Below are 72,089 nucleotides of genomic sequence, written 5' to 3'. Positions count from 1 at the left end.
GCACGTCATCAGGCCCGCCATCTTGGCGCGGTAATTCAAACAGTACAGCAGGCTGCAGTATATGACGTTTTTTCGCCACTATTCGCTAAATATTGCACGGATTTTCTTGTCTGATGGCTCGTTACAAAGCTTACATAATTCCCTACAAGGATCTAATAAAATAAAGTTGTTCCTTATTGTTTGAAAGTTAACTGCTGGGAATATTTATAAATAAATGCACAGATGTACCAATAAATGTTATATATACATTCAATGTAAGAACAAATATCATGAAAATAAATAATTGTGCAATACATTTTGAGAGTTGTTACTTCAAAGTATAGGCTTAGCTTTAAATTTACATGTGTGACCAAACCAATGAACAGTTAGCTGAAAAAAAATTAGACTGGCCTTATGATTGTGTCCTAGGCTGAAAGGCTTGGGGGGGGTTGGGGGGGGGGGGGGGGGTGGGGGGGGGGGGGGGGTTGCGGTTACGATGACCGGGTATACATGGGTTGCTCGTCAGGATTGGCTCATTTTGGCAATTTTGGGTCTACAGATGGTCCCCTTCTGGAAGGTAGAAGTATAGAGATGGCCAGGCCCTTATCCAAATAGGTATAATATTTTGGGTCCTTGACAACACAGGTCTAGAGATGAGCTATATTGAACTGTTAATGCTTGCCATAATGATATATCCTATAGTCTGAGCAAATTAAAGGTAGTTTTGTGAAAAATTTAAGTTTTATATAATTATTTCACCATATAAAATTAGGTCTAGAGATAGGTCACTTTTGCCAAACCTTTAGAAAAACGAGGTCTCTTGATCCCCCCTAAATTTTCCAAAGCCAGGTCTAGAGGTCAGAATTTCACTGAGGAGCATCCCGTTCAAAAAAATTGGAAGAACCCCACCCCCAGCTCAAAGGAGCAGGCCAGAGATGCAAAGGCTAGATATCACAGAAATCCTAGTTATTCTAGGGCCTACTGTAGTTTATTTTAGGCTCAACCCTACAGTTTTATGACTTAAACTTGTAGGCCTGTGCCAAAAATTATATTGGGGGATTTTTTAACAGAGCACTTCGAGAGACAAAGATTTTACTTAAGTTGCACAGATCCATAGCTGTAGGCCTACTTTAGTAATCTGTCTTATCACAGCATTTCAAATTATTGTTTACAGCAATAGTGTATGGGTAAATATTAACATTTGAGGTACAACTAGCCCCCTTTGCCCTTTTCCCCCCTACCTGCTAAAACAAAGTCATTGCAAGTTAACTTTCAAACAATAAGGAACAACTTTATTTTATTAGATCCTTGTAGGGAATTATGTAAGCTTTGTAACGAACCATCAGACAAGAAAATCCGTGCAATATTAAGCGAATAGTGGCAAAAAACGTCATATACTGCAGCCTGCTGCATTGTTTGAATTACCGCGCTAAGATGGCGGACCTCATGACGTATGTCCGGCCGGCCGATGCGGCATCTAGGCTTTTATATCTATGCATACACAACAATACACAGATATAGAGGCGCGCGGACAATCGCACTCACACTGTAGGCAGCGTTTCGTATCAATTTCTCTTTCTCTAGCTCGCTGTATCACCACAATTCTAAATTTCTGTTAACTTACTTTCACAACCTCTGTCTGTTACTTTTCTTTGTCAGTTTTTTGTCTTCTTCCTCTTTCCTTACATTACTTATGCGACAGTTTTTCTTGTCGTTGAAAACTCATTCATCTTTGATAAGGTTGTTTATACTCTTCGTTTCTCTTTTACCTAATGAGTTTTCTTCTCTGTTCTACTATTTGCATTGCAAGCGCTTGGTCTTTTCAGATGGTGCAAATAATACTAATAATAATAATATTAATAATAATACATTGTATGAGTAAAGGATTCCGTCCTTAGACTTGTGGTTATCCAGCCCGTGGCCAGCTCCTCTTTGTACCGAACTTTATATAATAGATAAAGTAGCATCTCAACTTCGGAATGGTGGGTACCGTCGTACGTCGACCGTCATTTATCATCGTCATTTTGAAATAACTAGACTTCTCAGTATTTTATTATTATTATTATTATTATTATTATTATTATTATTATTATTATTATTATTATTATTATATTATTATTATTATTATTATTATTGAGGTTTAAATATCATTATTTGTATATTGATATATTGGTATAGTAAACAGTTTCATTACTGAGATAGCGGGTGTCCATTTACATCTTAATGAGCGTGATGGTTCTTCAAAACCTTCATTGTTATTACCATAGAAATTCCAAATACACACTCATTCATACAAGAGAAAGCAAAATGCCGCCTCACATCATAGAATAACCCTATGTAGGACAAGAGAAAGTGAGAAGAGCAATCACTAATCTGTAATGTATATATAACCATTACCTAACAATTATTTGATACGAGAAGATGCAACTGAATTGGAAGTTGTTCTGTCGGTCCTTCACCTACTATTCCTTAAACTCATTCTCTGCTCCGACTGTTTCTCATATTCCTATCCTTATTATTTCCGTCTCCTTCAGAGACCCATGAGTTAGTGCAAATTGTGATATTCTTGTGAAATCATTGCAGAAGTGATAGTATTTGCTACTTTGCTAACAGTAATTTTGTTGTGTTAACATAATGCTGAACCATTGATTATTTTTGTGTTTTGCATAACACTCTCATTGCATTTTTCATTTTATGTAAGTTTACCACTGTTAGTATTTGTGTTAAAACATTGCCTGCTTGACAGATTCGTGTACACCTAACCTGTTGTATGCTTCCTTCAGTAATTCAACAGTGCCATTCAACATTTTCTGCCAAGTGCCAAGTCTTGGAATAGCATTGCTTGTAACTCGGTAAAATATTTGTTTTAACATTGTACATAGTAGTGATGAGAGTTCTAGCCCCTTGGATACTTTCAGTGCTCCTGTAATTTTAGTGTTCTGATGACCTTGCAGAATTACATTTTGTAAGTGGACACATTACATTTACCTTCAGTCCTTTGTGAGTAATTTTAGTAGCTTCTATTAAGGTTTATTCTATTTTCTGATCATAGTTGCCAGCCACACCTAGTAGGTATTGCAGTTTCCAAAAGGCATTTTGTAGTAGAGTCAGTCTTTTAGATTTCCCTAAAAATATATATCAGTAACTGACCTTTACTAAGACAATATATATATACATAATGTATATACATATATGTATATCTATATGGTATATATATTATATATATATATATATATATTATATATAATATTATTATATATATATATATATATCTATATATATATATATATATATATATATATAATATTTACGTGTATGGCTGTGTGAAGTTTATCATTTACTCTAAAATTAAGTGACATCTGACAAGAATGAGGGCCACGGAAGAAATAAAGAGAGAAGGAAAAAAGGCATCAAAAATGATGGATTCAAGGGAAAAATGCAAAGTTACACTTAACTAAGATTATTATTATGTAGATCAGAGGTAATTATACAGGAGCTAAAGACACTAGCTCCGTGGCACCGAGGACAAAGCAATTAGTGCCACTGTGAAGCCTCAGTAAAATATAAGTTCCTTTTGTTATGGCAAATCATACAAAAAATGTTATCAGCAGCTCTTCATTCTTGACACTTTGGGATTCGGGATAGATGATTGACACTCTGGCACCTGGAACACGTGAGAGGTGATACACAACTTCTTGCGTCTCCTAAATTCTGCAAATTAAGGATGCACTGTAATTCTCGATCGAAAAACGCGATTAATATATTTGGGATTTTGCGTAAGGCAGAGAATGTAAGTCACTTAACACTGTTATGAGTTAGCAATGTAAATGAACACTTCTAGTTACAAGTCATAAATATTTCCTCACTTCACTTCTTCTCTGAAGGAGATGAAAGGGGGGATTTGAGTTATATATATGAGAACAGACAGTAATTAAGGAAATAAAAGAATGGTGAGTCGAGCAAATTTCAAATCCAAACGTACCTGGTTTGTGACAAGTCGTGTCTTAAGTAGAGCGCCCGGCAGCATATTTCCCAAGTCTGGAAGAGTTTAGGGATGGGGAAAATTAGGACCAATCAACGCGCTTGGAGCTAATCCATGACGTCACAAACCACGCCTTTTAGCTCCCTCCTCAGTCCTATATCCATTACTGCCGCCAGCCACGATGCCCAAGAAATACTTTCTTCTCAATTTCACAGTTTACGGCTAAACATAATGCAGCACTTTATGGCTAAACATAATGCAACACTAATTTAACAACATTACATTCTTCAAATGAGATATACCGTGAAATATATTATGCGTTATTGGCTTCTCCCTCTTGTAAATAATATTTTCACATCGTGAATTTCTGAATTATATACATGAAAATGCATGTTTAAAGTCATTCGTAAAGAGTTGCAGTAACTTATTGGATGAATCAAACAATATACAAGATGGTAAAAATGATGGTATCTGACCTGTTTGTAGGGGAAGATAGAGAGAGGGAGTAGGCTTACACTACGGATGTCTATGGACATATGCTATTCCGTAGTAATGCACATTACTGGACATTGCATAAAAGCAATATGCTGATCATTACAAGGCCATGAACAGGAAGTAGACTGATATAGGCCCTACTATTTACAAGGACACAGTATCAGCTTCATTCATTAAATTATTTCAAGAGCTAATGTGCCCTTAAGGAAACCTAAGAAAACCTACGGTTTTGTTGTTTTGGCGATCTAAGTTAGCCTACTTTAACCAAATATAGTTATGTGGCAAACTCATCCTGTTGGTAGCTAATCTGAATATGGCTGTTTTCAATGTTTGCTTGATAAGCTGTAGTAAAAAATTGCCTTTTTGAGGTGGATTCCGTTTTCATAAAACCTTCCAGATGTCCTCACATGATTAGCCCTTGTCATTCATTGTGTACAAATATATAAAAAGTTTTTATTGAAAATTTTTTGCTTTTGATTTTTACTTTTCATACATTGTGTACAAACAAATAAAAAGTGATAATATAATTCAGTATTGAATATTTCTAGCAGGCCCTTACGTGATTTTTGCTTAAAATTCATTGTGTACAAAGAAAACACTGATTATTTAATTTATTTATTATTCTTAGCAAACCTTTCGTACTTGTCTTTCATTGTGTGCAAAGAATCAAAATGATTATTTCATTAGTATGTAATACTTTTAGCAATTATAGGAGTACAGAATACTACTACCTATTTACCGAGTTACAGTAGACTTTTTACTAAGCTGAACTAGAGCAGAATTGATGCATAAATTTATTAGAACTGCGATATGCTTTAAAGTAAATATGGATGACACTTTTTATCCAACTCTCTCTCAACACAAAATTTTATGCAAATACTCAGCATGTATTAATTAAAGCAAGGGATAACGGTAGTATATGAGTATACTATTATTTTCATCCAAGCTCACACTCAATGGCCAAGTATATGCCTTAAATTAAGTGCATAATTTTTTTTTACATTTAGATTTTTGGTATTATGCAAAGCACTGGGGCAACTAAGGCCATTCAGCGTTGAAACGGAAATTGACAGTAAAAATTTGAAATGTGTTACAGGAGGAAAACCTCAAAGCAGTTGCACTAAGAGGCAATTGTTAGGGGAGGATGGACAATAAGGTGGAAGAAAGAGAATATGAACAGAGGTAACAGCAAAATGAATGAAAGTAGTCGCAGCTAGGCGCCGAAAGGATGCTGCAAGAACCTTAAGCAATGCTTACATTGCACCTAATGAGGCGTACTGACGGCGCTAATCCCCTCCCTCTCTACGGGGTGCATAAATTTGTCATCAAAACTGTATCCTCCACATTTCTTTTAAGCATAAGGCAATTATTATTTTAGTTCTGTACATAATACCTTTTTATAGCCTGAAACAACAGGCAGTGACGCCTCGAAAAATTCCATGCTCCATGCTTTTAGAATCGTCACCTTCAAAGTCCAATATTCTTGATGGGAGTCGAAGTGCCGTGAAGCTCTTGGCCTCCTTTCTGTAGTCTGTAGTGCTAATTACAGGTCATACACCATCATTTTTACCATACCATAAATTTGATCATCTTGTATATTTTTTATTCATACCATGTGTTATCGCAACTCTTTCTATATGGCATTAAACACGCATTTTCAAGTATATAATTTAGTAACTCGCAATGAAAATAATATTTATGCAGTAAATATCGACTTTGCGAGCAGGAATTAAGAGGCACTGAGCACTATTACCAAGAGGGAGAAGCCAATAACGCTTAATATATTTCACGGTGTATCTCATTGAAGAATATATTGTTTATTGAATTAGTGTTGCATTATGTTTATATATCTCTGACTAAAATGCATAGGTCATACCAGCCGTAAATTGTGAAATGGGGAAGTTTTTCTTCGGCATTGTGACTGGCAGTAATGGGTATGAGACCAAGTGTAGCTTAAAGGCCTGGCTTGTGACGTCATGGTCAGCTCCACGCCCTTTGATTGGTCCTAATTTTCCCCATCCCTAAACTCTTCCAGACTTGGGAAATATGCCGCCTGGTACGGGGACCTTACCTTACAGACCTTACAGTTCGTTCGGGTTGCCCCAGGTCCCTCAGTGTGAGGCGCCTCTAATGTCTACCAGAGAGTTGCTAGTACATCTTCCGGTATATTTTGCATCTTCCAATCTTGGATGGTCTGGGATGCAGTTTAGATATTTGTCGAGCTTATTCTTAAACACATCTACGCTCACTCCTGATATATTCCTCAGATGAGCTGGCAACGCATTGAATAGACGCTGCATTATCGATGCTGGTGCGTAGTGGATTAATGTTCTGTGTGCTTTCCTTATTTTTCCTGGTATAGTTTTGGGCACTATTAATCTACCTCTGCTTGCTCTTTCTGATATTTTTAGTTCCATGATATTTTCTGTTATTCCTTCTATCTGTTTCCATGCCTGAATTATCATGTAGCGTTCTCTTCTCCTTTCTAGACTATATAATTTTAAGGATTGTAGTCTTTCCCAGTAGTCTAGGTCCTTAACTTCTTCTATTCTAGCTGTAAAGGACCTTTGTACACTCTCTATTTGTGCAATATCCTTTTGATAGTGTGGGTACCATATCATATTGCAATATTCAAGTGGACTACGAACATATGTTTTATAAAGCATAATCATGTGTTCAGCTTTTCTTGTTTTGAAGTGCCGTAACAACATTCCCATTTTGCTTTACATTTTGCCAACAGAATGGCTATTTGATCATTGCATAACATGTTCCTATTCATCATCACACCAAGGTCTTTAACTGCTTCCTTATTTGTGATTGTCTCATTATTAGGTCCCCTATATGCATATAGCTTTCCTTCTCTGTCTCCATAATTTATTGATTCAAATTTATCAGAGTTAAATACCAACCTATTTACCTCTGCCCAATCATATACTTTGTTAAGGTCTCTTTGTAGAGCGTTCCTATCTTCATCACAAGTAATTTCTCTACTTATTCTTGTGTCATCAGCGAAACTACTCACTACCGAATCCTTAACATTACTGTCTATGTCTTCAATCATAATAACAAACAATATTGCAGCTAGCACCGTACCTTGTGGCACACCGGATATTACCTTGGTTTCATCCGATTTCTCATCGTTTGCAATAACTATCTGTTTTCTGTTGTGTAAAAATTCTTTTAACCATCTTCCTACTTTATCTACGATATGTGTTTTCTAATTTTCTTTGCTAATATATTATGGTCTACTTTGTCAAAAGCTTTTGCAAAGTCTAGATAAAACCACATCTGTTTCATTTCCGCTTTTCATATTTTTGAATATGTTCTCACGGTGGACTAACAGTTGGGTTTGTGTACTTTTTCCGGGTACGAACCGTGTTGTCATATATTAAACAATTATTTTTTTATTAATGTTTCATAATATTTTTCTTCATTACCCTTTCATACACTTTCATAATATGTGATGTTAGACTCACAGGCCTATAATTACTTGCCTCTAGTCTTGATCCACTTTTGAAAGTAGGGGTGATATATGCTAATTTGTGCTCATCATAAATCTTGCCTGTATCTACACTTTGTCTTAATAATATTGCAAGTGGCTTTGCGATAGAATGAACTACTTTCTTTAACAAAATAGCAGGGACTCCATCCGGCCCTGCAGCAGGCTCCATTTTTAATTTCATTAATTGCCTGCACAATATCAGCTTCATTAATTTCTATGTCAGCTAAATATTCACTATTTTCGTCCTTACTTCTATATCATTATCTTCATTATCTATTCTAGGGGTGAATTCTCTCTTATATCGTTCTGCCAGTATGTTGCAAATTTTTCCTTTTTTTTTTTTTTTTTTTTTTTCATTCGTTAATCTCCCTTCAATTCTCAGAGGGCCTATTTCTATTCTTCTTTTATTCATCTTCTTCGCATATGAGTATAATAGTTTGGGGTTTTGCTTGATATTTAATAGGGTTTTATCTTCCAAGTCCCGTTTTTCATTTTCTTTTGATTGTATAATCTTTTGTTCTGCATTTTCTATCTTACTTTTTAGTTCTATAACTTTCCATGCATTTTTTTCCTTTGCAAGACCTTTTTTCCACTTTCTGATTTTCTGGAACAAGATCCTTCTGTCTCTTGGTATGCATGAATGATGTTTACTTTTCTTCTTCGGTATATATTTATCACTATTTTCTCCAATATTTTATATAATATCTCCGTATTTACCCTTTATGTCAGCACTTACGAAAATGTTATCCCAATCTTTGTTTAATTCTTCATTAATTTCTGACCATTTTATATTTTTACTGTAGAAGTTGTATTTTCCATATCCTTCCCACTTTTTCATTTCTTGCTTATCTATTTTCATTTGCTTTGGAATGAACTGTTAATTCTATGACATTATGATCTGAAATACTCGCATTATAAACTATTATTTCTTTAACATAATTCATCTCGTTCACAAATACTAGGTCTAAAGTATTTTCCTTTCTGTTGGCAAGTGATTTATTTGTTGAATGTTGTATTCTAGTAGCATATCTAATAGCTTTTCAAATTGCCTCTTATCTTCTGCACTACTATTACTCTCTTTTTTATATGTATAAGTACAACCACAGTCTCCTATTCGTTCTTTCCATTCTACGAAGGAAAGTTGAAGTCACCAGATAGGAGAATAGTCCAGTCCTTGTGATTTCTACATATATCATCCAATTTTTCAATTATTAAGTCAAACTCTTTAGTATTAGGAGGTCTATATATTACTATGTTCATCAATTTTTCAGATTCAAATTCTACCGCTATTAGTTCACATTCTGAGTTACTATATTTCTCATATATTTTTCCTTGTTTTTTGTCTTTCCCATATATTGCGGTTCCCCCTTGATTCCTATTTTTTCTATCTGATCTATAAGTTTGGAACCCTTTTATTTGATCATCATTCCCAGTCTCTTGGGAATACCAGGTTTCACTTATATTCATTATATCTATTTTCTTTTCATTTTGGGTTAGGGTAGCTTCTAAGTACTCTATTTTTCTTTTGAGTTACTCGTAACTAAACCCTGTGCATTCATCACTATGATGGTTTGCGTGTTTTCTCCTTCATTTAATATTGGTAGTAATAAGGATTTTCCGATGTCTCTTTCCTGTTCTGGTATGTTGTTCTTTTTTTCATTTCCAGAAATTCTGACGTTAAAAAAATCCAACTTTTCCATAATATTTGATCTTCCTTCATCATAATTATTCATTTTGTGTCTGAATCTGCAATTTTCACCGTTTCTGCAATATCCTCTTGCATAATAAATACAGTTATTATCTCTTGAGTAGAATTTCGGAGCTGATGCTTTGAAATTTTTTGCTGACACCTCTGCATATCTCATTGGTGGTTTGCTTTTCTCTTTTACCTGATATTCTTGATTTCTCTCTTTATTTGTTTCTTTCTTATTTTGGATTTTATTACTTGGTTGGTTATTTATTTGATTATGATTCATGGCTATTCAGGGTGTTTCATATTTGCATTTTTTGTCGAACTTACATCCTTTTCCTTCTTTTAGGGGTTTTTACATATTTTTGGATGCAGATCTCTGCAATCATCCCCATAGCCATCTAAGTATGCACATTTGCCATATATTTCATAGTTTTGACATACCTTAGGATGTTTGTAGTAACATCTTTCTCCAAATCTGCAATTCCCTCTTTTCAAAAGGTTGCAGATTTTGTCTTTCTTGTCTATTTTTTCCTCTTTCCCGTCATTGTGTAGATCTGGGTAGAGCCTCTTCGGGATTTGCTTTTCTGTTGTCATATCGTAATTTATTTCTTCGTAGGTATGCTGCTTTATTGCCTCATATGTAGTATCAATGAGTATCTCTGCATCCATACTTTTATCTTGTTCTTTGTTTTCCTTATTTTTTTCTGTCATTTCAATTTTGTTTACTTCTCTTCCTTTTCCTCTCTTCTTTTTCTTCTTCTTCTTCCTCTTCTTCTTCATCCTCAACTATTTGTACATTCAATCTTGATTTAATAACATTGTCTATCCATGATAGACATGTTGAACAAAAATTCTTGTATCTTTTCTCAAATCTTGCATTACCTCAGCACACTGTGGATGGGTCGGAATGTTGCATGCAGCACATTTTCTGATTAGGTTTTTGTGGATTGACTATGCTATACCAAACCTTACACAGTTTGCATGCTTTTGGCATTCTTTTTCCTAATGCATCATTAGGATATTCACAAGATTCACCTTATTCATTTTCTTTGTCGGAATATGTTGGTTTATGTATATTTTCTTTATGAGTCTCTTGACCACTTGGATTTTATTTGGAACTTCTTCAATTATTTTCAAGATGTTTTCATTAGATTTGTTCCAGTTTGAAGGATTATATCCTTCTAATATATCTATGAATGCTTTTGTATCTTTTTGGTTAGGACTGTTGCTGATTTCATAGATGAGAAATGCCAGTTCCCTTCCTGGTACCTCATCGTATTGCGAATCCGCCAAGCAAGCTAAATTACGCCACCTCTTCCCGCAGTTGGAACTTACTGCCATCTTGTTCTGATTTCAGTATTACACTTGTTAAACTAACTTAGAAGACGCTTTATCCTACTATTTTCACACTAATCTTATCACCGATAGTTCACGAACACTTCTAGATATTTCTCAAATTCTAGTCGTATGTTAAACTTGTGATATCTGTTGATTAATCTGACTTCACGCGGGTACGTCTCACCAAGCAAGATGGCTACTACGAGAATCTCTCGACCCCCAGCTATTGATAAGGATCTTCGTGACCCGTCTGTACAGAACTAGGTCTGCTAGGTGAAATGACGATCGGATAGAGACTTCTCTGCTCTCTCCCTCTTTCTCTCTCTTGTCTCTTGTTTTAGCATCTTGGCGCTGGCTTCTTTTTGGGTTGGTCTGGAAAGAAATTCGCAGGACAACGCCAGGTGTGGAAAAATGGGACAATGGGAGTCATTTAGCTATACGAGAGGCGGAGTTTTTTGGTGGGCAGAGCGAAGTAGGATAAGCGCTGTGTCCAATTGTCAATTATCAAGGAAAGGGGAAGGCACAGCTTCTGCAAGTTGATGAGGGTGGTCTAGATTCTTATGGGGAGGGAGGAAAAATATTGTACTTATTTTAATTAGATTTGTTAAGACTGAGGGCTCGACGTGCATCTCTTGTATGCACGTTACAATATATACATATATATATATATATATATATATATATATATATGTATATTATATATATATTATATATATTATATATATATATATTATATATATATATATATATATATATATTATATATATATATATATATATTGTCATAAGCATGGCCAAGGAGGAGGTAAAATGGATGACTCTACAAGTGCCTTGCCAATAACACTCTGACTTTCCCAGAGTGCAAGCTGGTTCTGCTGCACACCAGGCAAACAGACAAAGGAGGCACTCACTATCACTCAATCAAAGGCACGATCGTGTTGAAGTCAGACAACAGCCTATTTCAGATTTAGGTTGCTCAAGTGAGTGTGGTGGCACCCTCAAGGTGCGTAGGTTCGGTCTTGTAAGATGTAGGGGTGTGTTTAACTATCACGGTGTCACTCAATAGTGCGTAAACAGGTCTCTATATTATTCTATGGCTTCTTCAAAACGTTCAATGAAGCTTCAGGGGCACTCGACAGTCTGTAAGGATGTCCCAAAGAATGCAAGTGGCACAAAAATATGTGTGGGGAGTTCCATAGAAACAAGGAATTGGAATCGGTCAAAAGGAACAGGGATAGTCCCATGCAGGCACCACTCTCAAACTGACGTTCGAGTGGTTTCACCCACCAAACTCGATGTAGGTGGAAGGAAAGGAGACATGAAGACAACAAGGATACTTGGATATGCCTCTCTCTCTCTGCATATATATATATATATATATATATATATATATATATATATATATATATATATATATATATATATATATTGCTAATAATAATGAAAATCTGTATCACAATGATAATACAAGATTTAAAATAACACATTTTATCCGGTTTGTATGCAGTTTTCGATAACTGGAAAGCTTCTAGACATAGGAGCGGAATAAAGGCTAGTATAATTGGATATAGTCCAACTCAGTGTGTTCAGTATACTAGGTCAAATCAAAGATGATTATTTATATTTTACTGAAATTTATTCCAGGTGGAATAAAGAAAGCATAGACTCAGCTGAATGATTGTATATCCACTATTTGTTCAGGGTATGTAACGTTTATGTGGCTTCATCCTAAATCATTCCCATTATGACGCCAGTTTCTAACAGACATAATCAATCAATCATGGTTCTCATTTATATTTTTAAAATCGGAGAATGTATATAATGTCCACAGGGTTAATCACTTCTTCATATCGGTAATATTACTTCTTGAGCTAACCTCTCTCTCTCTCTCTCTCTCTCTCTCTCTCTCTCTCTCTCTCTCTCTCTCCCTCTCTCTCTCTCTCTCATACATACATACACAACAATACTATATATATATATATATATATATATATATATATATATATATATATATATATATATATATATATATTTATATATATGTATCTTATTATAATTTTTTTTATTTCAACTTTTTATTCATTTCTCCGTCTTTTGTCTCCCACAATCTTCCATATTTCACTTATGCTGTTCGTTATGCGCGGTAGAATATTCCACTGATATCCGTTTCCGTTCGACGACAGCAACGACATAGGACACAGGGGCATTCCTAAATGGTCCTTGAAGGATTTAGTAGGAATCTTTGAGGGTTAAAGGCTTCTGTTTCCGGTAATATCACAGGTTGCTATATCTTTAGCGTATATAGCAAAGTAGGTTTGCCATATTTTTGGCCTTTGCCTTTCTCGGTCTCGCTCTCTCTCTCAACGCACACAAATATATATATAAATATATATACCTATATGTATATATGTATATATATATATATATAATATATATATATATATATATATATATATATATATACATATATATATATATATATATATATATATTATATATATATATATATATATATATATATATATATATATATATATATATATATATATATATATATATATATATATATATTTATATCTTCTTTTTCTTCTTCTTCTTCTTCTTCTTCTTCTTCTTCTTCTTCTTCTTCTTCTTCTTCTCGTAACTTGCGTAATCATCTCATCTCTGAGATTGGTCTGAAAATGTTTGCAAGGACTGAGCTGTTTACGAGTTCCAGAAGAGTTACTGCCACGTGTATATGAGTACAGAAGGGACATATCAGCCTCCCATAATCTCACTTCGTACAAACCGCTTTCCTTTCTCCTAATTTACACACACCCTTTTCCCAAAACATGCGATTCATACACATTATCGTTATTTCATATCATATCCTCTATAAACACTATGTAACAAAACTGCCTCCAACAGCTTTGCCCCATCTTTTCTTATCCCAGGGAGCTGTGCTACTTTACCATAATATTCTCACGCAACTTTCTCCTCGTGTAATCACTTTCAAACCTCTTTTACCAGTCACTGCAGCATCGTCTTCTTATCGCTAAACAATAGTTTCGATCATCTGGAAATATTTTTTAATCATCATTCCATTCCATATTGGATTAGTTATGCTATAAAATTCCACCTTAATCCGGTATTTGCAAACTCAAAAGATTCACCGATTGCCCTCAGCAAATTAGATTCAGTTTTATAGAACTTCATTTCCTTAGGTACTGCATTTTTTCTTTACTTTCAGGTTTCTTTCACAGCTTTTCTTAATAAACAGTAGAACAGTATACGTCAGTTTACCTGGCTTAACCTAAATTGTTTTTTCCCTGTCAATCCATCAGTATCTATCTACATTCTCAGTTTCATACACACGCGCTCGCACGCGCAAACACACACACACACACACACACACACACACATATATATATATATATATATATATATATATATATATATATATATATATATATATATACTACATATATAAATTATAATATAGGATAAATATATATATATATATATACATATATATATTATAATAATATATATATATATATATATCATATATATATTATATATTATATATATATATATAAAGTTAAAGTTCATTTACATAAACATTATCATATGTTCTAATGAGACAAAAAATAGGTTAACATGGTGAAATAGGGAATGAAAGAAGACCAAGAAGGAGAATAGGGAGGAAAGTGCGTCACAGGAGCTATTATTATTATTATTATTATTATTATTATTATTCTATTATTATTATGATTATTATTATTTATTATTACTATTATTATTATTATTATTATTATTATTTATTATTATTATTATCAGCAAACATTGATGAAAGAAGAGACTAGAAGGTCAGTAGTACAAAGAACTAAATGTATAGATCGCAAATAAATAGATAACATCAAAGATCAGATAATGAATACACAAAACAGGATTGATATACACAAGAGCTAAGGCAATGCCGTGCTCTAGGACTTACATGGAACGTACACTTCTATCACAATTTTAAAGAAAAGGTCTTAAAGATATTTCAGATAACTGAAAGATGTTGCAGTAAAATTACAAAGGAAATAAAACATTAGTTGGTAACTGTGGTCGGCCCGTAGGCCAGGCTATGACGTCACACCTTGGGCTTCTTGCACTCATGTCACTGTCTTGCGTATTCGGACTGGTTTTGAGGTCCACCCACAATACCGCAGCGCCTGGGGTAATGTGGGGGTGACACCACTCTCACGAAAGGTCATCTCGAATGTTTTGATGACCATGGGCGAATAGGATCTTCCTCAGAGAAATTCACTGTAAGGATGTCTTGCGCAGGATGCTGTTGGCCATAAACTGTTCAGGATTTTCATGGCTTTTTGTGGGTTTAGTTGTACATTTAAATATCACAAATACACCCATGTATATATATATATATGATATATAATATATATATAATTATTATATATATATATATATAGATATATATATATATATAGATAATGATATATAGATATATATATTACATAAGCCTTAAAGGTAAGTCTCTCAAGAAAATAAAAGAAACAATCAAAGCCCAAAGTCAATATTAAACTTTTGAATCATAGATAAACCCTTGTACAGATAACCTCCACAACACTAACCGCTTCATACACACACACACATATATAAATATATATATATATATATATATATATATATATATATATATATATAATATCTATATATATATTATATATATATATATATAATATAACATATATATATTATATATATATATATATATATATGTGTGTGTGTGTGTGTGTGTATGTGTATGTGTGTGTGTGTCCGTTACTGCATTGAAAATTAAGCGAAATAAACTAGATCCTATGAAGATTTTAAAATTGAAAGTAGAAGCGTAATCAAAATCGCAATGTTTTAAGAACCTGTTTTGATTTTGCAGAGGATTTCAATACTTGAATTTGATTTGAAATATAATTCATGGGGAAGGTTTCATCACATTTGCAACTTTCAAAACAACGACATCAAAAACCGCAGCAGCAACCAAAAATGAACAATGCAAAGCAAAAAGTAAAACAAAAGCAGCAAAACGCCAAAAAAATATCGTATTCTTTCGAAGCCAAGAAGGAGGTGAAGAGTGGAAAGGATGTTTTCGAGATGACCGACGAGATGAGATAAAGAAGAAGGAGTTGATGTTGTGTTACGTCGTCTGCCGGATGTGCTATGTAGTACGTAGTAGTGTGTGCGTGTGTGAGAGAGGGATTAAGTAAACCTACAAGTTGGAGAGAGAAGAAATACCTGTTGAAGAGTAGATATAATTTTAAACGCTTAATATTCTGGAATACACACACACACACACACACACACGCACACCAGGATAATGATAATATAATAATAATACCGTAAAATTTAGCAGGTCTCATGGTCAGAGACATTGCTCTAGACTAGAGTCTAGACTACAATCACTATTCCTCAGCAACAATTTTCGACTCCCGCTAGACGGCTAGGGGCTGTGTGCCGTTAGTGCGCGTATCAGCCTTGCTGTCCAACCTCTCTAACAGTTACTTCTTAGTGAACCTGTGGGCTTCTCTCCCAGTTCCACCTTTAGATCGATGCATTTCATCTCGTTTATTTTCTGGATCTCTTTCTTTAACCTGCTCTTCAACCGCATCAACTACCTTTTGCTGACATTGCCGCTGAATGGCCGAAAGTGCTTCAGTGCTTGGTTTGACAGCCTAAAATTCATAAAACCAAACAATATTCGAATTCATTGGGATGAACACGATCCCCTAAATGGTATTTTTCGTCATTTAGACATCACTTTCTGTACTGTCTTCCTCCAACAACATTATCATCCTGTAAAACGTTCGTTCTCCGACATCACTGCCATCCTAGCAACTCGCTAGATCATTTAGTATTTAGCTTCTCGGAGCACGGCATCCTTGATAACCACTTTTATTCTCCAGCACTACTGAAATTGGACAATTTTCCACCAAACAATGTTACATCGTCTTTCGACAGCATTATCTCCATCAAGCAACTCTTATTACATAAATACGCGATATCATTAACTTGGTCCATCAGAGGTAACCTCATCCGCCGCGAATATTTCTATCCTCCAGCAATACCACCTTCCGCCAGCCCTATCTGTCATCTTCCAACAACTCAACTTCTTCAACCCAAAGCAACGTCGCCTTCACAAAACGGTGCCAAGTTCAAGCACCATCAACATCATCCAACGACGCCAACATTCTCAAATGACATCTCCCAACAACACGAACGCCACATAACACCATTTTTCGCCCCAACAAATTAAGCACCTCAGTGGCGTGATCGGTATGGTCTTGGCCTGCCACCTCGGTGGCCGCTAGTTCAATTCTCGGGCATTCCACTGAGGGGTTAGAGGTGTGTATTTCTAGTGACAGAAGTTCACTCTCGACGTGGTTCGGAAGTCACGTAAAGCCATTGTTCCCGTTGCTGAATAACTACTGGTTCCATGCAACGTAAAAACACCACACAAACAAACAAGTTTCTCAGTGTCCTCCTGAAAGACCTCCCACAACACACAAATGCATCCGATCATTCTGGCATAAAATGAACACGACCAAACGTTATGATTTTATGCTCAAATGTTGTAGTGTATATAAAAGCTCTAAATGTGAAAGGCAAAAATGAAAGGCCTCAGGAAACCAAGGTATGTAATTAAAACAGATGTCTCAAGCGCTCCTCTGTAACCTTACCGATTTTATATTACTATGGTCACTCTTAATGTAATCTGCAGTCATTTATATTGAATCATGTTCAGTATTTATTGACCCTAAACTCTGAGTGTTCACTTACTCCTAGTTTGTAGACCAAGTTCATTCGTTCTTATTTGTAATTTGAATTCAGTTACTTAATATTCAGCATGTCAGTAGGTAAAATTTTGCTTTAATACTCCAACCACTCCCATGAACGCCGTGATTAATGCCAACTCCATGGGAACGAATGAAGAGACTCTTGAGCCTTGGCCAGCAACTCCTCTAGGAGAAGGACACTCCGAAATTAAACCAGCTGGTAGAAGGGGCCCTTTAAAACCTTGGTAGGCAACCCTTTTAAGAGATGGTTAGTCTGAATACTAACCTTGTTCTCTGACCTTGGACTGTGTAGGGTCCACATGTGGACCTCACCACACCTTCATTGTGCCGGCCATTATCCTATAACAACGACCCCACACGCCAACATGCTGACAAAGAAGACATAGCATCTCTCATATACCTTTTGTACATATATCTTCTTTGTTATTATTGTCATATCTAATGCATTGTTACTGTCATATGCATTGCGCTGTCAGCTTTCCAACCATTTGTATATGAACTTCAATCTTGACTTCTGTATTATTTTATATGTATATTTTTATCTGTCAACAAGCACAAATGATTATGTGTAACCTCTGTTCCTACCTGCATGACGCCAGGCGCTACATCTCAACTCACGCAAGCCCTTGACCTGTGTGTATGTTCTCTGAATAAATTAGTAAGCTGTGAACTCCGACCCTTACTAGTACCTTTCGTTACAACTGTACCATAGCCATTATACCGTGGCTTTCCATAGCATTAGTTTTGAGTTCCCTTGCTTGAGTGTACAATCAGGCATTTGTCCCCCTTTTAATTCACTTTCCTGTTTTTTTCGAAAAGTGAGCAGGATAGGCTGATGAGAAAGCAAAAGTTGCTTGATGTAGTATCAGGAAAGTGCATCCATCTTTACCTAATCTTTCCCCTCTGAGTGTTTTATAATTTCTAAATCCATCCTGTCTACCCTCCCCCAGTTGTTGGGGGCAAACCTGGGTGATTTCTTCTTTTCCTTACTGTTGTTGTTGATGGTACTGTTGTTCATTGTTCTGTTGGTTTTTACAATGTTACTGTTGTTATGAGTCTGCCTATTAGATTTGTTACTGATTTTATGTTGTTAATTCTAATTCTTTCGGGAGACACTGAGCCGAACCCTGAGACTGTTACTCATTACAGTAAGAGAAACTGTAAAGTACTTTACTCAAATAATCGAGACTTAAGGTTGAATTTTCTTAATCTTCAGAGTTGAGCCTGTAACTACGATTTGATGTTTTTATCTGAGACTCTCATAAGTAGTAACAAGTCAAAGGTTGAGTTTTAAATCTCGGCGTTTGATGGCCCTGATTTTATTCGTTGTCGCAACGTCCCACATGTGCAAGGTATGGCTGTATACACTAAATCCGGATGAAGTGTGTTTCGAAAATTTGGAGTGTATTTGCCATGAAGTTCTTTTAAAAATTTTCAGTAAGTTCTACAACATGTATGTATTTGCTGTTTAGAGCAATCAAAATATTGACTATTCATATACGACTTTCTCTCGGAAAAAATTAGTGTCTTAGTCTCAGGATTCAAAAGTTTCATACATTATTCGTGGAGGCTACAATGCAAAGTACAGTGAATGGTTAAATTCAAATTCTACTACATAGGCAGTCAGTTCTTGCATTCTGTATATCCTCTGATTTTGTCTAACTAATTGAGGAACCTACGCATTACTGGTAGTAGATGAGACCTCATATTCACAGCTGTTGTCAAGTCCAAGGTCTATGAATATATAAGCGCATCTGATTGTTGCTTCATTGAAATGGACATATCTTTTGATCAGTAAATTCCCAATGCCATCATTGGAAAAATGGTCTGGCTGAAATCTAGAGCTAATTTGGATTATATTATTGAAGCTTGTCATACACTTAATATTTCAGAAGCTGTATTAGATCCTGATCCCAAGAAGAACTCAAATGAAATGCCAATGGCTATTTCAATAAGTTATGTCCTTAGAAAGGTCATCCAATTCAGGATAAATGACTAGCCATGGTTTGATGATACATGTAGATGAGCAAACTATGAAAAACAGTCCAAATTCAACACATGGAGTCAAAACTGTTCAAATGACTATTGCACTATTTTTGTTGAGTCTCGCCGTGCTGCGAACAGAACTTACTATACAGCCAAGAGAAATAACAATAATTCTTTGAAGAGGAAACTTGAAATAATTACTCAACCTCATCAGTGGTGGATCAAATGGCATCTTCTACCTTTTGGTCAGGCTTGCCTTCCATTCCACCCACCCCCCCAAAAAAGGCTCAACTCTTCATCGAGCTTTTGAAGCTAAGCAATCAGCTGAGGATGTCCCTTTCCCTGATACATGTCAACCTGAACCTATTCTTACAAAATTTGCATTTCACTCTAGGAATATTAAGAAATTCTTGATAATCTTGACAGCTGGGGTGAAGAATTTCCTGATGGCTTCTTCTCTTTGTTTTTAAAAAAAGCTTATTGTCCGTTGTCTTTAAAGATTAATAGATTCTATAGATTTTTATGTCGACATAGTAGCTCTATGGATGAATGGAAGCTTAGTTGTATTGCAGTGCCTGTTCCAAAGGATGGCCTACCTAGAGACTGCAGTAACTACAGGACAGTTTCTATTCTCCCTGTGCTCTCCAAAGTTGCTGAAAAAACTTATTTTTAATCAACTATATAAGTATGTAGAACCTAAAGGATTGCTTGCTGATCGTCAAATATGCATATAGAAAGCAGTTAGCTACCTACAATACTCTTTCAAACTTGTTATGCCATATGCAAGAGAAGCTTGATAAGGGTTTTGAGCGCAATGCAGTTCAACTGGATTTTAGTGCTGCTTTCGATTTAGTAAATCTTACGGCACTTATTATAAACTTCAGAATTTTGGAGTGGGCAGATATGTTTTAGGATTAGCTCAAGATTTCCTTACAGGTACGCAGAAGCAAGTTGCTGCTGATGGAATCTTTATTGAACCAAGACCTATTGTGTCTGGAGTTCTGCAGGATAATGCTTGGACCACTATTATTTTTGGTGTATGCAAGCAATATGGTTGTAGGCCTGGAAAACAAGACTGTTAAAGTTGCCAATGATGCAACACTTGTGGGTGTAGTAAAGTCTCCACCCATGAGAAATGAAGCTACCCCCAGTTTCATTCGTGAAATGGACCAGAGCAGCGGATAGTGTAGTCAGTGGGGTGAGAGGCTGAACTCCAGTAAAACAAAAGCACTGTTGATTACCAGATCTAGTACAGATTTTCCACCACATCCTCACCTTCAGGTGGATGGGACTTTGCTGAATGAGTCTGAAGCTTTAACTATTTTAGATGCAACTTTTGACTCATCTTACCTTTGAGAAACATTCAGGGAAAGTTTCAGAAATGCCGCACGAAAGTTAGGTATTGTTAGAGTCCTGGTATATTTTAAAGAGCGATAAAATAATTACACACTGCTTTAGTTTATTTGTACTTCCTTTACTAGAATACTATTCTCTGGTGCGGATGTCTGCTTCTGCCAGAGATTTATCTCTTAAGATAGAGTTGTTCGTAGTAGTAGGTTTCTGTTTACTAATATCACCAGTTATGTTTGGACCATCGACGGATGATCTCTTGTTTGTCACTTTTTTATAAGTTGTATTTTAATAGAAATCTTTCATATTCAGAACTGATTCTTGATTCCCTACTCCTGCCGAGAGAGAGCAACCAGATTCGCTGAGCAGCAGCACCAATATGCAATAAAGGAGCCTCGCTGTCGAGCTTTTCAGTTCCAGAGATCCTTTATTCCTCACACCGTTGGACAGTGGAATTGGGAATTGGAACTTCTTCAGAAGTTCAAGCGAAAATGCAATGCATTACTAACTTTGCATTTTTGGTACAATTTTATCTATTTATCTATCTATTAATTTATTTTTTATTTTTTTAATAAGTGATATCTCTTTTGTCTGTATTTCCCTTTACTTCTTACTTCTTCCTAATGACCACCATATTCTTTGAAAGCTTGAATTTTAAGTCAGTGGCCCCTGTGGGCTTGTTCCATATGAATAGGTTTCATCTACTGAATAATAATAGTAATAATTTGTTTGTGTACCTAATGCATATGTGTTTAGATATCTAAGTGTGCAATATATAAGGCTGTAAATGGAGTTACTGTGGGTTATAGTAGATTTTGGAAAAAAAAAATTAAATTTACAGTTAGTTCTTGTGAGAAAAAGAGTTAAAAAAAACTATATATAATGAGACAGATTTAGTAATCGGGTGCTTAAAAACATTCGGGCATTTTCTTTTTATTATGATAATTCAATGTATAACAGAGTAACAGTATCAACTGATAATAAATAACAACTTACAGCAGAAAAAAACAAAACTTAACATTACTTATATATGTAGTTTAACTATAGCTAAAGCAAGGACAATATTCTTAACCAAACATGGGCCTATTTTCAAGCAATATGAACCATATTCTTGAGCGGAAATATTCAAATTCTCGCGAACAAAAAAGATCTAATTTAAAAATGCTGTCATATTATCAGAAAAGCCATATTCCCAAGGTGTTAAAGGCGAATTCCTCTGCTACAATGCGACATTCTTCTGTGATGGTTTTTATTGCGATAAATTAAGATGAGGTAAAATGATCAGATGATATATTTCCTATGCTCAATGTTTCTGTTTCTATAAAGAAGTACCGTTTCAGAATTTTCATAATCAGAACTTTGGCTCTCTGGAAGACAGTTATCTCTTACGTGATAGAAAAGCCCTTTACTGAATAAGAAACAAATGAGTACATTATTATTAACAAACATGCAGACAAATAAATAAGGAAATATTCCGCCACCTCGCAAATGAAAACTGATTCTTGGAAAGTCTTCAAGTTTATAAATTGCTCTTATCTATTCTCCTATATTAGCAATTCAGACTCACAACGCTCTTTGAATTACGCAGATATATTATAATTGATATGAAAGAAAAGTTCTTATGCACAAGAACAGCAATAACCTTTAAATATCAGAGTAAGAAAAGCTTATAGTCATTAGGTTGCTAAATCACTGGGCATTTAGTTAAGGGGTGTTTGGTTAATTCATGCGTGATAGGGATAATTCAGGGGTCCTAGGTTTACTTCTGGACTCTTAGGCAAATTTTCTAATTACCTGGCAAATGCCAGGAATTCTGTTAAATCAAGGTGTAGCCTACTTAGTTAACCCAGAGGGTACATACCTGATTAACTCAAGGATTGTTCTCTGAGGCTGAAAGGCCGAAAAAGTTTAAACTGGGTCAATTTCCTTTTTATGCTTAAATGGAAAACAATCTGATGTAATTTGCAACCATGACCAGTTATCTCTTTTATGTAACTCAATCATTTTATAGTCTTTTACCTGAAGCGATTACGTTCAAAATCTCTTTTAAGAAGGTTTCAATACTTGTGTCCATGTATCTTGGGAGGAAACATAAATACATAGATCACTATATATTATATATATATATATATATATATATATATATATATATATATATATAATATATATAGATTTTTATTTTATATTATATATATTATATATAATATTAATATATATATATATATATAATATATATAGATATATATATATATATATATAAATATATATATATATATAATGTTTAAAAAAGCTATTTACTTTTTTCCACAACCAGATTCGTCATTTATGAAACCGAAAAAGACTCTCCAATATTTATATACATAAAAGAGAAGAATGTCAAACCAAGATTTAACCTCAATATCAGGACACACACTCATCTAAGGACAATTTAGTATTAACTAATACGCCATGTGCAGATCAATAATCAGAAGTCCTAATCAAATGCTTATGGAGTCATTCTATGAATGTATCACATTTGCAGCCCTTAAAAGCTCTAAGGAAAACATTAAAATCCATATCTCCTGTTTGGAATAACGAGACTTAATTCTAGGAATTCACTGAAATCTTTTATAATAAATATACTTAGAAGAATTAAAGACGTCAATTCCAAGGACCGATTCTAACCAGAGTCTGGTCTGCTGACCTCGGGGGCGCCCTGTTCAGCGATACCAAGTGGCCAGGGCTTTCGAATATCTGATTCTAAAGACTGATTCCAATCCTGATTTCCGTCCACGGATCGTACTTTGAATCTTAAATAAAATTGCGGTACATGCAAAGGAGGCGGCTGCAGGGAGATACCAACAATTAATACAATTCCTTTGTTGAAGAATATAGGAAATGGTGTGTGTCATGCAGTTTAGGTACGATCATATGAGAAATTGACAGAGATAACGGAAATTTTACCGACTTTTGTTTATATTTTACCTTCACCTCCGAACTTTTGCCATGTTTAGCACCAGCCCTTCTGGGATGCTCGTAGAATAAACTACAGGCGGTCAATTTCTCATTACCTTTGTCAATTTCTCAAACAATCTCACCCCTACTGTATTAGTACGCCCATTTCTATATGGTCTAGTCAGAAAATTATATAAATAAACGACACCTTCGTACGGCTCTTTGGAATGACCCTCTTCAAGACCTCGACTCTGATGATGGGAATCGGTTTTAAAAGCAGCGACATTTTTCGGGAGGGCAGTGAGAAGGATACTTGAGGCAGTTCTGGTGACAGAAAATGTCAGCCATCTCCTCCTTGGCGAAGTCGCCGATGGCCTCACATTCCGTTCTGCAAAAATAAAATAAAATAAATAAATAAATAAATAAATACACGAAAAAAATTAAGCAGGAGATAGATAGATAGATAGATAGATAGATAGATAGATAGATAGATAGATAGATAGATAGATAGATAGATAGATAGATAGATAGATAGATAGATAGTTAAAGAAGAGACATCGAAAAGTTATGAATTAATTATCAAATAGAAATTCGTTCGCCTTTAAAAAAAGAACGAAATAAACGTTCCAGAAAAAGTAATCCAAGATTTTGTAGACTATGATCCATTAATAAGAAGCAATGTACCTAAACCAAATGAATGCATGTTACTGAGGTTACGTAAATTATAAATTTGTACTTCCTTTAGTCTTTCCCCTATTAACCAAATAGTTTACTCAGCGTAACTGTATGCAAATACTAGATAGTTAAGCTATTAGCCTACTTGAACTTGCATTATTAATATAAATCCAGCATTAAACATTGGTTTTGAATGTTTATCTATTCTGCAATTCCCGCTAGGTGTCTTAATATTATGCATAATGTATAAAACAAAGTAAAAAAACAAAAACAAAATCAACTTAAGCCCTCATATTCCACAACACTTTTAAATCCAGCCATCTCTTTCTGGTACTACAAGTCATAGTTTTCGTACACTATGTGAGATAATTGGGGATTCCTAGTGCACTGAAAATAATCGATGTGAGATAATGGTGATTCTAACTTTACTGCAAACACTCAGTTGAATTTATTCTCCATGTTGCTCAAAGCCTTGCACATGTACAAAACAGAAATAAAAAATGTGCTTCATGCATGGGGCACTGGTAACATTTATATATTACAAAATATGCCCCCTCAAAATCAATATGACGCGGGTAATATATATGTAAAAATCAATGTGACAAGATCTGTCTTGCCAAGTGCGCTAAGTTCTCAGTCATTAACAATGAAGTATGCGTATGCAAATTTTGTGCAAAAATAAACTAAGATTAAGGAACAGTTGTACAAAATCTGTTAATGATAAAATACATGTAATGCCAAATAAGAAATTGAACACTGGGTAGCAATGTGTATAATGCCAGAACCCCATTTATACCACAAAGGTTAGTGTAAAATTACGCTAAAACTTCAGAAAAACATCAGAACTAGCAAATATATGTCTATCAGGTGAGATCTGAGATTTATTCCAGCAATTTGTGAAAATAATGATCTAATATATTATAGGATATTGTCAGTGTTGATTGTTGCTTTTGGTATAAGTATGCAACGAATAATATATCCATGTCATTACTATTTAGGAGGGACAAAATCACACAGTTCAAACTAGAGTTTCTTCTAAACTCGTAGAAAAATGTTTTTATTTCTGGAGCTCAATCGCTGTTCCTAAGATAGGCTACTTGAGATTGTTAACATTAAAAACTACCAAATTCTGACACTTGTGAAGCAAGATGGAAATCTCAGATTTATCACATTAATGTACATGTAAAAGGTCTGCTCAGTGCATTTATGGAACACGAGGTTCTGCACATATGAGGGCTCAATCTTTCCTTGTAACCACAAAATCTTAGTCATAGACCGGGACACCACGTTCCAAGGAATAAGCCAAGACCATGGCTGAGTGAAACCAGCCTCAGGACCTCCAAATATCCTTCCATAGACTATTAATTTCTATGTGGATATGAAAGGAAGTTTCCGAAACTTTCTTGTTGTCATTGAATCTGTTAAAATCGGATGCACACTCAACATATTAGCAACACGAAAATGTTTTGGCCTACTTACACGCATCTGCAGATTTCTGGGTGGCAGTTAGGAGGGTATTTCAGGCAGTTCTCCATGCACCAGTCCTGCATCCCAGTTACGTTTCTGAAATCATCGACTGGAATGCACAGTTGACTCCTGAAATTGTAGAAGAAAAAGGAAAAGATAATATGGTTGAGGTTTTAATTTCAGGTATTTAATGCCTACATTCAAATAGCTTCAAAGCACACTTTGGGATCAGCACTCCCATTTTGACTTTTACTTTTTCTTTATTTAGGGCTCACAAGATAATGAAATCAGATGATCATCAATTGACATCTAAAGTAAAGAAAATAGATCTAGTTGTTGGAATCCATTTTAACAACAAAGAAAATATATGACCTGCAATTTAAACTAGAAACTAGAAGTACTTTTTGTTCAGCCTTTATTTAAATAAAACCTTCCAATACCTAAATTGGCTTTGCTGAGATATGAACTTTGATCATTGACCCCTGAATAATTCATTTAAAGTATTGTGTTAATTTTCTGTAAAAATATTTGTCCATCAATAATTGAGCCATTTTTTTGGAATGGCTATACAAACATAAAATCAATTATCCTTAATTTCTAAAATTAGAGAATGAGCATAGTTATGGAAGCTTCAGTTGAACTAATGCAAAGTGTTAGGGACTGTTGTAGATCAAAGGACAGAGTCTAACCTGATAACAAGTGGTTTAAGGCCACCTGGTCTTCCAGATGGATTGGGCTCTTGCTTGGGAACTCCAGGAAAGCTACCCCTGTAGTATAGTGCCCAGGGGTTATCAATCTCGTTCCCAGATGGTGGGTACCCGATGGGACCTCCAGTCTGGGTATTGATGACAACATCAGCACAGTTGATGAAAGTCTCTTGGGGACCATAACCCACACCTGTGTTGCCTGAGTCGTCAGTGCCCCATGTGTTACCTGTAGAAGGAAAATGTTACTCCAGGATACACCATTTCACACTATATGAACTTGGATTTTGAAAATGATAAGTTTATTGAAAATTTATCTAGTTATGTCTACTCGATTAACACCATATGTATACTTTGAAAAGGGTAATGTACCCTGACATAAGCAGTGGATACATTACAAACAGAGGACTGTGTTTGCATATTCATAAGTATAAGGTACTGTGTTTGCATAAGAGAAGTCACGTACCTTCTTTATACATAAACCATTATAAAATGTTTTACATAGAGTTAATTTACCTTAGTTACCATAAAAAAATTTCAGTATGTAGGTGAATGGAAATTCGATGAATATAAGTAAAAGAAATGCAAACATGTAATTATAAAATTAATAAAATGGAATCTTCATTTTTTATATACATTTCCATTTGCAGGCCAACAAAATTTTTGGCACCTTTATAAATTTAGTGAATAAGCTCTTCAGTCGTCAGTATATAATTTTGTGCACTTTCATGACCACATGAGGCTCACCTAATTTATTTATTCTTGGGTGAGACGTGTAAATTAGAGTAAAGTGAAGTTGAAAAAAACTGTGTTAGGTTAGGCAGATTACGTTAAGCTAGGATAAATACTTAAAACAAAACCAATGAAGCTGGAGGCAGGAAGAAAACTGCAAAGAATCTTTAATATAGTCTACATTGAGCTGTGTGAAATACTTACTATAAGGAGGATTGGCTGCGATTTAAAATCTATATGCATCGGTAACTTACACAATGCCTTGCTACCTGATTAAACAAGATTCTACTACTTTACTGCACGAAATTATCTTTTGAAATTATCTTTTGGGGGAAGAGACTGTTTTTAAGGGCAAGACTAGTCTTTATGCAACCAATACTTACCAGCATAATATATCCATTGGATGACACAGTTGCTGCAGCTGATACCTTCAGGGAGCTTAACTTTCCACCTGAAAATCTCATACTTTTTGCTCTTCTGTGGGATTACGAAGTGAATATCATTTGTTCCCTCAATTTTCAAAGGGTACCTGCAAAAGGAACATCATCATTATAATGGCTTAGTTTTTCAAGAAACCCACTGAGTCAAATTCTTAGATTTTGGTAGGTTTGGGACAAAAGGTGTGATTATTAGAGCAGGAAGAATTTGAAGTTGGACAAGCAGGTGAGAGTAGAGTAGGGGTGACGGATAAAGATTAAAAGACAATAAAGCAGCATGCTGACAATTGCTGCATTATTGCACCTACCTAAAGTACAACATACTAGCAACACTGTAGACATTACCAAACAATACATAGGAGTATCAGGGAGATATTTGTTTAATACAATTAACCCAAGATATTATTGAGGTCTATCTATCATTTTCCAGAGGGTATTTGTATGCATTAAACTGTAGCGGCCACGTGTGTGGGCCTAGATACACCTACAACCGAGGCTGCCATTATCCTGTGACAAGGAACCCGCGAACTAAAACACAATACAGCAACTAACCACATTTTTACACACTAGTTATGGGTCTTTTTGTTATAGTATTATCAACATTTTCATTAACTATCATATTTTCTTTAGCTAAAGTTTCTTTGACTTACTGATCCAAACAAGCTTGCGTGATGATCTCCTTTGGGTTGTTATGTGGGCAGAGCTTCACTACCATTGTACCCCAGTGGTTTGTCGTCAGTTCGGCTTCGATGTCAATAACCTGAGAAATCAGTGGAAAGGGTTGCATATGAGTAGCATCTTCCTGGTATTTAATGCTACACCTCTTTCTATTCAGTACATGGAATCATTCTCTTTTTTACTTTATGTGCATAAGAAGAAATTTGGATTGATGGAGTTTATTAACTGATTTAATCCCATTTATTTTTCTAGCTATCCAAGTAGCTTAAAGAAAAATTGGTGACTTGACATAAATAACAACAGTTTAACTTTTGGATGTTCCTTGCTTAGGTGGAGTCAAAGTTTAACTATCGTTTCATGAAGGACACTTCCTTTATACAGAGTGAATATACCAGCCATTTATACAGAGCGAATACAAGTCCTATATACAGATGGAATACCAAGGGCTGAAGCTCCTGTTTCTATGGTTGATCTGATCTGTTGTGAACAGTTCATATTTAAGCAAATTTCTGTTGGGGAATTTGGCGCTTTTGGAGGTTGTTTACAACAAGCATTAGATTTATACTGTTCAAGTTACATGGCTGATCCTTGCAACTTTTACAGTACTGTTAATTTGGCAGCCTGTCAAATGTGAGCAAGTTATAATTGTTGATCACGCCCAGTCACTTATTTTGCAGTTGTGCTCATGGTTCATATCAGGAATATATTATCATGATATAGAAAAAAATACAGATAAATGACCTCATACTGACGCAAGTTAATAGATATGCTTCCTCAAAAGTCACATGATCGGCTTTGTTCCTCACCTGTCCAACAACATATCTCCTTGAAATAATGCCGTTGGCATAAAGTCCTCCAGCCTCGTGGTCGCGAGGCACTTGATCTTTATAGTTGTCCCCACAAACTCCACATTTCCCTCCATTCTTTTGGTAGTGAACTGGAAAAATGATTCAGGCATTAGAATTGCAATGAATATTAAGTGTAAAATTTGTATATGCCCAGCAAAGAAATACAATTTGTGTCTAAACTTTTGTCATAAGTGTGAGTAATGAATTTACTTTTATGGATACTGATATCAAGGATGAGGATAACCCACAAAGAATAAAAAGTATATAAAGAGTATAATGATAATAAGGGTGAAAAATACGGAAGGGCCCACTTCCTCAAGGGGTATAAAAAAAATAAGATTAGTATGGTGTTCCGTTAGAAAGATCCCTGAAAAGGAGGATTTGGCAATGAAACAGTTTCAATGATTTAATTTGTGAAGAAAAAAGAAGACTGACAAAAACATGGCACTCTAGATGTTTATGAAAATCAGGAGTTTATATAACGAGGTTGGAGACTTAATAATGGAAATGTATTTAATTATGATGCCCTGACCTTTAGTGACATCCTTTACAAAGATAAAGCAAGATATTAAAATGGGATGTAGTACTCAGTGATGGCTGTTTACTTGGAGATATACCTTAATATCTCCAAAGAGAGCTGTTCAAAAGTGTACTTTTGCTTTTGGTTAAGAAGCGGCAGTATGTGGATAGAGGAGTTTATTCTGAGAGAGGTTAAGTAAGAATGGTGAGACTACAGTGAGAAATTTGAATTGAATAACAAAAACAGTGAAAGCAATAGAAAGAGGTGTAGCATTGATAGTGTTACATGACATGTAAGACAAAAGAAACCACATAATAGATAGGTTTGTCATATAGTTCACGTACACCATCCTTCAGTAATGTGTTTAACTGAAGCCATAATAGTAGTAGTATTTAAATATAAATGGGTAATGAAAGTGTAGTGTTGGGAACAACGGTTTCTGTTCAGTGCTATTGGACGAAACAAACGTTTGCATGTGGGGAATGTATTTGGCCTGCTGGACATGAACAAAAGTGCGATAATTCCTGTAACAGAAATGGATGAAAGGTATGGCACTAAAAGCTTGGCCACTAGGCGTACATGGGCAGGAAAGGGTAAGAGAAGGGAAGGATTAATAGGACTCGTATCTCAGTCCAAAGATGAAGTGTATTGCCATATCCTTCCTAGACTTAATAATCAAAATAAAGTAGGGGTTACAGAAAGCAGTTAAAATGCAGCATCACTATCAATCCATCATCTTTGGCTGAGACTAAATATAAATATAAAAACTTCCCGTCCTTAGATCAGAACTTTGAATGAAAACTAATGTACCAAAGAAAACACACTTCTTTTTTTATGCAAAAGTGAAAAATCAATCATTTGCGAAAGGTGTGGCTAAATTACACTCTTCCTGCGGTATTCATAAAATAAGCTACATCATGGGAAGTGGCAAAATTGGTAGTCAATAGAGAGTATCTGAAAACTTTAGTAAAGAGCCCCTACCTGACCCAGAGCCTCTTGAAGCAAGAGAAACACATTTAATTTTATTCATAGCTCAAAGACTCAGCCATCTTAAGAGTCACACTTTCTAAATGATTTGCAAAGGGTTTTGGGGCTTTAAGGCTAATTATAGCATATAAGATTGCCAGTAGCCATTTTCTCATCTGAAGGATAGTTAGTTTAGGGCAAGCTGGCCATTGTCAGCACTGGCCCTTCCTTAAGTGTGGTTGAATGTGTTGAATGTAATGGACCTCTGGATTCTGTTTAGTCAATAGATTGATTTGAAGAATGAGTACATTCTGGAATATATTTTGTTTCCACGTGAATATTTGTTGGTGGAAAGTTTGAACACGCAGAAGTTATGATAAAACAGCTCTACAAAGCGATTTGTGTTGTGAGAAATATGAGTGCCCAACAAGTTTACGTGAACTGTCACTTTGTTTGTTAGAAGCTTTTCTCAGAGATACATTTTGCTATCCATCCACGCCAATTGTAGAAATTTGTTTCTTGTTAATGAAAACTGTTTATAGTAGAAGTAGTAGAATGGTAGCCACTTGCCTACGAATCCACCGCAGTAAAGTTCATTATCGTTGTAATTAACCGGGTTAGGATATCCGAATCTCCACATTGCATTTCTGGCTGGAGGGTCCATGAGTCTTCCATGGCCATGGACACAGACCTGCAAATAAGATGAGTTGTTATACAATGACATGAAGTGTCTTACCCTACAAAAGAGGATGCTTTATCTTGTGACATGTGACCAAATTATCTCATGCTCTGACAATTAATTATAGCTCCAAGAAACGTCTAGACAGTATTTTGTCAAAAGAGGAAAACTAGTCAAGTGAACATAAAGATGTATCATATTACAAAGAAGAAAGTGATGTATATTATCATGGTGACGCAGGAATACCCTGATTATCTAGAATTGATAAGCAATACCTAGTTCAGCTTTTAATGGAATCATAGAAAATACTCAATACTTTTATGGAATGAGATGTTTACCATTCATCTTCAGGATGGCACGTTTTATCCGGAATGAATAAAAGGGTAAAATATGTTTTATTATGTCATAGAAGGATAATATATTTAGTATCCCAGAGATGGAATATTAGTATATTCTAAGCTATTTATTCTGTTATTGAGGGATAGCAGGTAGTTAAAGACAATCTAATAATTATTCCGCTATACGGAGATAAGGAAGATAATTTTTTAATTAAAAATTATATCTTAAGATAGATAACCCTACTAAAGGGGATTCATTCACGTTTGCTGAGAGAGAGAGAGAGAGAGAGAGAGAGAGAGAGAGAGAGAGAGAGAGAGAGATGTGAGGTGAGAAGGGAGTGGGAAGGAAAAAATCGGTATACTTTGTCACTTTCAAATGCTACACAATAAACTGCATTGAGTGTCAATATTGTGCATCCATAACCTGGTTAATTTGGGGTAAGTGCTGCTATGAATAAATACTTGGTTTACTGGCAAGTTATTTACTTAGTTTACTCAAGAGGTATTTATTTTGCTCAGCTTGTGCTTGTTTGATTCAAGAAACACTTGATTAGTTCAGGGAGTATTGACGTAGCTCAAGGGATGCATTGTTAACTTGGGAGTGCTTGGTTAACTTAGGGTTTTTGGTTAACTCATAGATTATATGCTTAGTTATTCCAGAAAGTGCTTAGCTCACACATTAGGTTTTTCTTGGTCAATTCTGGCGCTGGCAGCACTTTATTAACTTAAGGAAGACTGATTTAGTTAAGATGGTGCTTTTTTTATCTCCCGGGGTGTTAATTTAGCTTGAGGAGTGCTCGGTTAACTCATTTAACTCAGGGGGTACTTACGTATATAGCTCCGGGATTAAAAATCAAGCTCTTGGAATGTTTGATAACTCAGAGGATACTTATTTGGTTAACGCAAGGGATAATTATTTAGATAAGAGGTACTTGGTCAACTCAGGGTGTACATATTTAATTCTTAAGATGTTTGGTTGAATCAAAGGGTATAATTTAGCTAAGGGAGTGTTGGTTACCTCAGAATATATTTATTTAGCTCAGAGTTGCCTGGTTAACTCAATGGACAATTGCTTAACACATGGTGTACTTTTGTAGCTCAGGGATGTTTAGTTAACTCAAGGGGTACTTATCTAGCTCAATGGTTTTTGGTTAACTCTGGGAATACTTATTTAGCTCAGGTGGTGCTTAGTTCACTCTAGAGGTATTTAAATCCAGAAGATCAAGGAATGTTTGCTTCACCCTTTATGTGCATGATTAGCTTAGGGGTGCTTAGTTACCTCAGGGGTGTTAGTCTAAAGTGAAGGGTACATTTTATAGCTCGGAAAGTGTTTAGTTAACTAATGGGTTACTTGGTTACTTCGAGGGTGCTTGCTTAACTCAGAGGGTACGTAGTAAATTGGGGTTTTAAGCAGGCTACATGCTGAGAACCCTGGATACAGTTCATATGTGAATTATTACTGGAAAATTTTTCTTGTGATTTGAAACACGTGTAACATCGCCAAGCTTGCCTCCTTAAACGTAAATAAAGAAATGATGCTTGCAGCAATAATAACAAAAGTGCGATGTCTATTACAGCTTTTACAACGTATTATGATTACACAATTATGCAACCTTGCATACAAATACTCCAACAAAGTCTGTATCGATAATGTTCTGTATTTTCAAACGTATGTAAAGGTTGAGTAATTATATGAAACTTATAATTATCACAAAAAAGCTAACGGCAAACGAACTAATAGATCCTGTAACTTCACCATAAAACAAATCAAACAATTTCACTTGCATGAAAACATGCCATCATTTCACATTTTATATAAGATAATAAATGCTTGTAAACATGAGATTAATTCACGCTGAACGTACATTCTAAGCTCACATAAACATGTGACATTTTTGCATTTCACATATACAAAAAAGTCATAGCTTTATTATGCTAAACTTTTGGAAACACTCAGTCGGGAGGGACTTTGCTTGCCACGAACACCTAAAAGCTCATAAACAGACTCACAATCAAACTTAAATTCCCTATGCAGGCAACCTTACCAAGGCAATCGTAGAACGACAGTGATTGCCAGTAATAGTTTCGACATCACACTATAAGTGTGGTTGGGTCGACTCCGTAACCTACAAATAAACAGGAACTTGTAAACTGTTTGTAACGCTTTCGAACGTACTCTTCTTTATTACCTTGAAAAATGCCTTTCTTTAGGACACGTATACAGTGTACACGTACACACACACACGCGCGCACAAATATACATATGTATTGCTATATACAATATGAGGATATATATTCTTATGCTGTAGTTTTCGTAATGCAATAAATTCCCATCGGTAACTGTGTATAGTGTTGTAAAATGTATATACTATGTTCAAAATCCCATGTTTAAGTTAGCTTAAAAATTATATACTTAGATAATGTACGATTCATAGTTGAGAAGAAACATAACGTAATATGCGGGAGAGAGAGGTAGTTCTGTTCGCAAGGAGAAGGCTGTTATTCACTACTTAAAACAACTCAGCTAACTTATTTTTTGCCATTCGATCATGTCTGGTACCATACACAAACTAGGCTGTTGATCTCAAGTACCCCGTCATGTAAGAGTTACGCCTTATCGCATCAGATTATTCGGGGGAACTTTCCATGAAACGGTATCATTTCATTTTATTTGTAGTAAATGAAGATTCTTTTGTTATGAAACTGTTTAATATCACTGATGAATGAACTCTTATATCTTTCAGTTTGTCAAAAGAGGACTTATCGACTCGTAAGTAGCTAGTTGTGGATTGGACATGTTGACTCAACCACCCGGGTATGCCCATTTTCACACCCATAAAATGCATTCATTCTCTGAACTTTAGAATGTTCACTCTGTTTTATAGTCTTTATTTTAACTTCTTAACAACGTCATAGTTAGTGAAATCTGAACATACAGTATTATACTTATTATTTTGTGTGGCGCCACAAATGTGTCGAAGATAGTAACAGGCCTTTTTGAGTGAAACTCCAGTGGTAAAAGGTATTGTGTTTTACAAATTTTAAGTGCACTTAAAAGAATTTGTATATTCCATTTTTTCTGTACTTTGAACATTTTTTTTATCTGTCTTTGATTCTTTTGAAGTATCTATGTGTTATATGTTTAGTGTTTGTACTGTCATTGCTGTTAATGCTTTTCCATATTATTCTATGTTTTTGTATTTTCATTTTATTTAATCATTTTGAATGTTTCTCTTTATATTATTGTTTTAATCTAACACTTGTGAATCAATTTTCAATTAATTAAATTTCTTTTCCAATATTAATCATTGCTCAATAGTTTGAATTTTAGTTGAATAATTAAATTTTTTCATTAATTAAATATATTTTATCTAATTCTTTTAATGATTAATTCAAGAATTAATTAAATTTTTGTTTTCAAGTAATAAAAACTTTCCCTAAGATTATGAATTTCACTTGTAATTTTTAAATTTAGAAATAAATCTTTGTATCTAAAATCTTTGTGTGTTCCATTATCACACCAATGTATTTAATTTCGTTTTGGTAGAAATATAGAGTGGTAATTGTGCTTTTTTTCCCTCAACTTTACTGAAGTGAGTTAGAACCAGGGAAATACTTAGACTTTTAAAATTGTTGGAGGAGTGATGCCCTTTAATCAAGATTACCTCACACCTGTTTTAATGAATTTAGATTTCTTACATAATTAGTAAGTGTTATAAGGGATCACTGTTACCTTTAGAGTATTCTGTCGTTTTGTATTTATGATGAAAGTTCGTGTGTCTGGCTGTTGTGGTCATTATTTCTTTGATTGTGTGTATGTGTGTGTGAGTGAGTGAGTGCACCGTGCGTGTCCTAAAGAAAGGAGGTTTTCAAGTCAACAAAGAAGAGGGCACTTGAAAGCATTACAAACACTTAACAAGTTTCTGTTTATTTGTAGGTTATGGGGTCGACTAGCGGTTATAGATGAGTGATTTCGAAGCCATTACTGGCAATCACCGTCGTTTTACGATTTCCTTAGCAGGGTTGCCAGCACGATGAATTTTAAGTTTGATTGTGTGTCCGTTTGTGTGAGCTTTTACGTGTTCGGGCTAAGCAAAGTCTCCCCCGACTGAGTGTGTCCAAAAGTTTAGCGTAGTATAGCTATGACTTTTTATTTATCACTTCCTTTTCCTTGTAACTTTCACTTTATTTTATTCTTCTTCGGTCCACACCCTTAATATAATACTTATATGTATATTAATTATATATAGATATATATTTATATTATATATATATTATATATATATATATGTGTGTGTGTGTGTTTGTGTGGTGTGTGTGTGTGTGTGTGTGTGGTGTGTGTGCGCGCGCGCATGTGTAGAGTGGCGTCAAAGAAGAATGAGATAATGTGAGGGATAGAAGGAAAAGGAAGTTGTTAGTTTTCCTTCTAAAAATATTTGACGAAGATTCAGGGAGACCTTTTGTACTTATTTTTACTATTTCATATGACTTTTCAGTTTCAAGAAATTGCGCAAATCGTTGTAAGCTTGTGTTGAAGCACCTTTATTTCAGAGGTAGATTTCTCCTATATTATGGGTTTCATTATATTTTTTGACTGTTGGATTACTAGAGGAATCACCTATTTAAATCTTCATATTTTTCAAGTACATCTAAATATCTCCTCAATATGGTAAATTACTGCAGTTTTTAAGACTTTCATTCTAAAATGCAAAAATCATACGATGCGCTTATCGTTAGATTTGACAAGTGTAGAAAAATATTTCTAATTTCTATGAGTGTTAAAGTGAAAAAGTTTTCACTATAGCAAAATATTAAATCTCTCAATATGGCAAAATTTTTATCATTTTATTTACATTACCCTTAGAGGATTAGGAACTTTAACTGAACCTTTACACATTTTAACAACGTAAAATTTGAACTTTTTTTCATAATGAGAATCAAGAAATTTCTTCAGGAAAGGTAAATCCTGAGCATTTCCTAGCTGTTAAAATTAAAGATTTTCCTTATATGATAAAATACTGAGATTCCATGAATTTTTCTAAGGACTTAACATTTACAGTCTGTGGTTAATGACCCGAGTTTTACAAAAACTAATTCAATCTTTTAGGAATGCTTTATTTTTTCACTTACCAAGAACGCAGCCAAGACGACAAGCAAGGTTTCCAGCCGTAGCCGCATGTTTCTGCAAAAAAAGGAAAAAAATTAAATTAAAAAGCTATACTCGAAAACTAAACTTTGCGATGCCTTTGATAGTAAGAATTTCAGAACTTCCAGTGGCCACACCAGTAAAGGAATTTAGTTGCCACTAAAACCTTGATCACTAAATTTAACGAAATCTTCCAACAACCACCGATTCCAAATCTAGTGGCCATTGAAACTGAAGACTGTTGGCCATGGAAAGATCACATGGGTATGCTCCAATTTATCCAGGGGCAGTCTGCCGAACATTCTCTTCTCCCCACTAATCAAGGGAGCTAATTTAGTCCGGTTCTCACTTCTTAAAAGCAGGACATAGTTGGTTCGTCAACTCTCTCCATCAAAACATAGGCTAAGAAGATGATCTGGTTACTGAGCCTAACGGTGAACACGTGATTAAAAAAACAAGTTTTTTATGGCTTTAAGAAACAACTGGACACATGTGTTCGTGCGGATCTGTGGTCAAGTTTTTTTTTTTTTCTTTTACTTGGCTTCCTTTGGATGTACATATGTAAATATATGTATATTTTTTTTCGTAAGGAGATATTGTTTTGCGATCGTGCAACCTTGACCTTCCTTCCATAGATGAAGTTCAGAGGGGATGGGGGTTGCCAACGTCTCCCTTTCTTTAAATTTAACAACACCTTCTTGTTGCCAACTTACGTTGTGCATTGATTTCTGGAGATATGTATAGTTTGTAAATCTGTGTAAATCTAAATAGCCTTTCATTATCACACTTTTGAAAGAATTCTCACTTATTTTGTTCATTATTAAGACTAAAGTTTCTATGTATAGTACTTGTGAAATTTTAGACCCTAAGTAGTCATGAATTCATCTCAATTCATATCCAGTCAACCTCTGACAATCATGATGATCAGTTATATCTTGGAATAGTTGGTAACTACACTAAGCGTAGAGGGCGTGGCTTATGTCTTTGAACGATGTCCTACATATTTGTAGGATATCACTTTAGGATGGTTCATGCAATATAGGTAATCTATTGCTGTCTCCACCCAGCTTAGGCTCAAATTATTTATGGCTTTACGGTTTTATCCACGAGAGAGAGAGAGAAGAGAGAAAGAGAGAGAGAGTATGATGACAATCTAATAAATGATTCCATTCAATTAAAAGATCTCAATATGTAAATACATATTGAGGTGTTTTCACTTTCAATAGTCCTATATTCATTTCTGTCAAGCACGCACTGCTAGTGCCTTGTATCTCTCTTCCTCTCTCTTGATCCTTTTCCCTTTATAGTGTGCTAACAACAATCAATTAACCACCAAGTACATCACTAAACTGCTTGTTTCATCACAGCCATTAAGCGTTGAAGGGAAAGCACCCGGGTCGTTACATCTGGGACAGGAATCGAAAATACTATGCCCAAGACCTGACTATACTCTGTTTTTTTCCATCTGTCCATCCGCCTGTGGTGTTTCCGTATGGTAACACTGCGTCCCGGGCTTTAGATAGTTACATTCAGCTTACATTCAACAATAATAATATCCTATTTCGAATATTAACGGTGTACTTCGCATACAGTAAACTATTAAAATTCGCATACAGTAAACTATTAAAACACTTTTCAGTTGCAAATGTACACCCAGATATCCTTTTATTTACCTAAAACTTACACATATAGTAACTATTTTAAGCCCGGGACGCAGTGTTACCATACAAAAACACCACAGGCGGATGGACAGATGGAAAAACACAGAGTATAGTGCAGCACCTCTTAAGAGACAGACTGACAGGATAGCCAGACAAACAGAGACCTGATAGGCCTAACCTACCGTTTACTGGGTAGTTCAGTGAACGATTTTGTGATCGTACGTATTTCCTCTGATGTTATGATTTTTTTTTTTTTTTCCTAATTCAAAAAAAGGCCAAGTCTTGTATGTTCATAACATAATGTTCGTTAAAGAGATGAAAAGTTAGAACGTGACACATCGTGAAATCCCTTTTGGAATGTGGTCAACAGGCGTTCGTTACCCGATGCGCGATTGTTCACAGCTGGTGGCCTACTGACACACTTGTCTGACGGTATGACTTTTAAAATACGTTAGGCTTTAGCTTTACGCCTTTCCATTCGGGGATTCTAAAAGCAACTTTTTTTAATCTTTTGAGAGAGAAAGCTTGTGGTGGGTGGGGGGTTAAGAGTTACGTGTTTAATGTAGTGCCGTTTACGCATTATCTTGTTTTAATCTTAACATTTGCAAAGGTTAATCACATTATATTATCTTTATAAATATTGTTATTACCAACGCGAAAGTTTCATGATTGTAATGCTGATTATTATTATCATTATTGTTATAAGAAAATGTTTAGAATATTCACAGTAAAGGCAACGCTGCCCTTCACAATATACGAAGCTACAGTATTCAAATAACCTAACGTTAAATTTAGCATCTATACGGATCACTGGGTACGTACCAGACTAATCTGCGCATGCAAAAAGAATGTTTGAACAAGATAAAAGCTTCTGAATGTCATCAAAAACATTCATAATTCCACTCACGATAGTTCGGCAATAGGGGTAAATGACCCTGAGGCCTCCTCATCATCATTCATCTGGCAGCCTTCAAACGCATTCGCCTTTTCAGGTTTACATTCAGCCACTCCCTTTGTCTCTTTTCTTATTTGTTTTCTTTTATTTTTTTAAGAAGGAACATAGGTGTTTTTATTATAATGAAAGGAGAATGTGAATATATATATATATATATATATATATATATATATATATATATATATATATATATATATATATATATATATGAGGACGATGACGAATTAAAGGATTCGTAACACGGAAGCCCATGTACGTATAAACAAACATACGAGCATACATATACATACACGCACGCACACAGACACACACATATACATAAGTATATATATATATATAATATATATATATATATATATATATATATACATATATATATATATATGTATATATATATTATATATATATATATATATATATTATATATATATATATAATATGTAATCATGCAGTTGTCATACGGAGACGTAAAAAGGAATCAGCGGCGTGTCCTTCTATGGACTATATTATTTATGAATAAATACAAATGTCAGGAGAAATAAGGCAAGGGTATAAATGTATAAAAGCAAATGGAGTTAGGGACATTGTTATCAATTTGAGGACATGAAACCAAAATGACGGATGTTAAAAAGTAATGATTTTCAAGAAACAAGGTTCAGATTTGGTTCCATGGCCCCCCAAGGTGTTTGCATTTATTTATAGATAACACACGTACATGGTCAGAAATTCATTCCTCCCTTTTCGTCCATAATTGGTGCAGTTTGCATGACTAGAGCTGGCGGAAGTGTTAGAAATAGTCTGCTCTTACAAACGATCGCATTACCTCTACGAACAGCTGTTTCTAGGGAAACCCACATAATATGCATCGCACATTTTGTTTGGAAATGAATATGCACTTAACTCAGTTCTTTCATCATTTAGCATTAGTGATATAGATTGGATAAAACGCGTCAATTATCTGGGACATCATTTGTGGGGCTTTGAGTCTGTAATTCTTACAGTGTTTCTTCTCGTCCGGCGTTGGGATGGTGAAAGAAATTTTGACATATTTTGTATTAGTTTCCTGAAGTGTTCAAATATTATTTTAAATTCCTCGCCCACAGTTTTTGGAGGACAGATACTTTGCCCATTTCAGGATTAATTAATTGATACTTGCTTAAATTTATATTTACTAGGATATGATAGTAATGGAAAAAATTACCGGTGTTTTTATATATACACAATGAGCTTGTATTTTGCAGTTTCAGAATTGATAAAGAAATCCTAGAAAAATTCTATAATACCCTGTTTCCATTTATTTCGAATTTCTTCTCGGTACAAGTTTATTGGTGGTTCTCGTAGAGCAGAGAGAGAGAGAGAGAGAGAGAGAGAGAGCAATTTCGCAAGAGAATCCTCCCGTTACACCACCCATCACTTTACCTCAACCTCCCTACGTCTCTCCCACCTCCTTCCTCACACACATGGAAAAACCCATTGGCCAGCTTCTTCATGAAGTTTTTAATGGGGAAGTAGAAGTTATGCGAAAACTTGAAGTAGCAGGGGCAGATGCCCAGGTGCCCAACCCTATGACAGAAGGCTCAAAGTTGTACTGGCAAAGAGGCCATCAGGACTTTGACCTCGGCTAGCGAACTACCGCTACAACAAGCGGCTGAGGCCGGTCCTACCCGTTGGGGGAAGTTGGCTAAAAAATTTGTTTGTGCCTCACACTGGGGAAGACATTGTATTGCTCATCATTTCACGGATCCGTAGATTCTGGGAGAGAGAGAGAGAGAGAGAGAGGGGGGGGGGGGGCGGACGGACGGGAGAGAGAAGTTATAGGAAACTGTTATATGTCTTACTTTAGGAACAACTCTAGAGAGTATTGTCTGAATTAGAAATTGTAGAAAAAGTCATGAGTGGTAGTTTAGTATGGAGTAAACACCAATAATTAATGTGTGTGGATGGGGCTGGATTACTAATGGTGCAGTATTTTTTAAAATTATGTTTCTAAAATAAAAAGCAATCAGGGGTGTGCCTTTAACCGAATGGACAAACACCGCAAACACCACCCCCCCCCCCCTTCTTTTCATCAGAAGAGAGGGTCTTTTATCAGCACAGTGAATTTTGGGTTTTAATCACCTACCACTTCTTCTTAGAAACGGTACCCGACTGCATTTCAAATAATTTTACTAGAACACACTCCATGAGAGAGAGAGAGAGAGAGAGAGAAGCTTCTCGAAGAGATCGCGCTCTTCCCCGCTAATGTCGGAAAAGATCGAGAGGTATGGTACGATCAGTTACCTGTAAATGAAAGTGGATTGAAATAAGGAGCCTAAGAAGATGAGAAGAGTCGAAGAGTAATGCAACGAGCAGGACTAAGGTGAGAAACGTTTACGAGAGAGAGAGAGAGAGAGAGAGAGAGAGAGAGTGGGAAAAGGAGGCAGCGGGTGGCTTTATGCAAGGTTTTGGGGCCCCCAGGTGGTATAGGTGTAGATCGTAATGATGGTAGTTTGAAAGAACAAGTTTACAGCCTTTCTGAGGCTATGAAGGGAGTGTGGTTGGATATAAGTGATTGGGATATGGGACGGTATGAGGCAAAAATGAAGGGGTTGAATATAGGTAAAGAAATTGGAATGAAACGCTAAGGATCGAGAGGGAGAGGACATAAAACAAGATAAGCTGGTCAAAAGAACGTAGTAAGAAAGGACAGGGAGATTATTGGCATCAGATGAGAGGAAGACAGACGAACAAACAGAACAAAGAACAGCCACGGGATTATGCATAACCGCCGTCCACCCAACTTGACGGAGGAAAACGAAGAAAGTAGAATAAGGAAAGCAATGGAAAAGAGGACAAGCTGACAAAGAGGGTATGAATGACGCCTAAGAAAAGGAAAGAGAAACGGAAGGCAAGAATGTGATCGAGACTATCGACAGCATCAGTTTCCCTGTGTGGATCTTGCTTCTGTTGAACCGGTTGGATTAAAAAGGATACATGCGTTTACAGTTGCCCATAATTCGCATGGCAGGTTGAGACAGCTGGGTTGGGTTGAGAGAGAGTGAGAGAGAGAGAGAGAGAGAGAGAGAGAATGTGGTTCTGGTTGCAAGAGATAGAGTATGATTAAGAGAGGGAAAGAGGTAGCGAGAGATATTACGTATATATGTCTGGTTCAACGAAACTTGAGAACTTCGCCAATTTTGAGGAGCAATTTTAACTATCACTTACAAATCACATTAAGGAAAAATCAACAAAAGAGTAGAATGAAATATAACCGTAACTTCTCTACCAATTTTACCCAGCTTAAGACTCTCTCTCTCTCTCTCTCTCATAAATACTAAAGACGCTGTTCCAAGGTCAGACTTCATAGGAGGGAACGCTCCTCATAGAACGGGATTTCGTGAGGTCGCTCTCAGTCATGATGCTCTTTTTTTTTCTATCTGTCGTAACTACACTCATTAATTCTCAAAGCAATATCCTAACTAAGTTTTGTTTGCTGCAGATGCTAATAAAGTTAGACTCTCCTGTTTCACCTTCGTTCGCCCTTGCACGTGTTTGTGTTATTTTTCTGAAGATTCTCTATTTTTCTGTCTTAGTTCGTCTGTGTGAATGTCATTTTCTAGATCAACCGACAGACGTTGCATTTTTGAAGGTCATTATGTTTCGTCCCTTCTCCTAAGGAACGTGGTAAGCTTGGCCTGTCTAACTTAGTCTACAGTGATGAAAGATTGAATGGGAATGTGATTTGGAATTTGCCGCTTTTGTTGATACTTTTCCTGGATCAAAACGGACTTACAATTAAAATATGTTCAGGCAAATTACAAGTCTCACAAGATTATTTAGGCGTCTTTATCTCAAATTGATGAAAGTACATTTGACACTGCACTGGATTATTATTATTATTATTATTATTATTATTATTATTATTATTATTATTATTATTATTATTATTATTATTATTATTATTATTATTATTATTATTATTATAAATGAAGTAAAAATACTTTCTGCTAAAATAAAACCTTCACGTGAAAAATGTAAAACGAAAAGAAGAGAGTAACAAATCAATGGAAATGAATAAAGATTGGTATTAAGGATATCAGTATAGATATGCGTAAATATTGTATGAGCAGGATATGGACAATCCAATTCTATTTAATTATATATTACAGCCTCGTAAATTTTGAAGCAAAGACGAACTTTGTTTTAAAAATTCCTAAGACAACTTCGTTTTAGTTGAATGATTGAATCTAAAACCAGTTTTACGTGTTAAGCGCCCAAGAACCAGTGGAATCTGTCAACGGGTTATTGAACTGCCTTGAGGATACTGTTGATCAAGATCTTGCTGTTTATCATCATTATTTCTTGGCGTATAGTGGAAACTTCCTCATGTCAGCCAGCTTCGCATCATGGCATTCTCTCTGAAGAAATGATGAAGAACTTTCACAATCTACTTGTCTTTGGCTCAGATAGGAAGCACTAGTAAGCCTCACTTCCACCAGGATCCAGGTTTCCAGTCAATCGCTGAGCGTTCCAGAGAGGTGAATGGCCTCATGGCCGATGCTAACATGGAGTGAAGCTCCCGTAGAGTATTTTCATCTTCCTCGCCGCTGACCGAGTGACCATACTATCTACTGGGTGACCGGTAGTGAAGATAATGAGTTTTAAACCTATCAAATCTTTAAATTGTGTTTGCTACTGATATATTTTTTTCGGAATCTTAGATTCTGTCCGCTGATTTTACAGCGTTCCTATTTGTCAACCGCACAAGGAGCTTATTCATTGCACTGCAAATCTCTATTAGTCTGGCAAGACCGGAAAAAAGGGAAGGCTAGATTTCTATTAGGAATGGAAATTTCTATTCAGCATTGTCGAAGATGAAAAAAAGATAAATGCAAGCCATAAATAGAGATACGGAGTTGGAGATAAAAAAATAAAACATATAGAAATCGAAAGGAAGATACACCAAGAAAGATAGAAAAAGGAATTGAGAGAGAGAGAGAGAGAGAGAGAGAGAGAGAGAGAGAGAGTCGGTAACTTGTCCCTCTCTGTAGTCCGTTGACCTCGGCCAAGGTGGGTCTCATGTCGCCCTGTCTTGCAACTTTTGATTCCGCGTTTTATCCTCCGAACTCCCGACCTCACTCAAGCCCTAGCCCTTATTTCGTACAACCGGAAAAAAAATGACTTGCTCACCTTTCTTTTCCAGGAAAAAGGCTTTAATTAGGGAATCGATTCTATTGGACGTGAGATTGGGCCAACAGGGTTTAATTTTCTCATGAATTTTCTTAGAGAAGCCTAGCTCTCTCTCTCTCTCTCTCTCTCTCTCGCTCTCTCTCTCTTTCTCTCTCTCTCTCTCTCTCTTTCTCTCGCTCTAAGAATTACAGCGCATAAAGAATGTTTTCTAGGTCTTTATCGAGGAGTACAAAAACTTGAACCCGTTGGCTACCGATATTATCACGTCTCCCAGTAGGGTGGGGAATTACTCAAGGCAGGTTTACACTTACCCACGAACTGTTTACTTTAGCTACATGCCTGGAGGTAACCTTAATGACTTTGATCTCGAATTTTCTCTCACACCAAGACAAAAGAAATTCCTGTTGCTAAACTACTCTCAACATTCTCTTTCTCTCTCTCTCAATAGAGCATGTAATGGTGTGTTCAGCTCGCGAATGAATAACCAGCGGACGATCCTATGACTTGATGTGATTTTCTGTAAGCTCCCTGAAAATCCAGTGCGTCTCGGTTGACTGATTTAGGGCAGTTTTGTTTAATATGCCTGGTTTTTAGCTGACTGATGTGGGTAGCAGCTGTTTGTTTGGAGTTTCTATTTTGTTTTCATTCAATATATTCTACCATACAATTAAGCCTTCCCAGACAATGAAATCTCTTCATAAACAACTGAGAACTTAAAGTTTTGCCAATTTTTAGCTAAGTTAGAAAGTTATCAATATTTTCATTCGTGTTCCAGTGAATGTATGTCTGATCACTGCTTACTTCATTGACTGTATGAATGATTTATTATGTCTAACTCCCTTTCTTTGAAGGCACAAACGTGTCAATATCCTATTTACAATGTTATACGCATGAATGTCCAACATCTCTTATACAATGGTAGGTGGTGACTGCCTCACTTTCTGCTTGCTGTGGTTGGCACGTGGTTGTTCTAATCTCTTATGCACAGGTTTGAATAAAGAAATGAATGGTATTTATTGTGCACAAGAGAATGTCCTGTTATCTGAGGACAATACAAAATGAACGAAAAAGTGAATACATTATTATAGATGAACGAATCTCCAACTTTTCAGCTTTGTGGAATGAATGCCAGAAGAATGTTTTATGACATGTGAATGTTTGATTTCCTATTTATGAAACAGAAAGAATAACCCAGATTTACTTAGCTGTTCGGGCACTTGCTGGAAGTTTACTAAGATGGCAGGAGGAAAGAGAGTCCTAGTGTGGACGTTCACATTCATGGCACCACTAAGGTGTCGTCTTTGCTAATTACTCCTTTTGAATTCAAATTGATATTTGGATTGATATATTGCCAAGTGTTCAGTGCAAAAATAATATAATTTTTTTAATTCTTCCTGAAATATATCGAAAATGTCTTGGCTTTTTCAGCCCACTGTAAGACAAATGATGCAACTAAGTTTGTTGTCAGCATCCACGCTCATCTGTGCTCACTCGCGCCCATCTCGGCGTTTTCACTGACTTTGCATCTTCACGTACAAGGAGAAGAAAATTAATTCTAAATAAAGAAAATGTGAAGTAAAAACGGGTATTATTCTTAGAAAATCATTCTTCTATTGAATATAATGCTCATATTATGCATGAAAGATTAAAAAGACAAAGATACGAAACCAACACAGAGACAACCTGGGAAACAAGACGAAGAGGCACATACGCCTAATAACCATCATTGAGTCAGAAAAACTGGAGAGGCAGATCCCATATAGAGCGAGTAGCACGCGCATGTAAAGTTAATTTCATTGATTTCTGCACATTTTAAACAATATACAGTTTTGTCATTCAAACAGTGTATTTTGGTTATCAACATAAAGTTAGCTGATTATTTATTATATTTTATATGAAATATAGTATTCCAAGTTTAAATAAATTTCTATTTCATATATATACTGTATGTGTAGCTCTATCTGATCCATTAGTGTAAGCAACACCTTAAAGATTTAGATAAACTTTTGATCACCTAAATGCTGATGGCCGAAGGCAGTCAATCTTAATTCCACTCCATAGTCTGAACACAAGGCCTGGAGTCAACGCCCGCACCATCAGTCACTTCGACGGCCGTTTACTTCCTGTTTTGTATTGTGTCTCTCTGAACTAGTATAGAGAAATTTAAAACCCGTCTATTTTCTCAAGAAGTGGATTTATAAAAATGTATAAGTAACTGTAGGATAAATTGGGTGTTTTGTATATCATCTTATGAATGAAAAATGATCTATGAATTATGATATTAATGTAATTTTCAAGATAGGGAGTGTGCGTTCGTATTCTAATAGGCTACGTGGCAACTCAGGGGAGATCTTGAATGATGGATGGCCGAAAGGAAAACGATTTGGGTCTAATTGTGGGAAGGAGATGGATCAGGTCGGCGTCAAGTCTGAGACTGATCATATCTATGCTTGTGTTTCCTGGAAAATGTTGTTTTCCATTATGGACTAATCAAGTGTAGAGTGTGTTTTGTACTTATATAACTCGTACGCTCAAAAATATGCAAAACAACGCATGGGCACGTGTATATATGAATTCATTTCGTTTCTGATTTTTTATGTGCAGTGAGGACTAAGAAGTTTAATCCATTTTGCCTACTTAGATAATAACAAATAATGACAAAAAATGAGAACTTAAGAGAGAAAAATAAATGAGATATGGCAGATATGAAAAAAAATAAATGATTTTGTGACCAGGTTATATCTTCCAACTGATTCAGGTAATGGTAGAAGTAAATAGCCTTCCCTGGTCGGCAGCCAGGTCTGGAATGTGTCCAAAATTTAAGCAGTTAAGTTTTAGACCTCAAATTGTATCTGAAAATATTCAAGGAAATCTGTTGGAATGTTTTGGATCATTTGAAGGAGAGATCGAGGAGGCGAGCTTAGTTGTAAGAATCAATTCCATCAACTGTGAGAAAGACAACTTCAGAAAAGACAAAGCTATCACGTGAATCCATAGTGACCTGATCAAACTAATTAACCCGTGAATTTATTCATTGCAATGAGTTTATGATAGGATTGTGACATCTTGAATGTGCAGTGTGGCCAAGAGAATAGAGATGGTATAAAACCCAGAAGCTCTCGGAAGACATGCCATATATATGTATACGTATATATATATATGTATATATATCTGTATGTGTTCCCAGATCAGATATTTAACGAAATCATAAGATCTATCACAACTAAGGTGTTTCAATATTCATATCTTAGAATGTATGCATAGAAATCGCAGTGAAATACTGTAAAATCAATTCCTAAATTGTTTCATGTGTGTATGTAACGAAAATCTGTAGGAAGTTGATAATATTAAAAAACTAACATTTTGGATATTTCTTTGCTTATGATAATATCTATATTATTGTACTTAACGTGTTTATATAGAAGTCCTTGAAAATAACTGAAGCAGATAAGTTATAGTTTTACTCTTCTGCGTATGAAGGAATTTAATCCTTCAAAATAAAACCGTACAAGATTGACTAACGGGAATAAAAAGACAACTGAAATCTGGAACAAACGGACAACCTCAAAGGCAACAAATAGTACATACCTGGTGAAGCAAATAGCGGTGCTTATATTTCTTGATGCTCCCTAGGGCAGGAATTCAGGGCTCTAGGAAAGTTTGTAGAAGAAAGCAGACACTTCCTGCAGTTTATTCTTTGTGAAAGAGTTTCCAGATCAAGACGTCTCTTTGGCCGGCAAGAAGGAAAAGATGAAGAAGAAGAAGTAGAAGAAGAGGAGGAGGAGACGAAGAAGCTGTTCGGCAATGCGAGTCTGGAAGTGGGTCTGGACTCGGACAGCTCGCTGGAAAGCGTCGCGTGTATTCACTAGCACGAGTCTAGACGACGACTGAAGAAGGAGTGAAGGCCCTCGGCCCTTCGAATTCTCACTTTAAATCCTTCAGGTACCCACCTTTAGGCACTCCCCCTTCCACTCCTGTCTGTGGCCCTCTCCCTCGTCCACCTCCTCCCTCCCTACCGCCCCACACGAATTCCTCCTATTCCTCAGGTGCTTCAACACCATCGGCTTCTTTCCCGCCGAACCACCAACCTCCGTACATATCTTTTTTTTTCCTTCTTCTTTTTTCTTTCTTCTTTATTTATTTATTTATTTGTTTATTTATTTATTTTTTACAGAGGGAGAACAGGACCCGAACCAGCCTCAGCTTTATATCAAGAAGACAAATAGGTAAGGACTAATTTATGTGTTTCTATCCTTCTCCTCCGGACATTCTCAACAGAGCTGGTTTTGCGGCTAATCCATTCTCGATGTCACAGTGATCATTATGTGTCATCATCTTCGTGGACATATCAGGTCTTGCCAAGGAAATTACGTCTTCCTTCACACATATGTAATTTATTCTTCCTTACGTGTCGCGTTCTTCTTCTTCTTTTTCTTCTTCTTCTACTTCTTCTTCTTCTTCTTATTATTATTATCACTTGTTGATTATCCTTCCATTAAAACTTTTATGTAGTGAAAAATATTTAAGGATACATCTTTTTGTTATAAAGGGGTGCAAAGTATGATTACTATACTATTAAGAAAAAGCAAATATTTCTTTATCACAGCCTTTTAACAGAATGAATTAAATATACGAGTAATAAAAATAAGAAAAAGACAAATAACTGAAGTTGAATCAGCATATCTATCTATCTATCTATCTATCTATCTTTATACATTGAGACGAATTGCCACTCTCCCTCTTTGTACTTATAAATGTTGTATATATTTTATTCTCAACAATGTGTACCCTCTTTGAGTATTTCAGTCTCTTTTGCTTCAGCGCCATCTCTTGACCGCACAACCTACTTCAACTCTGTGCTCCTTGCTTTTGTATTTTCAAACCTTTCTTCGGACTTTAACTATTGGGATGAAGTAGGAATATACTTCCAACTACTAACGGTGACAGTTGTGATTGTTTTATTGTTCTTATTTGCTATTCAGTACCGTAAGTCGTAACTATATTGTGGAATATTTAATTAATGTTCGTGTTGGTGTTTTGAATATCAAGTTTACGTAATTAATGTTGGATATTGGTATTATACTATGGATAAATACGTGAGCAGTGTTCTCTTTTTCACCATTTGAGTAACAACGGTTCGTTGGTAAGATACTAAGCTAAGGTACGTTAAAAATTCTCTTAAGACCTGAGATATTCCATCGTAGGGGTGACAATATATATACATACATATATATATATATATATATATATATATATATATATATATATAGATAAATATATATAATTGTGTGTATGTGTGTGTGTATTTATATATATATACATTCATATATAGATATTATTAAAGTTTTGGTTCTCTGTAACTATGCAAAGGATATGGATACTTACTTGATTTAGCAAATGCCTTGATCATGGAACAAACTTTAAAAAAAAAAGAATCTCTATGGCTGGGATCCTACTTCAGAGTGAGGAAAGATTATGCAAACTAATTGTTAGCTTAATTAAATGTATTTATACTGACAAGATACGGTAATGAAATAGATAACACCTGATGGTTGACATTGATGCCAGGGTCCCGTAACACAGATAATTAAAGTAGAATAGATCGTGTTATAGTTGAATCAGTGACCGGAGGTGACCAGGGTCGTGGTACTATTGAGCAAGAAGGGTGAAGGTCCCTGAGCAACACGGGACGAAAACCCAACTTCCACAGTAACATACACAATGGTACATCTGTAACGAATGGCGATCTAACATACGCAAGAGTGCGATACATATGATCAGGGATCGGGGTAATTTTAGGCAAGGCACTAAGCACCTGATCTCGGTATTAGGAATCTCAAGTTACAAATCACTACAAGGGGGCAGTTGCATTACTGAGTCATTACGAATGGGGCGGAGGTTACTTTTACTGATCACATAGGGTAAGGATACAATAGTCCAGTTACTTCCCGATAAACTACTTCAGCGAACGCTGATCGTTATGGGATTTTATCAAGCATAAAGTAAATCAACGGATGCTAATCACAAGGGGGGGTCTCACAGCATCACAGGTAACACTGGTGATAAGTTTCACTATAACAATGAATGGACGCGATGCTGGTAACTCCAGAGGGGAAAATACAGATGTTGCACAAAGAAATGAAAAGAAAAATAAGTCCAGGAATAAAGGTGGACTGACTACATTCAAACCTTGTAACCTCACTGCACCTGTAGTCGAAACTGGATATGTTCTCCTCAAATGGCGCTGCTGATGAGAAGAAGGGGGTAAGGCACAAATAAAGGAACACAGGCACGCGGCACCATCTAGGAAAGAAATGGTGAGTATCCCAGTTGAGAGACGTGTTGTATCAAAGGCAGCTGGAAATCGTCTAAGGAAGTTCTTCCAGACGCAGCTGCTTTTATACCCTCAGAAATTTGGCAGCATCTGGGTACGTGTCGGGCCTGTCGATCTTACTCTGACCAGCGACGCCCCGTGGCGCCCCTGATTCGACCATGTGGTCAACATATACCAAATTCAACATGGTGGCGGTTAATCTCTCTGCCATCCAGGTGTGAATGAGAAAAGTAACAGAAAAGGCAGCATTATACCAAGAGTTCCATCCACAGGTAGCCGTTTAACAAGGTCACTCTGGTTGATAATTTCTCTTTAATCTTCTTAATCATTGGTTGAAGGAAGATTTTATCTATGATATGTGAATCCCAGGCACCTTTTGAGATGTTTATTACCTGTCTTTATTTAATCAAGGCTGATTCTATCATCTGGCTTTTGTACTGACATTTGCTGCTATAAATTATACAGGACAAATTCCAGTTTATTCTGTGGTTATGGTTATTTAAATGGTTAAAAATAGCTGATCTCTGTTTTCCATACCTAACTGACAGTTTATGTTGTATTAGTCTCTGGGGAAGTGATTTTCCTGTAAAACCGTTGGAGGCTTGGTCACAGCCCCAGCGTGGGATTTCAGATACTCCTGTGTCTTTGGGGATTGGCTTTTGTTGTATGCTAATTAGCAATTTAGTTAGGGTATCTGGGCAGGTAAAGGCAAAATGGTTAGATTTTACGAGGGTCTGTTTCACCGTCTTAATCCCGTCCCGGTGTGTGATTTTTATTTTATGTTTGGTTGTCTCCCTGGTCTTGTCTTGAGGAGGTCGATAGAAAATTGTTTGCTTTGTAAATTGCTTTCTCAATTATATGGTCAGGATACCTTAAGAAGAAAGCTGCTTAAAGTTAGTTCAAATTCATTTTCCAAGAAATTTGGGGAACAAATTCGTAAGGCTCTTCAGAATAGGTTGCTGTCTATGTCTATCTTGATAGAAATGTCATGATAATTAAAGTAGTGAAAGTATGAAACTGTGAATGTTGGTATTCTGTATTTGGTAAATTTGTATTCTGGCATGCCTTTAATTATCAAATCATCAAGAAAAGTAATTTTGCTATTTGTTTCCCATTCAACTTTAAATTTGATGCTGGGCAATAATGCATTTAATTTTGAAAGGAATTCGTTGAAATTGCTCCACCTATTATCCTAAAATGTTAGAATATCATCTACATATCTCATCCACTGCATGCTTTTAGGTTTTATTGCATTTGCTACTATGTTTCAAAGTATTCCATGTATAGATTGCCTAAAACAATGCTTATAGGGCTACCAATGCTAAACCCGAATTTTTGCTCATAGACTGACTCCCCAAATCAAAATACGATATTAGGTACACATAATTCAACTAAATTTATTATTTTGCTAAGAGCTAGTGGGATATTATCTGAAGGGTTCTATTTTTTTCCCTAAAAATCTGTAGAACGTACTGTACTTGTACTTTTGTTAATAGGGAATCTACATCAAGACTTAAAAGTTTTATGTTTTGAAGTGGTTATATGTGCTTCTCTTACTTTGTGACAGGAAGAAAAAGTGCCTAAGAAACTGGGAAAGGAGACCAGCTAACCAGTTAGAAATCTTAATGATTGAAAGCTCCGGCATATCAGATGATGGGTCTAAATGGATGATTATCTTTGCGAGTTTTGGGAAGGCCATAAAAGAACATATAATACTTCACAACATAATACTTTTTTTAAAGCCTTGGTGTATATTCCCTATTCACAAAAGTACCATAGGTAAAATCTTCCTTCAACTAACGCTTAAGAAAATGAAAGAGAAATTATCAACCTAGTTAAACAGCTACCTGTGGATGAATCTCTTGGTACAAAAACTGCCTTTCCTGTAGCTTTTCTCATCATGTATTACCTGCAATCTCTGAAATATATATATATATATATATATATATATATATATATATATATATATATATATATATATATATATATAGCCACATGAAAGGTGGAAAATTAAAGACCAAGTACGAAGTGATTTCATGTATACGAAAGTGCTTGGTACTGGTCTTTAATTTTTCACTTTTCATGTGGCTATCTGCGTACATATTTGCCATGTGCTGTTTGGTGACTTAATTTTGCTGGTATATATATATATATATATATATATATATATATATATATATATACTATATATATATATATATATATATATATATATATATATATATATATATATATATATACAGGGTGTAACACGAGCTTGCACAAATATTTTGGGGAATGGAAGAAAAAGTAATTTGGGGTAGAAAATGTTCTATAAACATATGCATTTTAAGGCTTCGTTTGTTGGTGAGGGGGAATTTTAAAAAAGTTGTGCTGCCTTCACACTATCATGATTGGAGTAGCCTAGGATGTGTGAGGGGGGAAGAGGGTTGAAGTGAACGATGCAAGTGGATTGATAGTCTTTTAGATATGATTCTTTGTCTTACAAGTAATCTAATTTAAGCAATGGTAACATATGCCCTGCGTAACAAGTAAGTAGTACAAATGCTGCTGAATGCAATTATTTGTGAACGCTGAATTCTAGCACACTTTGTCCTGCTGTATCGTCATTCTATTGTTGAATCAGGAATGATGACTAGATCTAAGCCTATGACTGGTGTCAGATGAATACTTTAGATGGAGAGGAAGAGATTTCTAAAAATACACTTGAAATCTTTGATAGGTGCATAAGGAATAAGCAAGCCTATACCTTTAATGGATGGGAGTTCAGTTTGGCTTGCTTTTCTTTTACTTTTTTTATTGGTGTCCATTAAATACCACTGATAGTGAGGGGAACAGATTCAATGATGCATCCTCCTATATGGCACCACCGCTCCCTTTCCATTCCAGGCTACTCCGACCTTTTGCTACCAACTCCATCGCATGAAAGCAGCGCTAATGATAACTGTAATTCTAAAATTCTCCCCACCAAGAAACGATGTCTTAAAATGCGTATGGTTATAGAACATTTTCTGCTCAAAATTACTTTTTCTTTTATTCCCCAAAATATTTGTTTGATAAAAGGAGCCCATAAAACACCAAAAGGGTAAAAAAGTTATAACTATATTACGTGATATATATATATATCTATATATATAGATAATTATATATATATATTATATATTATATATGGTAATGGGATCTCCTTTTGGTCCCACCTTCGCCAACATTTGTATGTGCTCCCTGGAGTAGAGCATATTGGATGAATATCCATTGGCTTACCATCTTCTTTTCTATAGTAGATATGTCGATGACACCCTTTTACTGTTTAGGAATAAAGATCAAGTTGATAAATTTCTCCAATATGCCAATAATTTTTACATTTCACCCCCTTCCCACATAGGCTCCAGTATATATATATATATATATATATATATATATATATATATATATATATATATATTATATATGTATATATATGTGTGTGTGTGTGTCATTATACATAATTTATCATGATAATATTGTGTATGATCATAAATGAAATTTCAATGCCTATACATTTATACACTCAAATGTACACACATACCCTTAAACCAATACCCTCACACATACACAACCTCATATATACATACATTCATACACACACACACACACACACACACACACATATATATATATATATATATATATATATATATATATATATATATATATATATATATATATATATATATATATATGTATATATATATATATATATATTATATATATATATATATATTAGACATAGAAGCTCTAAACTCATGGAATTTAAACTCTGTACATGAGTTGCAGCAACTTGAAAATAATTGCATGACTGTGTTGCTTGTCTAATAGTTATTAGGACTTTCAACGATAAACGTTAAGGCCCATCCACACGGTCGAGCTTTGCTTGACAAACTGTGTTCGATGTGACGTCAGAAGCGGAAAAACAGTGGATAAGGTGCTGCTTTTTCCCGCTTCTGACGTCTCATCGAGCAAAGTTCGTCGGGCAAAGCTCGACCGTGTGGACGGGGCTTTATTCTTGTTATTGAATGTAGTGATATGTTTCCACAAAGTACGGCGAATATAAAGAGCATTTCAGAAAGTTTCGTGGAAGTCAGTGTTTAGGTGAAAATAAGATTGGCGGTCCCATAGAGCGTCTTCTCGTAATACGGAGCACGGACCCGATGACGTACTTTTAAATGAGCACAATTTGAAATTTATAAGCTGAGTAATCAAAGTCACAAATAAAAATGCAACAGTTAAAAACTTCAAAGAGAGAATTCGCGCCAATTTGTTTGAGTTATGGCTTGAGAGAGAGAGAGGCGGGGGTCAATGCGAATAGAGTTGACGACGGTGGTGGTGCCCGATAATTAATTCCAGACCTCATTTAAACCGACTTTTTACAACGAAACACGTCACTGCAGCGTCACGAAGCAGTTGCTGTAGCAAACTCAGAGAGTAAAAACGAAGAATAAACTAACGCTGTGAAAAAGAAATTCGCATCTGATCGAATAAAAAAATAAGTGAAACACCGTCAACTTTCGCGTCCGTATACGAGGTCTTTTGCCAATTTGCACGATAATTAATTCTAACTGTCAACGTTGGAGTGTCCAAAATCATAAGTCGATTATTCTAGACCTCATTTAAACCGGCTTTATAATGAAATGCGTCGTTATAACGAAATACGTCACGAAGCAGTTGCTGTAGCGAATTCCGCAAGAGAAGCAAAGGAACTAACGAATTTGCCTTTTGCCGAACTACCATAGTCTAAGAGTTTTCAGTGGGAGGAGTTTAATGACGTCACCAGAAAAAATGGAGCTTTTCTTCCAGAACATTACTAAAGAAAAGGTGGACTAAAAACGAAAATTTCTTTTGTTTTGTCATTTTTCGTATGTCTGTCACAGGGTAGGGCTTTGATTTAGATACTATATATATACATATATATATATATTATAATATATATATATATATATATATATATATATATATATATATATATATATATATATATATATATATATATATATATATATATATATGCTCATTCAAAGATTTTATTCATTAATTATTTAGGTTCAGTTTAGTTCATTTCTTATTTTACATATGGACATTTTATTCAAAAGACACTTACTAGGCAAGTTTGTGATTTTTTAAATGGATGCACTATTATAAAAATAACAGTAATAACAATTCAAGTACCATGGTTAAAAGGAGAAGTCACTTGAAGAAGTCTCATTTTGTAATTGGGAACAGTATAATTTTGCAAACCACCTATGCAATATATCTGCCACACCTCTCAAGGTACAAATACCTCCTCTCCTTTATCCTACTCATTCCTTCTTCTCACCCTTACCTCCCTTCCCCAACCCCTCCCCCCAAAATCCCTCTCCATTATCAGTATACCCGCACCATCGCAGCCTTCTCCCCGCTCCCCAAATTGTTCTTTTATTCAAAGCAATTACTTTTTCCTTCCTATTCAACGTCTGGGATAGTACAGCTTTCATCAGATCTCTCTCTCTCTCTCTCTCTCTTCCTATTCAACATCTGGGATAGTACAGCTTTCATCAGATCTCTCTCTCTCTCTCTCTCTCTTCCTATTCAACATCGGGATAAGTACAGCTTTCATCAGATCTCTCTCTCTCTCTCTCTCTCTCTCCTCTCTCTCTCTCTCTCTCTCGATAGCTTGGCAAGAATCTAGTCAAACAAGGTCAGTGACTCGGAGAGAGGGAGTGAGGCTAATTACCTTAACGGTTGCATTTCTTACGTCGCAGTAAATACAGATGTGTTGAATGCCAAAGTACATACGGTTATCTTTAGTAGCCGGGATAGTAGTAGTAGTAGTTTTGGGAATGACGGCAGGAGTTGCAGGAGTAAGACAAAATTTTGCTATCATCACTCGTTTTAGCGATAGGTAGAAGCAGCAGTACATAGAATAGTAGTAAATTCATCAGTATTTGCTATTGTAAATGCAGTTGCTGAGGCAGATGATATATTAGAAGATTTGAAGAGCGTATTATTATTATTATTATTATTATTATTATTATTATTATTATTATTATTATTATTATTAAGAAAAACCAACGAGAAAGAAAGTCTAAGTAGAATATTAAACTCGTTCTTCATAAGATGCAAAGCCGACATAAAAACACCTTTATCTCTTCTTCTTCAAGACGGAAACGACAAGAATTAAGGTCATGTTTCCACATCCTCAGTTTCTTCTTCATCTCTCTCTCTCTCTCTCTCTCTCTCTCTCTCGTGTGTGTGTGTATTATGGTGAACTTTCTCCTTTGGTTTGGGAAAGCATAACTCTTCTTCAATTAACCACTAGAACAATATGTTCACACGCTCGCGCGCGCACGCACACACAAACACACATTTATACATAGCATCATGATTTTTATATATTCTGTGATCAAGTTATTCACATATATATAGATATATATATATATATATTATCTATATATTATATATATATATATATTTCTAATATATATGATTCATATCACATTACCGTGATTCATATAAATACATCGAATTACAAATGTCCTTCAGTAACTAATTAGCGTCTAAAAAAAATTCCCCTTCGGTTAACATATATGAAAATATGTTAATTCCGAGGAAGAGCGAATTAGATATTAAAGGACATTTGTAGCTCGATTAATATATATATATATATATATATATATATATATATATATATATATATATATATATTTTATACGTGCGATCGTGGAAGATGAGTGTGTATGTGTACGTGCTTACAAAGTTCACGTGTGTAAACGGCTAGGAATGTGTGTGACCGTATTTATACAACGTAGCACGTGTGCTCGGATGAAGAGAAACTGGAGGACGCAAACCGGGCACCAGGTCAACGTATGGCACATTATCGCTTCAGGAGTTGTGGGTTCCGAGTGGCTTGACAAGTTCAAGCGAGGTCACTGACCACGCATGCGTCCCTCTTGCCGGCAGGAAGGGGGAGATCACATTCCTGGCCTTTTTCAGGATAAGTAACTCCGAGGACTTCTTGGTATTTTTCCTGCCCTCTCTCTCTCCTCTCTCTCTCTCTCTCTCTCTCTCTCTCAGCGGGGTGGGTTCGTCATATGATCCTTTGGTTTCAGAATTTGCCACACGAGTGAATATGACGGAAGATAAACGTGAATATATATATATATATATATATATATATATATATATATATATATATATATATATATATATATATATATATATATATATATATATATATATATATATATATATATATATATATATACATATATTGTTCTGACCTGCTCGTTCCCTCCTTGAAAATGTAGTCTAACCTCTTAAAATGGCCTTGACTGGAGGGACGAGAGTGATCACAGACAAAAAATCTGCGGCAGAATGCCGATATTACTGACAAAGGAGGAATTTATATAAACTCTATGCTTTAGTTTTAAATGAACCATATTTACATTAAGTCACGTAGGTTCAGGAACTAAAGAGGTGATTGATTGTCGATCCACCAGAAACACGTCGCTGGGAAATGAACCAGACACGGAGATCAGAATTTGTGCAAAACTGGTTATTTTAATGCAAGTCTTATTCCAAAGGGTTCCCAATTTCTCCCACAATCAGGCTCGGTGTTTGTCTGCAAAGAGATTGCATTCTAGCATCAGTACTAAGGCGAGGAACTGGTGGGGAACATTACACACTACTTGCTCTTAGCTTAAAATAATACAACCCACTCAAGGGGTATGAAATGACTTGTAGTTTACACAGAAAGGACTATTATGTTGCTTGAATTAACTAGGGGATGTTTACTAGCACCACAACCAAAATTGGGGGAGTGAGAACCTGAACAAAGAAGGTGGGAAAGTCACCTTGTAAGAATAGAAATTAAATACAGACAAGAGGCAAACCAATTCCCTGACTGTACTATATTTACGTCTCACATACCTGGAAATCCTGGGTTTGGTAGTCTTCTTATCTGCTGATATTTCTGTGCACTATGGAGGTGTAAGAACACTTGTGAGATTCCCCAGGGGGGTAGTGGGGGGCTGGAGAGCAGAAAGGGTGAAGTGGAGTCTGCAGGGCTTGAAATAGTCTGAGAGGTTCTTAGAGAGAGCTGCTGTGGCCCCGCTCTTCCAAAATCTTGCCTGGGTAGGCTCTGGCTTCATCCAAGGCCCTCTGTGGAGAGTAAATCCAGAGCAGCCAATGGGAGCAAAGAGTGTTTTTCTGGAGAATGGAGGCTTTCAGTTCAAAGGGGTAACTTGCATATAGACAAGGATGAATGAGTCTTGTTATAAAGAGGTCTTACCTTTCCTTGGCTCTTGCTTAAAATCCTGAACAATATATACATATTATGTATATATATATATATATATATATATATATATATATATATATATATATATATATATATATATATATATATATATATATATATATATATATATATATATATATATATATATATATATATAAAGGTTGTGCCATGGAGGAAAATGAAAAAACGAGAACTGCCGAGATCTTCCGGTCTTAACGACCCTTCACTATAAGCAAGACTGATCAGAACAATGAAAAACACAGGACAGGTAAGCATATACGAACGGACATTACAGGATTAACTGAAGTTCAAATTCACTCTAAAGAAACGAAAAAACGCCCATGGGCTAGATTAAAAATTTAAAAGCAGCTACCCACACGAGGTCACAGGTAATCTAGTGATAAAACAATACATTTTGAACACCAAGAGATATATATGACCGGGCAGTACAAATTTAGTAAAATCCCGATGGCTAGATTGAGGATTTAAGAGCGGTGCGGTCAAACACACTTGTCAAATGCAATTTAATTCGAAAAGCAATACACTTTGTATTAGTAACATGAAATTTACAAATGTTTTCAGACAATGAGTGAGAAATGAACATAAGATATAAACATAGCGAGCATGAGAGAGAGAAAAAAATAGAATAATATGTAAAAACATGTGGACAAATTAATTAGTAGTTAATTCATTTATTTGAGTTTCCTTCATAACATTTTACAAATATATGGGTCCAAATGGTACAATCCCAGACTAAGATTTAGGTTTTTTAATTAGTGATTTGTATAATTGCTCATTCCATTAAATTTCTTGAAACATAATCATTAGACCTAGCAATTACAGAGCTATCGTCCTAATTTATACGATGAGATTTTTTGCTCAGATGGATAAATAGTGCATTTGAAATCTTGATTGTACTAACATATACTGCTTTATTCTTATATCTAAATCTTTGCTTGACTGACCGACTTAAATCGACGGACAATCCTTACAAGGAATTTTGGAAATTATGTTGTTTGTAACCATACTATTCTTAATTAGTATACGTTTAATGGTATTTTTATAAGCGAACACAACATTAACATTAAAAGATTTAAATATCGATTTTATGGTTTCAAATCCATGAAAGTAAGGCAAGTTAAGTAACTGCTAGGTCTAATGATTATGTTTCGGGAAATTTACTGGAATCAGCAAAAAAAAAAAAAAAAAAAAAACTAAATCTCAGTCTGGGATTGTATCATTTAGACCAATATATTTGTTTATGTTTATGAAGGACCTTAAAATAAATGAATTAACTACTAATTAATTAGTCCCATTTGTTTTTAGCTATTTTCTCTCTCTCTCTCTCTCTCTCTCTCTCTCTCTCTCTCTCTCTCTATTTATGTTCGTTTCTCACTCATTGTCTGAACACTTTTGTAAATTTTATGTTACTAATACAAAATGTATTGTTTTTCGAATTAAATTGCCTTTGAATAGTGTGTTTGACCACACCGCTCTTAAATCCTTAATCTAACCCTCGGGATTTTACTAAATTGGTACTGTCAGGTCATATATGCCTCTTTGTTTTCAAAATGTATTGTTTTCTGACTAAATTACCTGTGACTATGTGTGGGTGTCGGCTTTTAAATCTTTAGTCTAGCCCATGGGCGTTTTTTCGTTTCTTTAAAGTTAATTGGACCTTTTGTTAATCCTGTAATGTCCGTTTGTATATGCTTACCTGTACTGTGCTTGTCATTGTTCTGAATAATTCTGATCAGTCTTGCCTATAGTGAAGGGTCGTTAAGACCGAAAGATCTAGGCACTTTCCTTCATGGCACTACCTTTATTTATACATAGCATCACGTTTTATATATTTCATAAAAAACTACTTATATATTAATATATATATATATATATATATATATATATATATATATATATAATATATATATATATATATATATATATATTAGTCAGGGCACGATTTCGGAAAATCTTACAACAACAGGCATTTTCTGTCAGATTTTGTCATCCAGTGTTCATTACACAATTTGGATATGCTGAATACAAATCTACCAGATGTCATTCGATAGTTTTTGTTTTTAAGGCGAGATAGCTAAAAACTAAAAATGGCTACCCAAATTGCAATTTATACTTGTAACTTCTATACTATTTGCACCGAAAATAAATTTAAAAAGTAGAATTAGGTCAGGTTCCAGAGTATTAGAAACTTTATGTATTTGAAAGCCATTTAGATCACAAAATCCAAGATGGCAGCTCATTAGTAAGCTGAAATCAAGATGTCTGAGAAATTAGTATTTTGTACAATTTGTACTATAAAACATGGTCAAATAGTTTAATACTCTAATTTTTTGGGTAAGTAATTAAAAAATATTTTGTATTTTCATTAGGAGATTTGGGTTCAGCACACTCAAATTGTGTAAGAAAAAAAAAATCTAACACAAAAGGCCTGTAGTTGTAAGTAAGATTTGCGGAAATTTTGCCCAACAGTATCAACATTGTTTTTCATTCATAGCAACAATAATTTCATCTTATGTATATTATAGCACTGGTCAACTCCAATGCAAGCTACAAGACAAATGAACTTGAGTTAATCTAAACCTGTTACTTACAAGTTACATGGCAACCATAACCTCATCTTCTCTCCTGTACATTATAGCACTGGTCATTGCATTTGCATAGGCCCGTGCAAGTCATGATGACCTTCCTGCAGCCACATCTACGTGTTACACAGTTCCCTGAACAACTGCATCTCACTATATCAAGGCAACTTTTTGGAACAGGCAGCAAAGATCCAAGTTTGGGTTTGAAATGGCGTTCTACATTCATCCATCCACACTCTGTTGGCTGAGGTTTTATTGGTTTCAGCTCTGTGGCATTAAGCCAGATCATAGTTTGCAGATGGGTCCTCATTATGTGCAACTTCAAAATTTCACTGGTAGGTGGCAATTTTTCACGGGATCAACACCTTTTTGAAAAGGATCACCGACGCTTCATTAGCAGAAGCTGCCTATGCAGCATTGTACACGTTGCATATGAAAAATTCACATCTCTGCATAGTTTCCTTTGTCAAAGTACCTCTTCCAAGGTGCAACAAAGGTCCGGGCTATTCAAGTAACCTGAGAGATGTGATGTTGTGTCCAATCCAGTGATTGCATGAAATGCCAAAAATGGTGATGTGACTTCCTCAGACATATTCCAGCTAGTTATGATGACATTGATTTAAATGAACTTGAGTGCTGAGCTTGTTCCAGCTTTCATGCAGAATTACTTGTTATGTGTTGCTAGTTTATGCGCAATATGAAGGAGTAAGACATCAGTGCACTGGACCACACCACAATGTTTGATGACTGGGTATGTCGGCAATACAAAATCATACGTGTGTCTGCCTCTTCCTATGTGCTTGACAGACCAGTTAGATTCAAGTTCACTCTATTACTTATCACCTGCTCAGCTTGTGCCAGACCACCACCAGTGATAACACACTTTTCCTCTGAGGCAAAATCCATCAATTTACGTGTGGGACAGAGCGCAAGATCTGCTTTATTTTGAGGTTCACGCAGGAAGCTGTTCCAATCCTGAGGAAGTGGTACATCATCATCTACAATTACTCTCTGGATGGCTGTGCGCTTTTTGCCCTCTTCGACCTCGTTTCATCTTAAATTGATTGCTGAATATTTCCATCAAAAACAACATCAATTATTGCATATCACCTTCCATGCTGAAAGATAAACTCACAATATGATTTAGCAAAATCAACCAAATGTTTTGATCTCGGGTGACCGGTTTTCCAAGGGCAACAACTAAAGCTTGGCCATCAACTACTAGATTGGTATCTTTTGGTACATCATACTGGTTGCTAAATGTTATTCTTTGTATAAGTATATAAATCAAAAGATGCTTTTGCCCTTTTTTAAAGGTGCCATCTGTCTTGGCTAATGAGAGTGGAATAGGCAAAAGTTCAGGTTTAGGATGCTGTCCAGATCCACATCCCATCCTGCAGCATAGCATATCGTAAGCCTTTGAAACAACAGATCTATCAGCTTTTATAGATGATGTTTTGCCATCTGATTTCGTCACTTCATATAGTTTTGCAAATGTCGCAGGGACACTTCTGTCCATAGCACTGTGGAATTTCTTATGATCTGGAGCATCTGTAGGTGATAGCAACCTTTCCTTCACAAATATTTTCAGTTGATGCATACCAAATCTTGTGACTCCTAACATGGACTCTTGAATTTCCTCGGTAGCTTGATCCTTTGTTCTACAGCCTCAGTTGAAAATACTCCAAAAGAGGCACGTTTATGGACAACTTTATCTTCATCTCCAGCATCTTTTATCCTCCATGACAGACTTGACTCCTTCTTGTGACTAGAAAACTGATCTATGTCAATACCAAACATTTTCTTTGTTTCTTCAGATATTTGGGACCTTAGGTTGAAAGACAGACTCCATCTACTTAATGCTGTTTAGCTCTTTGTAATGACAACTATCCCACCACCACTTTTACATGTACTGTTTAACCATTTTAAACTTTGGTCTGGATCGACCGATTGAATTTAGCAATACCCCTTTTAACTACAAAATTTCCATCCAGTAACTCCTGCTCTACTTCAAGTGGGAGCATGTTAATTTGGGCCAAGTACACTGAGCCCCACTCAGCATAATTAGCATGACCAAAATGGTGGAAAAAAAGGCAACATTGTTCTGAATGATTCAAAGTGGAGCTTCCATAGACCTTCACAACTGGCACGTGTGAACTACAGCAGAATACAGACCAGACCATTTCTAGGTATATGAACCAAAAGGTATAATTTGTATTCTGTCCTTTCTGTTCTTCAAATTGCTTGATTGTATCCAAGTATTTTTGAGATGTCATCACACGTATGAGATTTGTGTCATAATCTTCGCTAACTGCAGCTTCCAACTGTTACTTCAGGGTTTAATAATTTTCTTCAAGGAATTCCATTAGTTGAGGTAAGAATAGCTCCCAGAGAGCTTGGAAAGTTATTTTGTACACTCTCATTCCTTTCCCAAAATCTTTCCCTAAAATTACCCTGTCTACATTCATACCAAGGAGACCACTTTTGATCCAGAACTCCTTGGGTCCAAATGACTGGAACTGCTGACCTATGGCTTTTAAATAATTTAGTGATATGTGAAGGCCACTAAGCCGTGGTATCAGAAATTGATAATTCTGTGACCATTTCAGTTCCAAGTTAGTACCACATGAGTCTGTCCCAGCAATTCAGATGTGTGCTAATACCTTAAGATGACAGTGTTCAGGGCTTCATATTCATGAGCTGGGCTCAACACCATTGGCAGAAAACCTACTGAGGTTAATTTTGAGTTAATCCCACTTTGTTTTGCACAATAAGTGCTCATCTAAGTTTTGGCTCCTTGTAGTTTCCCCTTGCAATAAATGCCATTGACATTGGCAAGTGTCCTTTCAGGACAGTCTTCTTTATAATCAAACCAGTCATGTTGGACTTCCTTTTCAAAAATTGGCTATGGGTGGTTGACATATTTTCTTGGTGGCAAATTACTTGTTAGTACCTCTTGTATAACAAGGACATTCCTAGATGGTTTGAGATCACTTAGAGTGTTTGTTTCAGAGGGAGGACCACATTGCCATTTTTATTTTAAGGTCAAAATTGTCTTCTAGTGTAAGAAGAATACAATATTCAAATTCCTGACCCCAAAGTTCGACTGGGCAAAAATTGCTAATTTGGCAACCATTTTGTTTCTGGCTCTAAAGCATTAAAAACCAAAAATAGAGAATGTCACCCGACAAATTTGGATTCAGCATGCCCAAATTTTGTAAAAATTACTGGATGACAAAATTTAACTCAAAATGCCTTGCAACTTTTGTAGAGTCGACTTTTATGAAATCGTGCCCTGACTATATATATATATATATATATATATATATATATATATATATATATATATATATATATATATATATATATATATATAAATATATCACACTTATGGTCTGTCTACTTCATATATATGCTTAAAAGATCACAGTAAATGCACGTGACTTCGTCAAATAAGCGAATACCACAGGAAAATGATTGGGAGAAATCCAAGCTCTTCCGTCTTTATTAAGACATCGTGAAGGAACGAATGAAATACAGTTGGAAAGAAAGTTATCAGGTAAACAAAAGGATCAAGAATACCAGATGGTTAATTGTCAAACTAAAACATAGATTAACCATAAGAGAAACGGAAGCTTAGCCATACAAAGTCCAATAACATGTATAAAACTGTATATATTAATTCTGTTGCTTATATTTATCTTCAACATTTTTCCATTATGAAGGTGAAAGAGATTTTCCGGTTTGTCCCTAAAATATTTTATCACTTTTTACAAGGAATTTCATATATGCTGCCGGAAACATCTTTAGGAGAATTTTTTATTACTAAACTCTTAATACTAACATTACTGAAAACAACATTTACGTGAAAGAGCTTTAAAACTCTAGGAATTTCTAGAAACCTGTCATCATACGGTCATTTTAGAATGTTATGCTTACTCAATTCAAGCTTGTCATTAGTTAAATAAAATGTTTTTTAGCTCTTTCCATGCCACATCTAAGTCCTTGGATATTTAAGTTTCAAGGATATATCATAAATCTATTTACCTAAACCATATAACTTTTGGGGGGCAACATTCCAAACTTTTGTACGAAAAATTCCTCATTCAAACAAAATTGATTATCTTTCATACATAACCTTATGAGACTAATGAGGTTTGCTACAGTTAAAGGCATATCATAACGTTCTAAATCAACATTGTTTTTTTTCCATTCGTGTTAGAAATGCATCCTACCAAACGTGTAACTATTCCTACAAGCTATTTAGGTAAATTATGTGTAACTGAGCCTACTGAACTTATGATTGGTCTTATGGGGCTATGATTTTGTTTGTCTCGATTAAACCATACATATAAGGTATGGTTTACAATTTTAACGCATTTCCAGTCTAATCTGAATGTGTGATGTTTATTAGTCTATTGTATATTATTGTTGCTATGTGATATAGAATTGGATATTCTAAACAGCTCTCGATATGATCTCTTTTGTGTTATTTAAAAAATTTATATTAATTATTGTTGCCATTTGTTTTGAATACAGTTATTTTTAATTTTCTTTTTCCTTTTTAGGAAATGTAACTTGTGAAATGAGTTTATGTATTTGGACCGTTGTGTAATTTTATAATATTGTATTTGATGTTTCTGTGGAGAATGGTCAATAAAATATCTATCTATCTATCTACCTATGAAGCAAGTGATGCCCAAGTCTTGGTGAAGATGAAAGTGCTTGGATTTCTGCCTATCATTCTGTGGTATCAGCTTATTCATTCATTCATATATGTATATATATATATATATATATATATATATTATATTATATATATATATATAGTATAATATATATATATATATATATATATATATAATTATATATTACACGTTTATCTTCCGTCATATTCACTCGTGTGGCAAATTCTGAAACCAAAGGATCACATGTCGAATCTACCCCACTAAGAGAGAGAGAGAGAGAGAGAGAGAGAGAGAGAGAGAGAGAGAGAGAGAGAGAGAGAGAGAGAGAGAGAGAGAGAGAGAGAGAACAGGAAAAATACCAAGAAGTCCTCGGAGTTACTTATCCTGAAAAAGGCCAGGAATGTGATCTCCCCCTTCCAGCCGGCAAGAGGGACGCATGCGTGGTCAGTGACCTCGCTTGAACTTGTCAACCCACTCAGAACCCACAACTCCTGAAGCGATACGTGCCATACGTTGACCTGGTGCCTGGTTTGCGTCCCCCAGTTTCTCTTCATCCGAGCACACGTGCTACGTTGTTTAAACACGTTCACATACACATTCCTAGCTGTAAATATACGCACACTTTATGAGCATGTACGGATACACGCTCATCTTCTACGATCGTACGTATGTGCGTATTCTTTTCTCCGTATGAACGCACCTACACACACACATTTTCTCAGAAACATACAGTTCTCTTTATGAGCATACTAATTATGGGCATGTAAACTCACACCTATCTATGAACACATAAAAACAAGCAAGAGTTTTTATAAACATGTACACTTGGTAACCTCTGTATTTTATAGACATAAACATAGTTCTCTTTGTTCTGTTTTTACAAGCATGCGTACGCTATCCTTTCTTGTACTTATATTTCTCATTACAGACGTGCACTTCCCGTTGTGTAAGTATTCTCTTTGAATCATATACATGCAAATTCTGCCGCACGGATGCACTCAGCTAATCCCGCAAATTTCTCTCTGCACACAGCTGTGATTATAGTTTTATTAATTCATTTCTTTATTTGCTCTTTTCAGTTGTTTAATTGCTTTTAATCTGCTTATGATATTCAACTTTGCAGATGTGGACCGCTGGTCTCTAAAACTTCAGTGTCTCGTAAATGCATCTAAGATTCATAGAAAAATTTAAGAAGTTACACCTCACTCAGGAGAAAAGGGTCAGTACTGAATTTTGTCATTTTTCTTATCTACCGGCTGAATCAAGTGTAGTTCGTGGGTGGGCTATACATCTGCTTTCCTTAGCTCTATCTTTCTAAGAGAGAACATCTCAGTTGAGGTGTGCAGTGTATGACTCCTAATTTCTCTGTTGCTGCATCTTGTAGAGAACTTTAACACAATTCACCCTTAACAGTTTAGATTGAGGAACAAAGAAAATGGATTTGTATGCAATCCATTTGTTACATACTTGTATTTTGTAGTGACCTGTTTACCACTGACCTTTCGGATGCTTTATTAGTATAATTTCTTAATCATAACTGATCAAAATATAATTATTTCCTATGTGTTTTTATACCAGACTCTTGTCACTGCAACTAAAGCATCTTTCTAAGATGAAAGATGTTTCCGAAAGTTTCTTTTTTCAGAAGGTGGAACGAGATAGCCGACGTTCCCTAGTTCGGCAAACTTGCGACAGTTATGATAGCACCCTAGTTCCGCCTGAACCATGGCGCAAACAAGCAGTACCCAATTGACACTAACCTGACCTCACCTCGTATAAAATATGCGAGTATACTACATCATGGAATAATCTAATCCACGGCTAGCTCCCGTTTTTCGCACCTGGATTCCTGGATGGGTTATTGTCATTCGCTATCTTGGATGACGCCTAAGTTTTTACCTTCTGTCATTGACCGTGGACTTCACAGATTATTTCCTTATAGAAGGTGGGTTGCAGTGACATTAAGCGCTTGTCTAATGTAACCTTTTTGAGGAATTTCAGTAATCCTTTGCCGCTGTGCAACGGCTCAAGACCCATTAATCAATTTTTGCAGAGACTAATTAGTGGGGCCCAATACCAGGGCGGTAAGACAGGGTGCCACGGCCCCAGACGATGTGACTGTACTCTAAAGTAGCAGTTATCTAACACCGGTGTCTTTTTGCCGAGCTAACACTCAAACTTTTTATCTCCTTTTCTTGTTATTTCCTATGTGGTTGTACCTGCCCTACTTGTCAGAACGTAAGAATTCACAATTCAATGTTTACTGTAAACTGCCAACCGAGCGGTAGTTTACTGGAAGTAATTTTCACCCGTATCTTACCATATCCAGCAACGATTTGAAAATGACTTGGTCTTGTTAGTTAGGTAGTCACTGAGTAGGGAAAGTCGCCCTCTCCTTCACCCGTCTTTAACCCTTAATGCTAATAAATTGGTCCGTCAGCTGTTAAGCACTTATGTGGGATTCCACACCGGTGAAAAGTGTTTACAGACAACAGACAGACAGACCAAACTACTGTTTTTTTTTTAAGACAACTGTAATTTTACCATCTATTGAAGTAGCCTGACTACTCGGATGCAAGAATTTGATGGGTGCTGTATTATTGGTGACAACTGTGTTTAAACGTCTTTAAGAAATTAGTGATTGCTCCATTCTGATTAAAACTTGTATCCTTAGCTCTGTTTTTCATGAGTAAAGAATTTGTTTTACATGCGCCTCACCTTATTACCCTCACTGCATATTTATATCAAATCAATGTATTTTTTCATGGTTTTACTAGACTCCCACCCTCGTATTTTCAAGATACCTGTATTATTATTATTATTATTATTATTATTATTATTATTATTATTATTATTATTATTATTATTATTATCATTATTATTTATTTATTTTATTGGGGGGGGCGGTGTGGGGAGTTGGGGGCATCTATCACAGTCATCCTATTTGACTGGGTGTTTTTTATAGTGTAGGGTTTCGGGTTGCATCCTGCCGCTTCAGGAGTCCATCCCTCTTCTCACTATGTGCGCTGTTTCTAGGAGCACACTCTTTTGCATGGGTCCTGAAGCTACTTCAGCATCTCCTTTTTCCAGGTTCCTTCTCAAGGATCTTGGGATCGTGTTTAGTTTTCCTACGATAATGGGTACAATTTCCACTGACATATCCCATATCCTTATTTCTATTTTCAGGTCTTGATACCTATCAACTTTTTTTTTCTTTCTTTTCTACTCTGGTGTCCCATGGTATTGCAACATCAATGAATGATACTTTCTTCTTGATTTTGGATCTGTGCTTGATCGTTTTTTTATTGCTCCCTCAGGTTGGTGTTTGCACTACTTATTACTGCAAGGTAGCTGGTGTTTCTTGCACAGGCTCCAATGGAGGGCTTTTGCTACTGAATCATGCCTTTTTTCATACTGGTTCTGTGCAAGTACCGGACATTTGCTTGCTATGTGGTTTATGGTCTCGTTTTTCATATTACACTTCTTGCGTATGGGTGGAATGTTATTCCCTTCTATCGTTCTTTGGACATATCTGGTTCTTAGGGACTGTTCTTGTGCCACAGTTAGCATTCCTTCTGTTTCCTGCTTGAGTTCTCCCTTCTGTAGCCAATTATTATTATTTTTTGTGGGGGAGGGCCGTCTATCACAGTCATCCTATTCGACTGGGTGGTTTTTTATAGTGTGGGGTTCCAGGTTGCATCCTGGATCCCTAGGAGTCCATCACTTTTCTCATTATGTGTGCCATTTCTAGGAGCAAACTTTTCTGCATGAGTCCTGGAGCTACTTCGCATCTAGTATTTCCAGGTTCCTTTTCAGAGATCTTGGCATCAAGCCAATTGTTTCGATGATAATGGGTACAATTTCTACTGGTATATAGCATATTCTTCTTATTTCTATTTTCAGGTCTTGATACTTATCAATCTTTTCACTCTTTCTCTTCTACTCTGGTATCCCATGGTATTGCAACATTAATGAGTGATACTTTCTTTATGATTTTATCGATTAATGTCCCGTCTGATCTATTGGAACGTATCACCCTAGCTGTCCTGATACCATAGTCCCAGAGGATCTTTGCTTGATCGTTTTCTATATTTCCCTCAGGTTGGTGTTCGCACCACTTATTACGGCAAGGTCGCTGGTGTTTCTTGCACAGGATCCTGTGGAAGGCTTTTGCTACTGAATCATTCCTCTTTTTTTTACTGGTTCCATGTGATTTATGGCCTCGTTTTTCATAATACACTTCCTGCATATGGGTGAGATGTCATTCCCATCTATCGTTCTTTGGACATATCTGGTTACCATTTCCTCCGTTTCCTTCCTAAGTTCTCCCCTCTATAAACATTGCTATGTTTCATCGCTGGCCAGTTCTTAATCTGTGTCATGTACCTACTGTCCGTACATTGGTTTGTTGTACCATTCCTCTGTTCTGTTTGTCATTCTCCTGTCCCTGTATATTTCTGGGTCTTCATTTACTTTTATCAGTCCTTCTTCCCATGCACTCCTTAGCCACTCATCTTCACTGGTTTTCAGATACTGACCCAGTGCTTTGCTCTCGATGTTGACGCAGTCCTCTATGCTTAGTAGCCCACTCCCTCCTTCCTTCCATGATATATATAGTCTGTCTGTGTTTGCTCTTGGATGTATTATTATTGTTATTTTCATTATTATCATTATTATTATTTGACAAGGTGTAAAAACAAAGGGGGAAAAGTAGAATGATGCAAGCCTGAAATTTCCAACAGGGACAATAGCCCAGTACTGATAAAGTAATTGAGAACTAAGGAAATAAACATATAATAAAAACACAAAACAAAAAGAGACACAAAACAATTATTGCATACAGCTTGAGCTTCTGAAGTTTCAGTGATTCAACTAAATGACTAAAGAAATCATTCCATGTTCAAGTTACAGATCATCAAGAAAACTGTCTATGCTCACCTTATGCTATTTAAAGCACTTCCTCTAGAATTTACTACATATCTTGTACTACAGGGTAGAAAGTAACATCTTCGAAAATCTAAATGCAAAGTATGATCAGAATTATGAAATACTTTTCAGTGAGTAAGTGAATGATGATGCCAGAG

The 72,089-nt window shown here is 35.6% G+C and overlaps 1 protein-coding gene across 1 annotated transcript; it reads right to left on the bottom strand.

The window, feature by feature from the left end:
* Positions 1-23,414: 23,414 nt before the first annotated feature.
* LOC135214452 (uncharacterized) lies at positions 23,415-48,976 on the bottom strand. The gene is made up of 9 exons (XM_064248752.1): positions 48,658-48,976; positions 37,269-37,320; positions 31,692-31,812; positions 29,594-29,724; positions 28,760-28,869; positions 28,056-28,201; positions 26,926-27,169; positions 26,249-26,365; positions 23,415-24,482 (listed from the first exon to the last, which is right to left on the bottom strand). The coding sequence occupies exons 2-9, from the start codon at positions 37,314-37,316 to the stop codon at positions 24,365-24,367; spliced, it is 1,035 nt and encodes a 344-aa protein (XP_064104822.1). The 5' UTR covers positions 37,317-37,320; positions 48,658-48,976; the 3' UTR covers positions 23,415-24,364.
* Between the last annotated feature and the right edge of the window lie 23,113 nt (positions 48,977-72,089).

The sequence above is a fragment of the Macrobrachium nipponense genome, chromosome 45, assembly GCF_015104395.2.
Source record: "Macrobrachium nipponense isolate FS-2020 chromosome 45, ASM1510439v2, whole genome shotgun sequence".
NCBI classification, from domain to species: domain Eukaryota; kingdom Metazoa; phylum Arthropoda; class Malacostraca; order Decapoda; family Palaemonidae; genus Macrobrachium; species Macrobrachium nipponense.
The sequence above is the reverse complement of the archived record's forward strand: the minus strand, read 5'-3'. Positions and strand labels throughout refer to the sequence as shown.

What these genes read in the sequence shown, in the direction of transcription:
- LOC135214452 (XM_064248752.1), bottom strand. Translation starts at nt 37,316, where the DNA reads ATGCGGCTACGGCTGGAAACCTTGCTTGTCGTCTTGGCTGCGTTCTTG. An exon ending in CCAATGGATATATTATGCTG is followed by an intron (nt 27,170 to 28,055) that starts GTAAGTATTGGT and finishes TTCCTTCTACAG; the next exon opens with GTAACACATGGGGCACTGAC. An exon ending in CCAGAAATCTGCAGATGCGT is followed by an intron (nt 24,483 to 26,248) that starts GTAAGTAGGCCA and finishes TTATTTTTGCAG; the next exon opens with AACGGAATGTGAGGCCATCG.